The sequence below is a fragment of the Rhinichthys klamathensis genome, unplaced genomic scaffold (genome assembly GCF_029890125.1).
Source record: "Rhinichthys klamathensis goyatoka isolate OS25496 unplaced genomic scaffold, OSU_Roscu_1.1 h1tg000040l_1, whole genome shotgun sequence".
In the NCBI taxonomy this organism is placed as follows: domain Eukaryota; kingdom Metazoa; phylum Chordata; class Actinopteri; order Cypriniformes; family Leuciscidae; genus Rhinichthys; species Rhinichthys klamathensis.
In genome coordinates this window covers 14,648,068-14,720,156 of record NW_026606587.1, presented here as the reverse complement: position 1 = coordinate 14,720,156, position 72,089 = coordinate 14,648,068, and the positions used below count along the sequence as shown (strand labels likewise).

At 41.2% G+C, this 72,089-nt stretch overlaps 1 protein-coding gene across 1 annotated transcript; it reads right to left on the bottom strand.

Moving 5' to 3' along the window:
* Window positions 1-22,507: 22,507 nt before the first annotated feature.
* Window positions 22,508-61,647, bottom strand: nr6a1a (nuclear receptor subfamily 6, group A, member 1a). The gene is made up of 9 exons (XM_056246928.1): window positions 61,383-61,647; window positions 43,213-43,443; window positions 37,346-37,401; window positions 33,673-33,839; window positions 32,001-32,210; window positions 29,577-29,831; window positions 25,915-26,036; window positions 23,625-23,777; window positions 22,508-23,543 (listed from the first exon to the last, which is right to left on the bottom strand). Exons 1-9 carry the CDS (start codon window positions 61,396-61,398, stop codon window positions 23,407-23,409), a joined length of 1,347 nt encoding a protein of 448 aa, XP_056102903.1. The 5' UTR covers window positions 61,399-61,647; the 3' UTR covers window positions 22,508-23,406.
* Window positions 61,648-72,089: the final 10,442 nt, after the last annotated feature.

Here is a 72,089-nt window from a genome sequence, read left to right as displayed (position 1 = left end):
TCAAGTCACGTGTTTCATAATGGTTTGAAAGTATCCAAAATCCCCCCCCAAAAAAATCCAGCACCGTGAAAATATTTGTATTGACATAAAAAGATTCAACCACTGAGACATAAACTGAACAAATCTGACAAACAGAAAGTATCTGACCATCTGCAGTGCATCTTATCTTCATGGACTGGAGCAGATCTGCCAGCTCTTGTTGTGAGGTGTTTCTCCATTCTTCCAGCAAGGCACTCGCAAGTGCGCAAGCACGTCTGGGAGAACACAGGGATACATATGCTTTGGCAGTGCAAGGATGATCAGCTGTCCTTTAGGAGTCCTGCGGTTTATTTCTCAGTCCACATCTCTAGTCTTCATGCCTCCTGCATCAGGTCTCTGGCATGTTCACGCAGGTCAAACACGTGATTTTCGCGGGTTTGCGTTTTTGAGATAACGGATAATCGTTTGCACCTTCGAACCTATTTCAGGGAGTGCGTTCTCGAGACACCAGGCACTGTTTTGTGTGGATGGGCGGCCGGAGCGTGTTAGGGGTTTTCTGTTAGAACGGACCCTAAGTTAATAACTAATGATCTTTGATGTAAGTGAATCAATCAAAACTAACTTTAGCTGGACAATAACTTTATCCTAATGCTGTTGTAAAGCCTAAACAATCTGTTACGGTAATTTCTATTATAACTGTAAAGCTGCTTTGAAACAATCCATACTGTTAAAAGCGCTTTATAAATGAAGGTGACTTGACTTGATCAGGGATTCTGGTGCATCTTTCTCATGCTGTTTTTCAGAGTCAGTAGAAAGTCCTCTTTAGTGTCCCAAGTCTGCAATTCAAGTTCTTTTATGCATGCAGATGTTCAGCAAACTATTGTACAACTCAGACTTTAACAGTTGTTTAGAAGCATTAGGAGACAACAACATGAAAGACATCTTTTACAAAGTTGGATTTTGAGTAAAAGAAGGAAGATCAAACTCCATTACCAACCTACTTCCACACCAATTAAAATATCCAAATCAAACACAATGTCTCAGGGCTGATCTACTTTTAAAGGATCCCGGACGAGCCCCCAATTGTTACGACCCCGTCTAGGGTGAGGACGCAACATACACTGGAATCGGAAACCAAATATCCTTTGTACACTTTTATTTACAGAACCACAAATGAAGGCACGACTTCAGGGGTGAGGAAAGGTCAAAACAACAAACAAACACCACACAAACTCCTAACAGAAAAACTAAACTGAAGAAAATAAACTAAAGATACAATAAATTACCCTATCTCCCTGAAAAACAGGAGAAAACCGTATTCACAAAAGAAATGGCACTCACCCTACAGCTTACAAGTGTGGACAAAAATATTTACAATACTTTACAAAATATACAAAAAGGAAATGAGCCACTTGTCAACTCAAAGCCGAAATTCACACTGCACACAACAGGCAGATCAACAGGCAAGCTAGCAGTGGTGCTGGCAACCTCAAAACACTGCTTCATGAAGCTTCGAAACCTTACCTGCCCTGCACGACAGACACATCAGATTTCAGCTCAAACATGTATTAACAAAATATATAATTGACAAAGTAAACCAAAAGGAAGCAAACCAAACTTCAGGAGGGGGTAAAGCCAAAATAACAAACATACTAGTTAGGGAGTAAAACTACTTTACCTGCCCAAAGAAAACAAATAAACAACAGAAAAGCACACCAACTCCCTAACTAACCAAAAACAGGAGAAAAGATATTACAAAAACAAAACCGGCACCACCTCCCTACAGCTTCCAGCACATTTGGGCTAGTGAATGTACCAGCAATAATAGACCTATATGCTACAATAAGCCTCAGCTTGGTGAGAAATATTGCACAGTCTTGATGCCACATAATACAACAGCAAAAACAACAGCAGGAGAGGGACACAACACTCTGGAAGGCAAGCTTCAGGTCGACGTCCTTCCAAACCTCTTGATCGTGCAGCTAATGGGGTGGTGATGGCGCAGTGGATTAGACACATGCCTTTGATGTGAGAGACCCAGGTTCGAATCCACTGTGAGACACCAATGTGTCCCTGAGCAAGACACTAAACCCCTAGTTGCTCCAGAGGCGTGCGACCTCTGACATATATATAGCAATTGTATTCACTTTGGATAAAAGCGTCAGCTAAATGAATAAATGTAAATGTAAAAAAATGTAAATAAGCTTCTCCAACGTAACGAGCAGCAGGTGCGATTTAGTTTTTTTTTTAAATATCGATAAAAACTATTGCGAAATGACGATGTTTCCATTAACCAATGTTATGCGACTAAAACGTCATATTTTCCTCTCGCGATAAGTCATTCCAAAAATCATGGCAGTGGACGTTGGTAGGTTATATAAGAGCCACCGCACTAGACATTATTATTATTAATGGAAGGAGACGTGTGTGTGTGTGTGTGTGTTATCCAAGCATTAATGGCAAGGAAAGACCCGTATATGAACGGCACATATGAGGAGTTTCTCTGTGTTTCTCCTCATTTCTGCTCCGAGGTCTTGATTGTGGCATTTCTTTGAGGTTTAGAATCCAGTATTCCTGTAATTCTTTTTTCCTTTTCTCTGTTTCGTATTCTGTCCAAACACACCGCGCCTTAAGTCAGGTGACCTGTAAATGCGCAATAAATGTTTCCATTGCAGTTTTACGAAATATTCATTTTTTTGAATTGCCTGAAAACCCACATCACACGAGCGTAAAAACTTGTTTGCGAACGGGAGTTTTTGCGAAATTGGCGTGTTTCCATTGCGCAATTTGAAGGGTAGCTAATGGAAACGCTAGCCTGGCTCCGCCCTCCTACGCACTTCCGCTCAATTTTATTTTCCTTCAGTACTACGTCTGGGATTGTGCTGTAGACTTTGGTTTCCAGAAATAATTTTATTTACCGGTCCAATCAGCGAACAGAGGGAGTGGCTGAGAACGATGACGTTGATGTAGCGCGTCAGTTTGAGTTGGAGTTCAGTAATGGCAGCGGAGAAAGACGTGAGAAAATCTATTCGGTCCGTTGTTGCAAAACTGCCGAATATCTAGAAGTTAAAGCCGGAGCAAGATCAATGTTTGCTAAGTGTTGTTGGTGGCCATGATGTTGTGGCCCTCCTCCCCACGGGGTTCGGGAAAAGTTTAATTTTCCAGCTCACTCCGCTAGTGGTGAATGAGTTAGCTAAGGCGAACGATAGGATGCAAAGCCGATAGTTGTTGTCGTCTCCTCTTGTTGCACTAATGGAGGACCAAGTGAGGGAGGCAGAAAGGTTAGGAGTTGGTGCTGGGCAGCTCGGCGTGCACGATGATCACTGTACAGCATTTGTGGCAGATCCGAAACGACCGCAGCGGCGTATTGTTAATGATTACCCCCTGCTTCGACAGTTGACTGAATACATCACTGTCCTTAGTGTCAAATATACATTTAGAATTTAGAATTGTTCCTTGAACTCTTAAATTCGATGAACAAAACATGCAGCTCTCGTTGACAGACATCTTATTCTAAACATAATCCTCTGATCATTCGGACTTGTTTTTTTTATTGCTTAAAACAATACACAAGTAATAACAGAAAACATAATAAAAAAAACAAACAAAAAATAATAATAAAAAAAAACAAAAATAAAACAGTAGGGGGATAATATAAAATAAACATGAACAAGTTAAGAGAATTACATGACACTGAAAAAAGGAAAATAATTACAAACAGATAATGTTTTTAAGGCTTTTTTTGTTCTCAGACAACTTAATTGAAAAGAGGTATTTTTAAAATTCTTTCACAAATATAAGAAAGAGAGGTTTAGCATTTAGATATTTAGTTTTATGAATATGGAATTCGGACTTGTTGTTTCCAGCCGGTTTCGGCGCATGACATACGTCACGTTACCACACGTTAGCGATTGGCTATGGCAGATCCTGAGTGACGCTGGGCAGATCCAATAGTTTTGAACTTTAACAGAGAACCCGCCTACAAGGAAGTAAACGTTTCTCAATGGAGCGAGGGCAGACTCTCTGTACAAATGAAATGTACGAGAGTCTGGTAGAACCAGGCTATGGAAACGCGGCTACAGAGAGAGAAGAAAGAAGAAAAAACACCAGCACTACCATAACTTAAACACGGAACGTAACACTTTAAATAAATTTAATAACATGTATCCTACAGAAGTAATTGCTCCATGAATGTAACTCAAATTGAAAAGACAATAACAAAAATCAAAACAATATGTGAAATGAACCAATGCAAATGAAGTGAGTTTCTGAAATAATTATTTAAAAAAAGGCCTTGGCACTCAATGGGAAAAGCCTCCATTCGTCCAGATCACACACTTACATCCAGTCTGAAAAAGACAGAGACTTTACATGATGATGAATATAATGTGGAAACATCACAACAGCAAACCAAAGCCATATTATGACACTGGTGATGATTTCATGTCCAAGAAGACTGCCATCAAAACAAAGCTCTAAAGATGCACTGTATTCTCTAATCTAGTAAATATTGCAGTGCTTATTACAATGACAACAAGATTAAGAAAACATTTAGCATAGTGTTTATGTTAATTCCATTTGTGAGTCTTTAATTTTTCATGATATCCAGTTTGTATATCAAATGTAAATTCATGTCCCTGTGACACTTAATGTCGTCACATTTTCCTGGTTAAATAAACATTACATAAAGACCATACAATTCTTTTTAGTATTTATTTAATTAATGTTCTATTTATTAAAAGCAAGTAGCCTATAGATCTCATTAAGTAAGTGTTTTTACACTTATTCCAAAATAATTACAAAAGGCGGTAACAATTTAACAATATATTTTATTTGTGAACTTTCGTTCAGCTTTTCTTTGTATTAGTCAACTTATTTTCATCAGTCATGCTCTGTAAACATGGCCTACACGATGTCGATGTACCTTTAATTTCCTCAAGATGATCGCTCACTAAATCCCACAGTCATCATGTTTCAGGCCATTTCAAGTTTGGTTTCGACATGACATAAAGCAGTGATATCTTGAGTTAGTTGTTACGTACTTTTTAAGTAGTCTTCCCATTAGCGCCATTATTTTGTTCATTTGGGCCGATTCGAGAACGCGCATAGAAACAAGAGGCAGGATTCATCGCATGAACCAATCATATCCAATCATAACCGAACATATCCAATCATAACGTGATGGATGTATTGCCTCCTCTCACGTGACTTTCCCTCATTTATTCTCAATTACCCCCCACTAAACCCAGTGCAGGCGTTGGACTGACATTGTTATTTTAAGAAAAAACAGCGATTGGTACACTTTTTAAGGCCACATTTTGCATTGTTACCCTTCAGTCGCTCTGGTTCGACGTGACGTCGACGTGACGACGTTAGGGGATCGCCTTGAGAGACCAATCTACTTCGAGAGTATTAAAACGAGCCAATGCACATTGGCATGCGATAATTGCATCAGCTGCTCTGCTTGCAGCGCGAGCATATATCGAACACCATGTGTATCGCATATTGTCTTTCGCTTCGGAGCCGAGCGGTTCTACTGTTCCTGCTCTACAGTCTTCTGACAGTGTTGAACTTCTAAAGAAGAAAACGAGTCTGCTCTTCAGGAGAACGCCTCTTCAAAGCTGGTGTTGGTGTGACAGCGCAGACAGCGCTGGCCGCGATCTCACAGAGAGCCGGCAAAACAGCTGTTTTCACAGCTCAGAATGTTGCGCCTTCAATGAGAATGTGAGTGCTCACATCAGGCTTGCACTATCGTCCTGTTTGTGTAGCCGCGGTCATCCCTGGGTGCTTCAGCACCAGAGAGAGCAGTTTTCCTGAAAGAGCATACACGGTTTGACACTGCGTCTTTTTCAAGACGTCATTCAAACCGTGTGTTTCTGGATGCGGTCGTTTCCTATCCTCATGTGACGGCCACGATCACTGTTTCACATGCCTGGGCTTAAGTGTGCTGAAGCTGTGCTCGTGGGTGGTTATGTTCTCTCTCAGAGCATGACCACGTCGGCACGTTGTTCGTCTTGCCTTTCTCATTAAGGTTTAAGTGATCAGCGTGCCGTGTGCCGTCGAGCTGCTGGCTGACAGCGCGGGTTGTCACGGCAACCCAGCGCGCGTCGTTCGGCGCTCTAGATGCGCGGTCAAGACTCAAGTGCCTCAAACGAGGTGGAGTCCCCTCGCCTATGCCCCGATCTAGTTCTTTTTTTGGTGCACCAGAAAAGGGCTACTTCTGCGTATAGCCAGGGTGACCGGAGGATTATAGTGAGGGCTTCCCCGCCCGGTAACCAATCCGTGTGGGCCCCCTCACTCCTCTATCGCATCGCAGACATGTTGAGACTCTGTTTGCTGGGGGTTATGTTCTCTAATGAGAACATGATCACGTCAGCACGTTGTTCGTCTTGCCTTTTCATTAAGGTTGAGCGATCAGCGTGCTGTGTGCCGTCAAGTTGACGGCCACATTCACTGTCGCGCATGTCTGGCAGCTTCTGGATGGGATGCTGGTCATTCTCATGATGAACCTAGCATTTCATTCGGGGCTCCAGGGGAGGATTAGACGTCGATCGCTGCATCAGAGAGAGGGCTGTTACGCTCTGGAAATGAAGATGATGCTGAGCTCCCACTAAAATGGTGTGCATGCTCATGCTGAATCAGATTCAGACTTGACAGCCATGCTTCCCGGGTTACGAGGGCGCAGTGCAACACGTAATCGCCTTGCCCTGTCCCGTGCCTTCCCGGATGTGTGAGAAAAAACTTTTTGCAGTATGGAAGCATTTTGGTGCCAATATGGCATACCAAACGTGCCAAAAGCTGCAAAAAGTTTTTCCTCTCTCACTACCCTCAATGGTGGGGCGGCAGTGCTACTGCAGGCTGCCTCTTCCCTGCATGCGGCCAAACAGTCATAATGCATGAGGGTAGTTCTGAGTCGGGGTTGAGCTGCGCCTGGTGACTGACCATGTTTAAAGTCACAGCGCTGGCCCTTGGCCAGATGATGTCCACCCTAGTGGTCCAGAAGCACCCCCTGGCTAAACCTTGCAGAGGTGTGTGACATCACCAAAGTTCGCTTTCTCGATGCCCCCATCTCACGAGGTGGCCTTTCGGCGACACTGTGGGAGACTGTGCCCAGCGGTTCTCCCCAGTTCAAAAGCAGGCTGAGGTAACCAAAAGCTTGCCACAGTGTGCTCCCTGAGTCACTGGTGGGCCCTCAGTCTGTTTGTCGCCAAGGGTGTCAGTCCCCTGCGAAAAAAAACAAAAAAAACCTCCGCCACAGCCAGCTCTACTGTGACGTTGAGCTTTCGCAGGAAGACGGCACCTGCTGAGACGGGCGACCCAGAGTTAGCTGCTCTTCCCCGGACGAGGGCCGGGTGGATAACTTTTGTTGAATCATTCTGTTCCGCCACTGGCGTCTCACCAGCGGTACCAAATTCTCAGCAAAAGCAGCTCTCTATCTCTGGGTCCCAAGAGAGCGAGGTTGGCGGTGTGCGACGCTATGCCTTGCCACCCTCTGCCCCCTCTTGCTTCGCCAGCGGTAGCTGATGTGCTCGAGGCCGCACCTATGCCGTCTCACTCATCCCCTGCCGATCGGTGGAGTCAGGTTAGTGTTGTACACTCAGACCCCACTTCGGGCCGCTATGCCGTCCAAGTCGGGTCCCTGCCTTCCGCCGCGCTGCCCCACCTTGGGTACGTCTGTCGGGCCGTTGGTCCCGCTTGTACGGTGTCTGGGAACCTGGCTAGTGCTTCCCAGCCCGTCTCGCTGGCTCATCCGTACGTCAGACTCGGCTATGCGATTCAGTTCGCCCGGCGTCCCCCGGCCTTCACCGGGCGGAGTTTTGCAGTCCTACTGGCGAAGGACGCAATCGAGCCGGCCCCTCCAGCCGATATGAAGACCGGCTTCTACAGCCCGTACTTCATTGTACCCAATAAAAGAGGTGGGTTACGACCTATCTTGGACCTGCGTGTCCTGAACCGGTCCCTTCTCAGGCTGCCGTTCAAGATGCTTACGCAGAAACGCATTTTCAAGTGCATCCGTCCCCAAGATTGGTTTGCAGCGATCGACCTGAAGGACGCGTACTTTCATGTCTCGATTCTCCCTCGACACAGACCGTTTCTTCGCTTTGCGTCCGAGGGACGGGCATATCAGTACAAAGTCTTACCCTTCGGGCTGGCCCTGTCGCCCCGTGTCTTCACGAAAGTCGCGGAGGCGGCCATTGCTCCCATGTGCGAGCGTGGTGTTCACATTTTCAACTACCTCGACGACTGGCTTATTCTCGCCCAGTCGAGAGAGCAGTTGTGCGAACACAGGGATTTGGTGCTCAGTCACCTCAGCCACCTAGGGCTTCGGGTCAACTGGGAAAAGAGCAAACTCACCCCCGGGCAGAGGATCTCTTTTCTTGGTATGGAATTGGACTCGATCAATATGACAGCGCGTCTCACCGAGGCCCGCGTCCAGTCAGTGTTGAACTGCGTGAGTACGCTCAGACGCAGAACAGCGGCACCACTGAAACTGTTTCAGAGGCTCCTGGGGCATATGGCATCTGCAGCCGCGGTTACGCTGCTCGGATTGCTTCATATGAGACCGCTCCAACACTGGCTTCACGATCAAATCCCGAGATGGGCGTGGCAGAGCGGCTCGTGCCGGGTTCCAGTAACCCCGCACTGTCGCCAAACTCTCAGCTTGTGGTCGGACCCTTCGTTCCTGCGGGCAGGTGTTCCCCTAGAACAAGTGTCCAGGCACTTTGTGGTCTCCACGGATGCCTCTATCACCGGCTGGGGGGCCACGTACTACGGGCATGCAGCTTCAGGACTGTGGACGGGGCCTCAACTGCATTGGCACATCAACTGCCTCGAGTTGTTAGCAGTACATCTTGCGCTGGGCCGCTTCAAAACGTCGTTACTAGGCAAGCATGTACTGGTCCGTACGGACAACACTGCGACCGTTGCGTACATCAACCGTCAGGGTGGTCTACGCTCCCGCCGCATGTCACAACTCGCCCGCCATCTCCTCCTTTGGAGTCAGAAGCATCTGAGGTCGCTTCGTGCCGTTTACATTCCGGGCCTGCTCAACCGTGCAGCCGACAAGCTCTCACGGCAGCAGGTGCTACCGGGAGAATGGCGACTCCATCCCCAGGTGGTCCAGCTGATTTTCAGGCGCTTCGGGACCGCACAGATAGTTCTGTTCGCCGCCCCGGACACGTCTCACTGCCAGTTGTTCTATTCCCTGACCGAGGGGACCCTCGGCACGGATGCTCTGGCACACAGCTGGCCCCGGGGTCTTCGCAAGTATGCGTTTCCCCCAGTGAGCCTTCTGGCACAGACCTTGTGCAAAGTCAGGGAGGACGAGGAGCAGGTCTTGTTAGTTGCGCCGTATTGGCCCAACCGGACCTGGTTCCCGGAACTAGTGCTCCTCGCGACAGCCCCTCCCTGGCCCATCCCTCTGAGAGAGGACCTAATCTCTCAGAGACGGGGCACCCTGTGGCACCCGCGTCCAGACCTCTGGAAGCTCCATGTCTGGTCCCTGGACGGGACGCGGAGGTTCTAGGTGACCTACCCCCAGCGGTAGTTGACACCATCACTTCCGCTAGAGCCCCCTCTACGAGGCGCCTCTATGCATTGAAGTGGAACCTATTCGTTGAATGGTGTTCTTCTCACGAGGAGAACCCCCGATCATGCTCGATCAGAGCCGTGTTTTCCTTCCTGCAAGATGGGTTGGAGCGAAGGCTGTCTCCCTCCACCCTTAAAGTGTATGTTGCCGCTATTGCCGCACATCACGACGTTGTTGATGGTAAGTCTTTGGGGAAGCACGACCTGGTCGTCAGGTTCCTGAGGGGAGCGAGGAGACTGAATCCTCCTCGCCCACTCTCTATACCCTCTTGGGATTTGTCTCTGGTCCTTTCGGCACTTCAGAGACCACCCTTTGAGCCTCTGCAATCAGCTGAGTTAAAAATCTTGTCCTGTAAGACAGTTCTCCTGGTTGCGTTGGCCTCTATCAAGAGGGTAGGGGACCTGCATGCATTTTCGGTCGACGAATCGTGCCTGGAATTCGGCCCGGATAACTCTCACGTGATCCTGAGACCCCGGCCCGGATACGTGCCCAAGGTTCCTACCACTCCCTTCCAGGACCAGGTGGTGAACCTGCAAGCGCTGCCTTCGGAGGAGGCAGACCCAGCCCTGGCTTTTCTCTGTCCCGTCTTACGAAGCCCAAGGCGTGCCTTAACCGCCCGGGTTGAGAGCCCACTCCACTAGGAGTGTCGCTTCTTCTTGGGCGCCGGCACACGGCGCCTCGCTGACAGATATCTGTAGAGCTGCGGGCTGGGCGTCACCTAACACGTTCGCTAGGTTTTATAGCCTACGTGTTGAGTCGGTTTCTTCCTGTGTGCTCGCTTCAACCAGCCGGTAACACCGAAGTTTCCGCTCTTGTGTCGGCTTGCTGCGCCACTCCCCTCCACATGGAGCGGATACGTGCGCTTTCTGCTCCAGTCGAGTTCCCCATCAGGCGAACCCTGTAGAGTTCCTCCGCATCCCTTCGGCAGTCAGACGTTGCGGAGCGTCCGACGCCAGGTCTAGTGCTCGTATGCTTGTGTAACTCGTGCTAGCCTGGGTTCCGTATGTGTGATCCCTGCGGCGATCCCATATGAGTATTTTCCACGATCAGCTCCCTGCGGTGAGCCCGTGTCTTTCCCTTGGCAGAGCTCGCTCTGCTGTCACTGTCTGGTGTAGCCTCCCCCTCCTTAGGTGGAGCCACCCCAGTGACATTCCATATGTTGCACTGCCCCAACCGGCCAGTCCATATGTGTATTCTCCACATGGTACCTCCCTTCGGGCAGGATGTGGCTCCGCAGCGTCCCTCTCCCCTGGAGGGGCACGCTTTCCCAGTGTTATCCAAGAGTTCCACTGTGTGGGTTATAATGGAACAGCAGTTCGAACTCCCTCTACGCAGGTCTTCCGCCCCAGCCAGTTGGGGGTCTGAGAGTCTTGCGTAGGGCGCTGGATGTGGCAGCAACCGTGGCGTTTTCCATGGGATCCCCTAACGTCGTCACGTCGAACGTGAGCGACTGAAGGGGAACGTCTCGGTTACTGATGTAACCCTCGTTCCCCGAAGGAGGGAACGGGAGACGTGACGTCCCGCCGCCACAGTTGCTGACCATCGCTGTACGGCCGAACACGTCTCGGCTCCTCGGCGTAAAACAATATGCGACACACCTGCTGCTCGTTATATGCTCGCGCTGCAAGCAGAGCAGCTGATGCAATTATCGCATGCCAATGTGCATTGGCTCGTTTTAATACTCTGGAAGTAGATTGGTCTCTCAAGGCGATCCCCTAACGTCGTCACGTCGACGTCACGTCTCCCGTTCCCTCCTTCGGGGAACGAGGGTTACATCAGTAACCGAGACGTTTTATTTTTGTAATATGGGTTATTTTTTCATCCAGTTTTAGGAGCCTACCTTGCGCCCTCTGAGAAAATGCATATGAGAAAACAATAAACATTTGTAGTTTGGTGTTGATGTGAGCTTTACTGTGAGACTGGAAACACTGGTTATCTACAAAATAATCAAGAAATGAAGGATGACAGAATATTCACACCATATGCTTTTTATAAGGCCACAGATACATTTTTAGAGGTTTATTTCAGGCATTGTTGTCAACACAACTGTAGTAGTCGTCGAATGAGTAACTAGGGACGAAGACTTATCAAACTATTCAAATAAATTTTAAAAGCCTCACAAAAAAAGCTAAAGACATAAAAGAGTAAAGGATTGAATTTGACTATAGACTTGTATTGGTTAGCTCGTGTTTGCTCTGCTATACATTACCTGAACGCCTGTAATCAACCAGTCAAAACTCAGACGATTTATCATATTATACAATCTATGCATTGTTTTGAACATGTAAACTGTTGCGGTTTAAACATTTATCACCTTTCCGAAATCATTTGAGGCGTGTGCACTTATATTTTCAGTTTCATTCCTTTGCTCGAGGTCTCAAGGACACGCCCACAATATGGTGACATCATGAATATTCAAGAGGCGCCACCCAGTGGAACCGAATATTCTCTGCAGTCTTCATTTGATTGTTTTACCGTTAATTGTTAGCCTGGCTAACGCCAGACCCAATAGGCTTTATGCACAGCTTCACTACTTCCTGAACTTCAGCCAGCCCTTTGTTTCCTGTCTGTCATTATTGGACAAACTGATTAATCCAGGTGTGCCTGGCGCTGGCCTCAGTAACAATAATCAGGCACACCTGGATTAATCAGTTTGTCCAAAAATGACAGACAGGAAACAAAGGGCTGGCTGAAGTTCAGGAAGTAGTGAAGCTGTGCATAAAGCCAATTCTCGTTAAGACTTGGGTCTGGGAACCACATGTTCATTTTCTCGTATTTGAGGTGTGGTTTACGAATGCCCAGAGCCGTTTATTGGGTGCTAAGAATGTCTATCAAATGCGGCTGTACGTAGCTCATAGCCAATCGTTTCAATTATACCAGATGACGTATGTAGAGCGACAGAAATTAGACGAGGAAGAAGACGATGGCCGATGGGTCAGAGATTGATGTGTACACGATGGTGTGTATCTAACGGCCGTTTCACACCGCATCCGTGAGCGGCGCGTATGTTAATTAACAGCCGTGTTTCCAATGCCGGGCCAGGGCCGAGCCGTTTCTAGTGCGTGCCAGAGCCAGTCGCGTTTCCACTGTCACTTCCGGGGCTTGATCGGGGCTTACTCTGGGCCAACGGCCAGGATTTCTGGCCCGTCGAATACCTTGGGCCAAAGCGGGCCAGCTCGGGCTAGAGGCGTGCTCAAGGTAAAAGGCGGAGTTTATCGATGTTATGGAACGTTATGATCTGAAGCAAGATGCACATTTCACTTTTTTATATCACGCAAAATAATTGCTGCTTGAAATGGTGAATCGCCTATACTGGTCTGCCGAAGATACCAAAGCTCTTCTGAGCATTTGGGCAGAAGAAAGGGTACAATGTCAATTTGACGCCGTGTGAAGAAACGAAGAAATTATAAAATACATCGATGCTGAACTTTCTAAGCTAAGCATTCAGCGAGCAACGCTTCAAGTTCAGGAAAAAAAAAAGTTGCGGGCGCAGTATTGGACAAGGCGATTCAAACGCACAATGGACAAAGCGGAGCTCAGAGAAGGAACTTTCCAAATTCAATGGTTCGACTTGATGGACGGTGTGCTGGGTCACCGTCCCTCTGTTAGTGGCGACTCGCGAGACAATCTGGACACTATTGCAGGCTGCAGCCTCGGCCGGTGAGTTAATATACATGCTATCTTACTAACTTAAAAAATAAATAAATTCATAATACCCGCTGAAATAGGTTGGGTTGTATGACGTTTGATCCAGAAAGGCGTGTTAGGGGCGGGGTTTAGGGCAGCGCTGCGGGGCTACTGGCCGGCAGTGGAAACGCAAGCCCAGTGCTTGAGGCCCGAGGCCACTGGCTCGGCTCGCTGTTAGCCCTGGCCCGGCAGTGGAAACGCGGCTAATGAGTGCATTCACACCGGGAGCAGGAGGAGCGCGTGAGCGTCGAGCAGGAGCAGCGGTGAAGCGGGCGTTTCGGCGTCGAATCTGTTTTTGCTGCACTTCTCCACGCTCAATTAAAGTGAAAGCACACTTTTGATGGACAAAAATAAATATGATTTCACACAAAAAGTGCCCAAAATGCACAGAATAAGCATGTCTAGTGAGTTTTAACAAGACCTTGAGTAGGCAAATAAAAGAAAATAAAGACTCTAAAATATTTATAGAAGATTTAGGCTACCCGGTAAAAACTTGTTTTTAATTATTCAGTTTGGGTGAAAGTTGTGTAGGCCTATTATATATATATATATATATATATATATATATCTACAGTTGTGTTCAAAATAATAGCAGTCCAACATCACTAACCAGATCAATCACTGTTTTTGGTAGAAATTATATTTCTACATGGCAAATAATTTACTAGTAGGTGTAGTAGAGTAATAGAAAAACAACAGGCCCAACAGTCATGACATGTATGTTGCTAATTCTGTATAATTGAATCATTAATTGAAAGGGGTGTGTTCAAAATAATAGCAGTGTGGAGTTCAATTAGTGAGGTTAATGATTCTGTGAAAAAACTAGTGTCAATAAGTGGCCCTTATTTAAGGACGAAGGCAGTACTGGACTGTACATGGTGGTTATAGTCAGGGGTGCACATAACTTTTTCAGTGAGTTACTCAGGTGAGTACCAGGAGATGGTGTTTGGTACTCACCCCATATGTAGCCTGGTCTTAATAAGTGCAGTCCTCCTCAGTGTAGAAGCTGTCAATCATGATGTCACATTCCCGGTTTTATAGCATCAAATAACTAACTAAAGACCAAACTTATTTTAAAAAACGAACACTTAAATTTACATCAGCGTGAATAAAACTACCTAAAATGACAGAAAACATCTTTGGAAATAATTATTTTGAAGTGTAATTTGATTGTTTAGTTTCCATCGCGTTCATTAGACTTCATGGTGAGGATTTTGAACAACTCACTGTCAGCGGTATTTTGTAAGTCAAAAATAGTCGATCTCCGAATGCAACTTAACAGGGAGGAGAGTAAAGATGGAAAGCTCCTAAAGCTTAGTTCCATTAAAAATTCACGGATAATTTGTTGTTTTGTCATAAGTGAAAAACAATATTGACCTTGTATTTGAAAAAGGATCCTCATAAGAAACAATACTAAAATTCAGAGTCAGTTCATTCGCATTCGGAGATCGACTATTTTTGACTGACAAAATGCCGGTGTTACTGTTCCGGCGGACACAGCTACAGTGAGTTGTTCAAAATCTTTCTTTTTAGTAAACTCTGTGTACACAAACAATGTTCTCAATGCTGGAGTTCATGGCCCCTGGTGATACTTTGAGCAAAGTTTCATGTTGTGTCGAGCCTTCTTAGTGTTTTAAAAATAGCGATTTTTGTTGCTATCATATACGTGCCCCTAGCTCTCCGAAAACGAAAATACGGTCAAACTTAAAAGTGGCGTTTCCATTCTAATTATGCTTTAAAACGAAAGTTTGCCTCGGGTAGATTAACAAAAAGACCCTAGGTTGCATTTTGGCGACAGTTACGCAAAGGCGCGTAGTAACAGAAGTGGCATTACGCATTCCTGATTTATGTCGCGCATGCGTACCTGCGTACCAGTTATGTGCACCCCTGGTTATAGTGCATTTCTCTCTGAAGATCTGAATAAAATGGGCCGTTCCAAACATTGTTCAGAAGAACAGCGCACTTTGATTAAAAAGTTAATTGGAGAGGGGAAAACTTATAAAGAAGTGCAGAAAATGATAGGCTGCTCAGCTAAAATGGTATCAAATGCTTTAAAATGGCAACCAAAACCAGAAAGACGTGGAAGAAAACGGAAAACTACCGTTCGAATGGATCGAAGAATAGCCAAAATGGCAAAGACTCAGCCAATGATCAGCTCCAGGGTGATCAAAGAAGATCTAAAGTTACCCGTGAGTACAGCAACAATTAAGACGCCTATGTGAAGCCAGGCTATCAGCGAGAAGCCCCCGCAAAGTCCCATTGCTGAAAAAACGACATGTGCTAAAGGGTATACAATCTGCTAAAGAACACATTGACTGGCCTAAAGAGAAATGGCGCAATATTTTGTGGACTGATGAAAGCAAGATTGTTCTTTTTGGGTCTAGGGGCCGCAGACAGTTTGTCAGACGACCCCCAAACACTGAATTCAAGCCACAGTACACTGTGAAGACTGTGAAGCATGGTGGTACAAGCATCATGATATGGGGATGTTTCACATACCATGGTGTTGGGCCTATTTATCGTATACCACGGATCATGGATCAGTTTGAGTACATCAAAATACTTAAAGCTGCAGTCCGTAGCTTTTCCTCTTTGTCGCCATCTCTCTGTTCGAAATCTGTAACTGCAGTGATTCGCGGAATTATCATCTTTACGTGGGTTGTAAATCGGCATGAAACAGCGCGGATGAACACAGTGCTTTGAGGCGAGTGCTGCTGTCAGTCACCGCGCTGTGTGGATACTGTCATACAGAATCACAGATTCACTTTTTGAAAGCTTGAGCAACATAAGAATTTTCATTAGAAAATGTCTTCTGAACAAGTAAGTAACATCCATTTTTGTTCTGACCAACTAAGGGGGAAAAAGCATTCGACATGATAAGCTTCGTTAGATTTAATCAACGCGATTTACAGCAACCGTGCAAATTATAGCCTACTTTGTTCTCAAATTGTTCATGTTAACAACATCACATCAGCATTGCGTGACTAATGTTAAATGTATAGAAGGTCGCCATTACTACGCTGTGTTTACCTCACGGCCGGAAGTACCCGTTTTGTAGAACCGGCAGAATGTTGCGAATAACCCCTTTACTTCCACTGTAACAACATCAAAAACGTCTCGAGTCCTTCACATAAACACCAGTGTTCAAACACCTGCTGTCTGCATATTAGACCTGGGTACAGTTATTTTTAATGCCACTTATCTGTCCATTCAGCTTCTTGGGAAAAACCTTTTGTTGGAGATTTGTCAGAAATGAGCCAACAAATCTCTACTCATATTGCAACAAAAACTGTCCTTCAGAGCTGAAAACACACGTGATAGGAGACTCGCAGAAACCCTGCATGCACACACACAAAGCACAAATTATTATATTACATTCAAACCTTATATGACAATATAATAACTGTATTATTATTAGCATTACTGTCCTCTTTACTTTGAAATATAATACTGTGCTCTCACTGTCTAGTTAATGTCGATGGTTAACTGTCACATGACATGCAGGTAAAACAAATAAAATATTTGATATTTTTAGTAGCCTAAATGTTTTATTTTTATTATTTATTATACAGTAGTCAACATTTGAAGTGGATCAAAACCTTTCATCAAGTTATGCATGAATTTTGAACAATACCCGTTCTTGTCTTATAAGACAATTTTGATTAACTTTTTTGTTCCACTTTAAATGTTGACTACTGTGTTATTAATCATTTTAAACTTTTTTTTTATGACTTAATTATTAGCTTTTCTTTCAATCACAAACCCTGATCTGGAATATCAACTTCATGCAGGTTGCAAGCCGCCGAGTCAGGCAGTGTGAGTCGTCTCTCTCTGTCAGGCGTGTGTTTACACGACCCGGAGAGCCTGGGGTCACCGAGGGGTCACTGAGGCGTCACTATCAGCGCATTCATACTGTTGATTCTGCTGCAGGTTTGGGGTTTATTTTGCGCTGGATTGATGAGGTGCCACTGGTTTCTGTTTGTGTTAAATGATGAAACTCCAGTGTCTTCGGCTCTAGCTGGACGCTGACGAGGTCAAGCTCATCTCTATTAGTGACCAGCAGAATTTGCTGACTTGTAAGGACAGATATCAGCTCAAGCTGGAGGGAGGAGATTAGAAAAATACTGAAGATTTACGTCTTTTATGAAAAATATCTGATTGTGTTTATAGTGGGCACGTTACATGAATAATGCACAAAATAAGGCCTAAAACACTTTTTTTTTAAACGCTCCGTGAACGCAGGTGCTTGACCTTCAGAACATGTGCATCGCCCAAATAATAGGAAACTAAGATAAATATTAAATAATAGCTTTGTTATGCTCCTTTCGTGTCAGTTGAGGTCTGCGAGTTTTGCAAACCTGTTAGGCTACACTAAAAAAAAACAAGTTAAGCCTTTTCTTTAAGATTTACCAATTTTAATTGAATAGTAAAATACCATCAAATTGGATTGAATAATCATTACATATTATGAATTAAGAATTTTAAAAAACCTACAACTTAGTTAAATTTTGTTTTATAATTTTTAGAGGAGCATGGGAATGGACGATTTAGTTTATGTGATTTGTATTAAAAAAATGTAAAAAAAATTGAACGTTTACATTTATGAATGCGAATCACATAAACTAAATGGTCCATTCTCTTACAAAAAGTTTTACCCATTTAAAAATATTCATTCATAATTCATAATATTAATAATATGTAAATTTGATGGAATTTTTAATTGAAATTTTTTAATTGAAAAATCTTAAATACTTTTTTTGAGTGTACTCAAAGCACAGTATAAACCCCTCATTTACGTGATTTTATTTTCTCAAAATTTCACCAAAATTAATAATTTGATCAAAATTAAATATAAAAGTTATGCCTGCCAGAATAGGTAACATGGTGGAAAATGATGGCGTCACTCAGTTATTATAATAAAACAACATGTATTAAAGGAAAAAAAAAACATTTGTTTGATTATTCTTCTTACAGGGACTTATTAGTAACAGGGTTGAATTGTTGAAATAGAATGAGATTTCTTTACTTTTTGTCCAATCAGGCCATATAAAAGGACCAAATTATTAATTAAATTATTATTAATTAAATAATATTTTGGGTTGGGGTTGAAGAGTGTTAAAGAATGTCACTATTGTATAACGGTGGAAATCATGTGGTAACAGGGTTAAACTCAAAATTTGGGCTACAGACGATTATTATAAAATTTGTTATTTTTATTTATTATCAGTACGTTGTATTGTCCTGTGTAATAATTGTATTGTGTAATAATTGTATTATTTTTATGGCTCCTCCCCTTTTGGGCGGTGTCAGGTTTCATATTACACAATTTATTTTAACTACTTTATTATCAAAACCTTTTCTAATCTTGACAAAAAGCATATCGTCGGAAAGAGTCTCAAGGTTGCATATTTTGTGATAGAAGTAATATTTGGACAGAAATGTATTAATTTGATACAGGAGAATGCATTAAACAAAATCAATGGAATGTGTGTGTCACCCAGTGGCTATTTTTTGTAAACAAAATCTAATGGGAACTTCATTTTTTTTTTTTATATCAACTTCAAATTTGGAACACAACTTGATTAGACATATGGCTTTGATTTTATAGTAATTTTAGCGTAAAACATTTTTTATATAAAATAAAAAAATATTTAGTACAGTAAATTTAAACTTCCATAACTTTTTCATACTTTCATTTTTTTAGTGCTTTCACTTCAGCGATAATCTGCTGAGTGCCTTTAAAACAAGACCAAACTAGGTCTATATTCCACAATTACAAACATTTCAGTTTGGATAGTGCATTTTCACATCTATTCTCAAAAAGGAGTTAAAACGAGCTGCTGGTTAATTCTATGTTAGAAACACACACTTCTCACAATTTATTTGTGACGTACGTTTCCGTTGTCCATAGTTCATCCTGCAACGCTGAACAACAAAATATGACAATACGTGGTTTCACAGTTTCATAAGATTCACATTTATTTGGTTTCAAGTCCTAAAACATTCTACACATGCTTTTATAACACACATGGGTCACATTCTTCACAGGTAGTAAAAGTCAGAGGAGCAGAAGAAGAGGTTTGTGACATGGGTTAGGAAAAGCACCTCAGACATCACTCCCAAAAACACACGGACAAACGAGTGTGGATTCGGGCGTTTCAGGAGCGTGTCTGTTCCCTGAGATCATCACCCATGTTTGGAAAGCTCTCGTCTGGCTCTGTACGGTTTGCTCAAGCCCCAACATTCACCAGTGTTTCTTCCCACCGGATCGAGAATAAATCCAAAGAGAACTGATTGAAAGAAGCTCTCTGGCTACGACAACACTTTTTTTTTTTTTTGATAGTCTTTCAAGAACCAATCAGGATACCCGTAACAATCAAGTGAAAGAAATCTGATTGGCTTAAAAAAAAAAAAGGTGTAAAAGCATTAACATGATCACGATGGACTGACGACAAACTTGTAAACAGTTGAGAACTAAAAAATAACATCATACAGACAAGAAAAAAAGAAAAAAAAACATTCTTCATGAAAACAATTCACAAACAGTGTTTACAACTAGGAATATAATACTGTTCATTTCACATGTAATAATTGCACTGAGAAACAAGTCTTCATTGAAGAGTGAAGCAGCATCTGATGTTTATATCAGGCCATATCACACACACTCAGAAATGAACGATTACTTGGGAGGCGGATGAACAGGTGGAAGCTACGCTCTTATCTCCATCTCCCAAGTTTCCAGAATCGCATATGAGAAGGACAAAGTCACTGGTGCTTTGAAACCAATAAATAACGATTAATACTTTGCCTTAATGAAAGCACGCTACATGATGACACACAAAAGAGGTAGTTTCAAATGAAAAATGTATAAAAAAGAAACAAACGAGGACGCTTTGTAAGAACACAAAAAGGCCTAAATGGGGAGTGTGGCTCTGCTACGAGATTCAAAGGCTTCTCGCAAACGCCAGAGGAACAAAACCGTCAGAAAAGAGATATTCCTGAGTCTCAAGGCCCATTGAAACACTGCAGGTCTGACTCCAGGTACAGCGCTGAATAAAAGACGAGCTCAGCGGGGTGTTTAAAGCAGCGAGGCTGTTCCTCTCTGTTCTGGGGAAGCTTGTTTCCAACACAGAATGAAAAATAAAAAAGGTAATTGCGACTTTTTATCTCACAATTGCGTGATATAAAGTAGCAATTGTGAGTTAAGACAAAATTGCATGATATAATGCAGCAATTGTGTTATAAAGTCAGAATTGCAAGATATAAAGTCAGAATTGCGTGATGCAAAGTCAGAATTGCGCCATATAAAGTCAGATTTGCGTGATATAAAGTCAGAATTGCGTGATATAAAGTCAGAATTGCGCCATATAAAGTCAGAATTGCGAGATATAGTCAGGATTGTGATATAAAGTCAGAATTGCGAGACGTAAAGTCAGAATTGCGATATAAAGGCAGAATTCCGAGATATAGTCAGGATTGTGATATAAAGTGAGAATTTCGCAATATAAAGTCAGAATTGTGAGATATAAAGTCGCAATTGCGAGAAATAAACTCAAAAATCTGACTTTATATCAGGCAATTCTGACTTTATAACACAATTATGACTATTTCTCGCAATTCTTACTTTGTAACACGCAATTCTGACTTTATATCGTGCAATTCTGACTTAAATCACTCAATTCTGACTTTATATCACAATTCTGACTTTAAATCGCGCAATTCTGACTTAAATCACTCAATTCTGACTTTATATCGCGCAATTCTGACTTTATATCGCGCAATTCTGACTTTATATCACGCAATTCTGACTTTATATCACGCAATTCTGACTTTATATCTCGCAATTCTGACTTTAAATCACACAATTCTGAGAAATAAAGATGTAAACTCCCAATTGTGAGATAAAAAGTCAGAATTACCTTTTAAAATGATTTATTCTGTGGCAGAAACAAGCTTCCATACTATTCTGACTTGGCCGATGGCTTGCAAATGCGTATTATCTCAGTCTACGTCGTGTGTTTTGGAGTTCTTACCTGTAACAAACACTTCCCCAGTATCAGGAGTTTAGTCTGACATTTAGCTAGCTCACACTCTAAAACAAAACATTCACCACATCTACGACAGCAAACGATGTACATGATGAAGGGGATGATGGATGACACGACGAATGAAACGCTTAGGATTAAGGGCGTACGGACAGAGCGGTAAATGGTGGTTTAGCTGCACTCGAGACGGGCCGTTACCAGGCTGAACGTGCGTCTTTGGTTTGGGCCCCTTCGTCATTGTCTGGTGCAAAAATGTAAACATTACTCGACGCATATCGAACGTGTTTGGAATGTCTGAAAAAATGAGCGCATCCTCTGATAGAAGCCTCGGCAAAGGCGTCGGATGGCTTGTGTTTTTTTACTTTTCCTCGAATTGTGTTTTTACAGTAAAACTCACTGCATCTGATACTCAAAACCTGAAACAAAATACCCTTCAAAAAAACAACAACAACAACAACAACACTCCCCCCTCCCTAAACTCATAAAAAGAAAACTTCTAAAAAGGACCTACAATGTCCGGAATACTACAAACTACTAAACCTACAAGTAAATCTGAGAGGGATGTGAGTGAATTAGAAAAAAACAGTAACTTTACCCTGTTTAAAATGTGAGGGAAGCAGATCGGGCCTGAACGAGACTGTGAGGAAATCCATTTCTCTCCCTTTATTGTGGTTTGGGAACATTGGGAACTAATCGGATGCTAATCCTAACAGACAATTTAGTGACTGAATCTCTCCAGTGCGAAATTTTAGCTGATAAATAGTTGAAGTGTGTGTGAAATGGGAAATTCTGATTAAGCCCATACACCACTTTTCTCTGTCGGACCGAGTGCAAACCGAACGAAGTTTCCCGTTTTATACTGCAGAAACAAATATTCTCCTAATTTGGATTTTCGTCTTGTTTTCCAGGACAAACATTCTTAAATCAAGACACAAGCAAAAATTACAAATTAAGTCTTGTTTCTAATGAAATAATGTATCAAAATTAAACATTTCTGATTAAAACAAGAAAGAAAAAAACTGCCAATGAGGTCAGAAAAATAAACTTAATTCCAAGGGAAAACAAGTTGATTTTTCTGAACACACTGACAGATATTTTTCTTTCGTTTAAGCTTAAACTCACTTCATTTTGGTAAATTTTTTCAGAAAACAATCCTGAATATCCTAAGTCGTTTTGCTTCTCAAGTCTTGATTAGGGTTGCAAACTTTCCAGGATTTTTGGGAAACTTTCCAGGATTTTTGGGAAACTTTCCGGGATTTTTGGGAAAGTTTCTGAAAATTTACCGGAAATGTTCAGCCCCTTTGCAACCCTAATCTTGATCTAAAAAAGTTCAGATATTTGTACTGGAAAGCAAGACATAAATACTAAGAAAGTAATTTTTTTATTCTCCCCAGAAATAAGGGCTTACTTCCCTCCAGATTTGCATAACACTTTGGTCAAAACAATAAAAAAAGAGAAAGAAATCAACATAAACAATATCAACACACATATTCTGTTGTCAAGTAAAATCCTCACTTCGTCCTCAGCCTATGATTGTGAAACATACGCGTACACCTCTCTTTAGTGTAAACAATCCCCCTCTCCGTCGTGGCCTTGCATAGGAAAATAAAAACCACGCGTTGAAGAGGTCACGCGACTATTGAACGTGTTCGAGGACCGCAGAAACGAAACTTCCCGGAGCGTCGCAAGACAGAGAGAGAAAGGTTTTCTTCCTGAGGTAGTCTTTCAATACAACAATTCCTTTCATACTTATCTGTCCCTATCAGCACCCAAAAGAAAGCGGATAGACGTATCAAATAAAACCTTAACCGATCAGTGGTTACACGTCACATATCGCAGTTGGACTGAAGCGTGTGAAATCCACTGCGCTTTTTGTGCATTTTCATTTTGAAAAGGAGCATGTGCACAGTGTGGATCAACATACATTCAGCTCTGTCTGGTAATAAATAGAGAGAAAAAACAACACTAATCTAAACAAAATGCATAAAATAGTTTCTTATCACATTCATGAGAGGAGGAGGAGCGTACCGGAAGCCCCACCCCCAAATATAACACCCGCCCCCGTGCAATAAGATGGGGAGGGTGTTTTCAAGGGAGGGGCGGGGCTTAGTTGGCAGGAGCAGAGCCCTTCGTGACGCAGGGGGAGGAGCCTGTCCTGTAGTTGCTCAGACTTGACTTACAGGAGTGCAATACTGCCTTGAACAGCAGGGGGAGCTGCTCCAACGGGATGTTGACTAACTTCCCTGAAACACCAGTGAAGAACAGCTGAGTTTAACTGCTAGTCATACCTTAAACAATAGGTTTATTGTCTCTTCTGGACTTACCTGCAATGCAGCGGATCTCTGGCAGACACATCATGATCTCGGGAAAGCGTTTGGGCTGGTGAGGGTACTTGTACTCAGTGTAATCCTGACAAACGTACCAGTAACGTTTGTTCAACTGCTCCAGCTGGGTCACATTGGTCAGACCACGGATATCTAGACAAACATGAAGAATCATCACAGTACAGGAAATTAAACAACGTTTGAAAAACACAAGGCTTTTCTATGTCATGGCATTTTGATATTACGCCTCTATTATTGTTGATTCTCTATATATCTGTTTGAGTGGTCAGTTTTCATGAGGAAAGATCAATAATCAGTCCAGAAGAATACGTTTATATACGCCAGGGCTCGACATAAAGCCTTGTCATGTTTCAAGTGTCATATGATTTTTTTGTGGTGTAAATATAATTTATTCTTTATTAACTTCTTTAATGTGATCAATAAATTCAATTAGAATAATAAGACACTATAAGGCTGTTACCAATCAAATTAAATCATTTACACAGATAAATTACAACTGCATTAGATAATGTAATAAGATTGTTTTAAAAAAATGTAAATATAGAAATAAGCAATAAAAACGCTACTTTTAATACTTAATGAGTTATTCATTCAAACGATCCATTCAAACGGCTGATTCGTTCAAGAATGATTCGTTATGAGTGAGTCATTGAATCTTTTGCTCAACCGATTGGTTCAAAGCGCTGGATCGTTCAGTAATGGAGTGAGATGCTGTGAGATGCGCTGTGGTTCTGCTGGGATCTTTGTTTGGATCTATTTTCGCTGCTGAAATAGTACAAAAACACTCAATATTACATCTAAAATTTAAGTAACTTAAAGCAGCACTAAGTAGGAATTCCGTTTTTGTCAAACAGCGACCCCTAGAGTCGCTGTGGAGTACTTGTACTGTCGTGAATAGCACTCACGCAGAGATGGCTCGCACTCACGGCCGGATCCCCTCCCCCTGTACACCGGTACCTGTTCAGTAGGATGGACGCTGTAACGAGTGGAAATAAGGTATGGCCCCTTTAAGAGCTGCGCGTGCCCTGTTTAACTGTCGGCAGTCTGTATTGTATGTGCGCCTCGAACACCACATGTAGACGGCGCCGGGTTATTTCTGTTTGATGCTCATTTTATCAGATCTGTTTTTTGCCGTAAAGCAATTCGTTACCCGCCAGCCCAAAGTTGCAAGGGTGGTTTTGCGGCTCACAGGCACCAGGGGGGTGCGAGACGACCACCATTCAACACGAAATCAGTAATATAAACATTACAATGACTCCAAAGCTGTTCGGTTAAGGTAAAAAAGTTACTTAGTTCACCTTTAATATTACCTTGTTTATTGAACTGTTGAATGAAATCAGTGTCACTTTTTTAATCATGATGGTATTCAGGAAAACAGCGCTCTTGATCGTGTGATGTTGCTTGATTGTATCATATGTTATAATTATAAAAATTCAACAAAATTCAAATTCAGTATGTTAACTGAGTTTGTGTGAGATGCGCTCATCTGTCTGCGCGAGCCTCAACAGCGTCAGGTCATTACATTACACACATTATTGTCCACTATCAATTGCCACTTACACTATGTCGTTTTGGTGATTCCCTAGTTTTTGTTTTGCTATTTGTCAAGTCAAATTCTCTTTCACTTTTCCCTTAAGCGTTAACATCGAGCCCTGTAAAGTCTGTTGTATTGCAAGGTAAATACTAGGGGTGTAGCGAGACTCTAATGTCACGATTCGATACATATCACGATACTGAACTCACGATACGATATTATTGCGATACTCCAAGACATGATAAAAGGTTGATTAAAATGCTAAATTTTATATTACATTGTGTGTGTAAATGAATAGACTTGGACTTGCTGCTGAAACCCAAAGCACAGGACAATAGAGACACCAGAATAAACATATTCATGATTCTGAAGCTGAAAATACTTAATTATTTTAGATGAATATGCTTGAACTCTGTCACTGACTAGATATATTTAAAATAATGTCGACCACTTTTTACTGGTAACATCAGACATTTGGCGTTATCACTATCAGGACCCAAAAATATCCCTCCATTACATTAATATACATCATATTCAACATTATATATAGCAGTTTAATGCAGTACTGACACTAAAACTCTGAAAACTTGAATTTTTCTCACAGTAATTTAATTTTGGGTAAATTATACACAATACATAGTCACTATCCACGATACATATTGTTGCATTTTTGTATTGCGATATATTGTTACACCCCTAGTAAATACGAATGAATGCGTCTCAGTGGCGTTTTACCTTGGTTGAGGAAGTTGATGGCCTTCATGCAGGCGTACTCCTCGTTGCTGACCTTCAACTGGTGGAACTTACGGAACAGATATATCAGTTTCTCCATCACCTCCATCCCATCCTCACTGAAACTACACACACACACACACACACACACACACTCCATCAATGCACTACAGATTTCACAGCTGACCTCACAGGCCCCTTTTTTATAAAAGTTAATTTATTTCAGTAATTCAACTTAAAAGGTGAAACTAATATATTATATAGACTCATTACATGCAAAGTGAGATATTTCAAGCCTTTATTTGTTGTAATTGTGATGATTATGGCTTACAGCTCATGAAAACCTTTTCACAATAATCATCAAAATTATAACAAAGGCTTGAAATATCTCACTTTGCATGTAATGAGTCTTTATAATATATTAGTTTCACCTTTTAAGTTGAAGAATTGCTGAAATAAATGAACTTTTGCACGATATTCTCATTTTGAAATGAATGAAATGCTGAATATGCGCACTAGAGTAAAGGCCCGTTCACATCAAGGACAATAGCTATACAGATAACGATAAAGATATAGTTCTAAAAATCGTTCTCAATATTAAAGAATATCAGATTCACATCACAAATATAATGGGAAATGCACAGTTGAAATCACTTTCAGAACGAGTTTATCCAGCTGATCAATGTAAAAACACTGACAGCCAATCAGAATCCATCCTGCTGTAACGAGCGCGAGCATTTAAAGAGACGCGCTTAGAGTAGACCGAACGACATATTTATCATTATAGTTATCGTTCTCGGTGTGACTGTGAACAGCTTCTCCTCACAAGAGCCGACATCCACACATGAGAGTTTTTAATAAACCAGTTTCTGAGATGTGTTATCATCTGATTCCATATCCGTGCACATCCTGTTAGCCATTAAACCAGACTTTATGAGCTTAATTTATGTTACTAATGAGATAATACGGATACATTTGAGTGGGAGACCGTATATAATGTTTTAGTGACAGAGTATATCTTGGTGCTAAATCACTTCATGAACCCATGCCACGACTTACCCAGCACCATTCATCTACTGTTCTGAATCTGATCGGTCTCTACGTTTATCTTCCGCTCTCCTTTACTTACGACGCTCTCTTTGAACTGTCTCCCTAAAGCTGGGTCGTGACCTTCGGCGTGTACCTGCCCCGTTAAAGGCCAGCGTTTCACTGCCTCAGACCTCATGCCCTGCATTTCTACCCAGCATGCAACAGTAAATCTATCCAGGAGATCAGGAAGAGGCGGGTCAGAGGTCAGGTGATCGCAGACTAATTTACACACGCCACACACACTCCCCTCCTCCACGTCAGCTCTAGTATTTCGTTCTTCAGGCTACGGGTATACGAAGCACGGCTCTGGAAATGGAATCGGACCAAAAGCAACAAGACCAAAATGTAAAGACGTTCATAATGTTACAAAAGATTTCTGTTTCCAATAAATGCTGTTCTTTTGAACTTTCTGTTTATAATGATTCCTGCACAGAAAAATAATCACGGTTTGCATAAAAAAATGAAGCAGCGCAACTGGTTTCAACATTGATAATAATCATAAATGTTTCTTGAGCAGCAAATCCTCATATTAGAGTGATTTCTGAAGGATCATGTGACACTGAAGACTGGAGTAATGATGCTGGAAATTTAGCTTTGATCACATACATTGTAAAACATATTCAAATAGAAAAAAGTTATTGTAAATTGTAATATTTATTGTTAAATCTATTTTTTTTACTGTATTTTTGATCAAACGTGAGCATAATACTTTTTCAAAACATTAAAAAAATCTTACCGACCCCACACATGCAAACACACACACACACACACACACACACACACACACACACAAGCACATAAGAGACATACACATGCAAACACACACATGAGCACACAAGCATACACACACATGAACACATACTCACACACACTCACATACACATACTCACACACATGCACTCTCTCTCTCTCTCTCACACACACACACACACACACACACATTCACTCACAAACACACACATACATAAATTCATTTATATATACATATATTTATATATACACACACTCATACACTAAAATGGTATAAAATAAGTGTTTGTTTTGTTTTAATATATTTTATTACAATTTCCTATACATTTTCATATATATATATATGAAAATTTTAATTTAAATGATTCAATTTGAATAATAATTTTAAATGCATTATTAAACTATTGTTTACTATTAAAATGTATATTATAACAAATAATATTATACAAATTTAATTAAACTTTTCATTGAAATTTTTATAATGAATCTATAATAGAGAAAAACCCCCAAAGAAAACAGAAACAATGAAAAAAAATGTATATCAATGTTGTAAAAAGCCATGCGAAAGCACTTTTCAAATAGTTTCTCACAAACACACACTAGGAAGCCATAAAAACCTGATTTCTGAGGAGATGGAGACATACAGGGAGAGTCAGGTGAGGCTGTGTTTTACTCTGCCGTTCTCCCACACACACACACACACACACACACACACAGATGCCTGAGCGTATCTGAAGCATGGAGAACCGTCTAGCTGCAGTGATTTAAAACAAGCTCACAAGAGCGGGAGGAGATATTCCTCAGGTCCGTGTTTTAATTCAGTTCTTTTTAATGATTCAAACCGAGAGCTGGGAATAAAAAAGGTGGGTGACATAAGGAGCTAAGCACATGGTCACTTAGGGTGTGTCCAAATCCACTTTTGCTCGTTTAACGGCGAGAAAAATGGTCGGCGCTCCCGGCGCTGGTCTAAAAGGGTCGTCTCTATTCTCTTAATGAGTAAAGGGTGTGTTTTGTCTTTATTCTCTTAATGAGTAATGGGTGTGTTTTGTCTTTATTCTCTTAATGAGTAATGGGTGTGTTTTGGGCGTAACGTGCAATAAACCAATCAGAGTCTCTTCTCCCATTACCTTTAAAAGACACTCGCGCCGCTGCGGATTCTCTATTTACATGGAGGAATTTGCAAGCAGAAAAACTGAATGCTTCTCTAGTGATGAAGCGGATCTGCTCGTGCGCGAGGTTAAAGCTGTGTGTGTGTGTGTGTGTGTGTGTGTGTGTGTGAGGTTAAAGCAGAACATCTACGGGACAAGCCGGATTCCACCATCTCTTTATCTACACAATATAAATCATTTACACGGTAATCCTTTTATTTGTAATATTTGGCATGTTTGTGAGCTTTGCCCTGAATGTGTTTCTGGTGACTTTGAGTGTGTGTGTGTGTGTGTGTGTGTGTGTGTGTGTGTGTGTGTGTGTGTGTGTGTAATAAGCAGAGTGTATGTGTGTTGTAGACCCGCCTATAGGCTCATATTACTAATGTTCTCTTAAAATAAAATAAAAAATACTGCACCATTGACTTTAGAGCAGGTTTCAGTTGGTCAATGGCTCAGTCTATTTCAGTTCCTCAAAATAGCAAAACATCAACAATGCGCCTGAACACACACCTCGTTCTCAGATCAGCCTCCCATGGGCGCACAAATGAGCGCTAATGTATTTGCTATTTAAACAACGTGGCGCAGGACGTGAAAATGATAACTGCGTCGGGCTGAAACTGGCAAAACACACTTGCGTCGCACCGCTGTATGATAGGGCCCAGTGTGTGTGTTCCTCACCTCTGCAGCTCTTCGTCTGACGGGGTGTATTTGTCGGTAACGCCGGCGAGGTCTCCGAGCACCTGAGCGCTGTAGACCGTCAGACAGGCCAGCAGGATCAGCTCCTGCCAGGTGGCGCTCAGGAGACGCGTGTAATCCTCGATGGACAGCTCGCAGAAGAAGGGAAGCTTCTTGATCCAGGAGATCTGCCTGAAGAGAAGCTCGTCTGCCAGCCGACACAACAGCGCGAACAGCTCCACCTGAGTGACCCGATACCTTCGCAGGACAGAGAGAGAGCGTTATGAGTGACGGTTCACATGGCTGTTAATTCGGATGCATTTGAAGTCAGCGTTTTTATTTCAAAGCACTCTCCGTCCACACTAGCTTTTCCAAAAGTTTCTTGTCCACACTGAAATCATCTTAAGCTCAATTTATACTTCTGCGTCGAACTCACATTGCTAGCTAGTTTTAACACATTGCTAGCATGTTGTTAGCATGATTTAGCATTCAGCTAACATAATTTATCATGTTGCTAACATGATTTAACAAGTTGCTAACAAGATTTAACACATTGCTAACCCGTTGCTAGCTGATTAGTATGTTGTTAACATTATTTGACATTTTGCTAACATGATTTAACATGTTAACAGGATTTAACATTTTGCTAACATTTTTTACCATGTCACTAACATGATTTAACACATTGCTAGCATTATTTAACATGTTGCTAACATGATTAAACACATAACCTGTTGCTACCTGATTAGTATGTTGCTAGCATGATTTGACATTTTTGCTAACATGATTTAACACATTGCTAACAAGTTTTAACATGTTGCTAGCCTGATTTACCATGATTGCTAACATGATTTAACACATAGCTAGCATTATCTACCATGTCGCTAACATGATTTAACACATTACTAACGTGATTTAACATGTTGCTTGCATTATTAAACACATTGCAAGCATATTTCTAGCATGATTACCATTTTGCTAACAATATTTAACACATTGTTAACATGATTAACACATTGCTAGCATGATTTAACACGTTTGCTAGCTTTATTTAACACATTGTTAACATGATTAACGCATTGCTAGCATGATTTAACACGTTTGCTAGCATTATTTAACACATTCTTAACACGATTAACGCATTGCTAGCATGATTTAGCATGTTGTTAACATTTACCATGTTGCTAGCATGATTTAACACATTGCAAGCATGTTGTTAGCATTATTTAATGTTGCTAACATGATGTACCATTTTGCTAACATGATTTAACAAGTTGCTAACAAGATTTAACACATTGCTAGCCTGTTGCTAGCTGATTAGCATTTTGTTAGCATGATGATAATATGATTTAACATGTTGCTAACATTATTACCAAGTTGTTAACATGATTTAGCACATTGCTTGCACATTTAGCATGTTGCTAACATGATTTAGCACATTGTTAACATGATGTTAGATTGTAAAAAATGTTAGACGGACATCCAACTAAAATGTTTTTAGAAAAAAAAAAACGTTCCATTAACAATATAGATGAAGTTTTGAGAACAGAAAGACCAGATAACTGAACAAACATTCTATTAATGTTACTGGAGGAACGTTTGTTCATAACTTAGCCAAAGTTCAGAGAACGTTCCCTGTTACAGATATATCCATCAGTACAATGTGCGTCACATGACTAAACGCGCGTAACCGTTTTCAAATACCTCAGTTTTCACAGTCCACACTACACTGTAAAAACAGCGTTTTAAAATGTATCCAAAAAACTCAATGGAAACATGTCAATTTCACAAAAAACTCCCATATATTGCAAAAGATTTACCTCGTATGAGGTGGTTTTTCAGGCAATTCGAAAGGAATATTTTGCAAAACTTCAATGGGAACTTTTTTTTTTAAAATATTTTTTTTCCGCATTTACAGGTCACCTGACGTACGTAAAAGTCGATCATTCTTTAAAGATGGCGCGGTGTGTTTGGACAGAAGACGAGACCGAGTTCTTTATTAAACTCATAAAAGACAAAAGTATTACGGGAATACTGGATTCTAAACAACAAAGAAAAGCCACAATTTCTCAAGAGCTTGAAGCAGAAGGAGTGAGAAACACTCATAAGAGCCGCTCACAGTATAAGAGTCTTTCCTTGCCATTAATGCTGTGATAACACGCCTACGTCTCCTTCAGTTAATAATAATGGCTAGTGCGGCGGCTGCGATATACGTAAACCTACTAACATCGTCGCCATGATGTTTTGGAATGACTTATTGTGAGAGGAAAAAATTACGTTTAGTCGCATAACATCGGATAATGGAAACGCCAATAAATATCGCAAAAGTTTTGCGCAAATCTGTAATGGAAACGCTGCTGGATTGCCAAAACGTAAAGAAAAAGATGCGTGTGAATGTAGACGCAGCCCGACTGAGGTGTGGTTTACCCGTCCTCGATGAGCATTGGCGTAGCTAGCGGGGCCAGTTCCTCTGCTGCCACCAGCTGGCTGATGAGCGTATGGCTCTGCGGGTACAGACTCCGCGGCTGCGCGGCGTATCCGAACAGGTGAGGCAGGAACTGATAGTGCTGGGCCATCGCATTACCAATGTACTGTTCCCTGAAAGCAGCGGTGTAGCCGTTCAGCTCCACAGAGCGGCTGCGAGAGAAAGCACAGGAAGAGGAATAAACGTCAGAAGACTTCGTACATGCAGAACATGTTTGCACTTTCTGTAAAGCTGCTTTGAAACAATATGTATTGTGAAAAGCGCTATACAAATAAATTTGAATTGAATTGAATTGAATGTTTATTTGAATGCATTTGAGGAAAATACAAAGGAATGCAGTCTTTAAATTCGTGTGCATTGCAGCTGAAGGCTGTCATCTAAGGAATTTTTTTTTTTTTTTTTTTGTGCTGAACAACGATTAATCGCAACCAAAATAAAAGTTTGTGTTTACATAATATATGTGTGTGCACTGTGTATAATTATTTTGTATATAAAAAGACACACACGTGCATGTATACAGGTGAAACTCGAAAAATTTGAATATCGTGCAAAAGTTTTTTAATTTTATTTCAGTAATTCAACTTAAAAGGTGAAACTAATATATTATATAAACTCATTACATGCAAAGTGAGATATTTCAAGCCTTTATTTGTTATAATTTTGATGATTATGGCTTACAGCTTATCAAAAGCCCATATTCAAAATTAGAATATTACATGAAATCAATAAAAAAAAGGATTTTAAATACAGAAATGTCGGCCCTCTGAAAAGTATAATCATGCATATGTACTCAGTACTTGGTTTGGGCCCCTTATGCATGAATTACTGCCTCAATGCGGCGTGGCATGTATGCTATCAGCAAAATAGTCTCATTTTTCGAGTTTCACCTGTATTTAAAGGGATAGTTCACTTTGAAATACATTTTTGGTGACGTACACGGCGAGAGATCACTTCCGGCGCTTGCCGGAAAAGACCGAAGCGCCCGCGCCCTCAGATCACTTGGACGTGGCTGTGGTTACAAGAGGTAAAAACGATATAAATACTGTTCGTTTTCTCACACAAACCGCTCGTTTCGTGTCTTAGGCCATTAATGTGTACTTACATTTACGAGTCATTAAATCATGTTTAATTTGGACTTCTCTGTGCATGCTCTTTGAGGTGGTGACCATAGACCTGCATTATATGACTGACAGACAAGAACGGTTTGACCTAAAAATATCAAAATTGAAACTACTGCGGAAACAAAGACACCTACATCTTGGATGCCCTTGAGGTAAGCTAAAACATACCAAAAATTTATTTCAAAGTGAACTATCCCTTTAAAACCTGTGTATAATTATTTTGCATATATAAAGACACACACGTGCATGTATATATTTAAGAAATATATAATGTATATACTGTATATATATATATATATATATGCAAATATTTCTTAAATCTATACATGCACGTGTGTGTCTTGCAAAATAATTATACACAGTACACACACATATTTTGTACACACAAACTTTTATTTTGGATGTGATTAATCAGGATTAATCGCTGCACGTGCTTTGTGAATTGTTCCTACACTGAGTTCCACACGGTTGCAGCGGAGCCGGGAATACTCACTTGGAGGAAAGTGTGGATACGGGCGAGGGCTGATTCCCATCGGAGACGCCGTTGCCGGGAGAACTGTGGTCGCTGTCGCCGTTGTTTCCCCAGGTGTGTTCCGGCATGTTAGCTTCATCCTTAAACTCCTGTCCGGACATGATCCGTTCAATCTCCTCATCGGAAATCTGCACAAAGAGAAATTGTTGATCTAAATCCCAAACCGGTGCAAAAATCGACGAGTCATTTATTAAGACTTTTTTATTTACTTGTTCATGCTTTTGAAGTTGGTCAAGCACATTTGCACATTTTATTCAAATTTGAAAGGAAGTCATTCATTAAGGCTAAAGGTTTATCACTTATTGTTGTTCAGTGAATTTTTGCGAGCAAGTTGGTTGCATGAATTCACTATTGTTTTAATAAACAAATTCAAATATCTGCAAAATACCTAATATCTTGAAGGTAGAGAATCCCAAAAACTAAATTGAACCGTTTTAAATACTCTTTCGTACCCACCTCTATCAACATTTTAAATAGACTTGTACGCTGAGGCCTGGGAAGTGTGCAATAACTTGGTGTTCTGCTTGTTGTAATTTGTTTTAATTTAATTTTTTGGTGTAATCTTTTATTGAACGTGTCATGACTGTTTATGTAGCCTATGTGTACGTCTTTAGCTGTTATTTGTATTTTACGTGTATTTATTGTCTGTAAGGGCAGCTACTACGGTAACGCTTCCTTTTACAGTACAGTACTTACATGTACTTACAGTGTACTTACCTAGAAAGTACTGGCTAATATAAGGTAAGTACATGGGTTAGGGGTAGGTTCAGGGTTAGTACCTAGTTATTACCCAGTAATTATAATTACTATAATAAGTACATAATAAGTACATGGGTAACAGGACTGTAAAAGGAAGCGTTACCGCTACTACTATGCACTACGCACTCTTGAGTCCGTGACAAATTTCCCCATAGGGGACAATAAAGTATATTCTATTCTATTCTATTCTAAAATATAATGAATCAATTATTAAGACAAAAGGTGAGGTCACATGTACATTTGTGGAGAATTTATTTTGCAGGTAAAAATCATTTCAATTGGAAATTCCATCTGGATTTTTGCGTTAAGGTGAAAGATGGGTTCAAGTTGGTAACGCAGATTGTTTGTCAAAATTCAAAAACTTTACGGCCAAAGTTGTAGTCACATTGCATTGTTCAGCTAATTTTCATGAGCAAAAATTTGTCGTTTAAGTAGGAATCCATGCAATCTGGAATTTCATAAGAGGGCAAAAGATTTCCCAATGCAGATTTCGCAACGGGTTCAAGTTTGTCACACAGATTCACCAAAATAATTTTTTAATCAAAATTCCCAAACTGTGCAAAGTACGAGTCATTCATTAAGACTAAAGGTCTGGTGTTTTTGGCCGATTCCTATTTTAATAAACTATTAGCTGATTTCGATATTTGTCACTTGCTCTCTTATTTGAACTTTAGTCATTAAAATAGATAGTGTTTTGATCAAAAACGCATGCATTAAGTAATGATAGCTAGTTTGTTGCTGCATCATCAAATAATTTCTAATGAACATGGATTGGATCCAACATAAATACAACAAGACAAAGGTACATAAAGTTATTTAGTCGAGTAATGAGTGATTTCTCAGAGTGAGTCTTTTCTTTGTTGTAGCGGCCTTTTTCATGCTGTAGCCGATATGCCGATGGTTTTAAATTGATCAAAAATCGGTGAAGATTTCGTAATGAGATCAAGTTGGTCACGCAAATTTGAGGCATTGAAATTGCAAACTAAATTTAGCTGACATTTTGTTAATGTGACCGCGTACCTTAAGAATGTCTTAATCCCCCTGTAATAAAAATCCAGCTTTTAATGTTGTTTATGTGTCTATGTGGTGTTTTTAATACGCTTTAAGACAAACCATGTGTAAGTTCATAAGTCGACAGCATTGCTGAGTATTTTCTGCTTAAAACTGCAGTGAACCAAAGACAGTCTCAAAAACACGGTTTGAAATCGCTGGTGTTTCTGACGTCACAAACGACCTTGTAACCAATCAGATCAACGTGTGATCGTCAACCAGTGGATCTCTGAGCTGAGTGAGTGAGTGGAGGCGGGGCTCATTTGCATATTCATAGAACCGCGCATACTAAATGAGGCAAGGGTGTCGAGTTACATTCAAACTTAAGGCATGAAGAATTTTTTTCAATGAAAAAAAAGTTTAAATATGAAATTTTGGTGATCAAAGATGAGTTGGTAACACTTTATTTTAAGTTGCTTGTAATAAGCAGTAATTAACAGTTAATAAGACACTTATAAGACCTTGCATATAAGCATTAACTACTTCATATAAGGGTTAATTAAAGGTCCAGGCCCTGAAGAGATCAGGGAAACTACTCCCTCTTGGGAAGGTCAATTTTTAAGTGACTGGGAGTTTGTGTTACCATTTATGTTTGTTCGGCTGTTCTAAAAGTGCAATGTATTGATACTTGAGAAATTTGTAATTTAATTTAATTTATTTATTATCATTAGTTAATGCTCATATGCATCTTATATGCATCTTATAAGGCCTTATAAATGTCTTATTAACTGTTAATTACTGCTTATTACAAGCACCTTAAAATAAAGTGTTACCGATGAGTTTTAAGGGATAAAATGATTCACTACAGCGGGACTTTAAGAGAGTCTGTCGATTTCATCTCGTAGTCGATTTAGACCACAGGACAGGGACAGAAAGACGTTATCTATTGACCGTGCACAAAGCGCAACTCCATGAGCACTTAATGCGAATACGACAAAGAGACAAAACAGCGTTTAAGTCAAGGCCGTGCAATAAAGAATTCCCTTTTTAATTCAATTGAGGAGTTCGAGCCATCTTTAACAATGTTTTATTTTGTCAAAGGTAAAGCAAACTGCTATTGTGTGTCGCAGAGGCAATTAGGCCGAGTCAATAAGACGCGTTCTCTAGTGCTGGGATCAGGTGCAAACAAGAGCGCTATATGGACTAACAAGCTTCGCTTTTATACACACTTCGTCCTGTCTAACACAAGCACGAGAAACTCAGCGAATGCACTGAACGGAGCCTGAATGATCAGAATGATGTTGGAGAAAGTTCAATTCTACACACCTAAAATAACACAAACCTCTATATCAAAGGCCAAGTTGTGGATTATTAGGCAATTCAAGAGTCACACAACTACACATTCCCCTTATAAGAGAATTGAAAACATTCAGCTATATCCACTGCCATTCACATCCACATAACGCCAATGCAGAACAGCTGCTAAACACGATGATTATATAAAGTCAGATGAGAAGAATGACACGGCAGTCTATTCACTGGAGCTCTGGCCTTGAGAACAGCGACGACTCCAATGAAATTAACATCTTTAAATTAGGCGAAGGTCACAAGGCACTGCGGGCTATTTATCCCAAAACTCGTCTTTAATTTGCGACAAAACTAATCAGCTCTATTTCCTCAATTCACGACTGGAGAGGGCAGGAACGCAATGCCGGAAACTTGGGATGAATGGCAGTAATTTGTGACTTTAAAACAGTTCTGATGAAGAGAAAATCAAGTATTGAAGATTGCTAAAGAACAGAGAGATCAGGCCAGGCCATCTCATCAGCTTTAGTTTTCAGAGAAAAGTGTGTGTGTGTGTGTGTGTGTGAGGGGCTGTGTGTACCTGCACAGGCCCGATGCTTTTGTTCCTTCCTCCCGGCATGCCATCTTCTCTGATCGCTGCAAAACACAAAACCAAATCATCATTTACAAAGAATTTTACCTTCGAGATGAGAAATTCTTGCTTCGCCTCTTTTCAACATTTAAAGAGGTCTGTATGTCCCTCATGTAGGCGATTTAGATGTTAAGAGCTGGGTCTAACCCCAAGAAAAGCTGAAGATGGATTGGTAATGCTGCTCGTTCTTTGGCCAGAACATTGACGTTTGGTATGTTTTGATGAGCAACCTATTATAAGAGTTTCCTAACATCAATGTTTTGAGTCTAATATTCCCCGCATAATATAGAAAAGCAATAAGCCTTAAAAGTAGAGTAGGCATGTTCGGAGAGGCTAGCAATAGCATGTACTGTACTCTGTATTTGAGTCTCATGTGCCACTGAATGTTGAGTAATACTACTGTATGTTGTTGATCACGCAAACGCCCCATACTAGGAAAATAATCCTCCATAACCTCTAAATAAACCTCTCGTGGCTTACTATGAATAACGCATTAACAGTCGCATCCGTCACTGTAAACGGAAGGTGTCAGTAAGTAAGTGCAACGCAAGATAAATAAAAACGTACGACAGTTGAGAAAGATCCCCGGGTTTGTGTTTGTTATTTGTTTGTGTGTTAGACGGTAGGCAAAAAAAAAAAAAAAAAGTTGTCTGATATTGATCTAAATAAATATTGATATAATTTAATATGTGGTTGGAGGTTCTCATCTATGGCTTTAATATTTCGCAAACACTTTTATGGAATTCTGTGAGTAAGGAATAATTTACATCCAGCCGGTTATTATTACACGGCTCTGTGGAATACTTGACTCTGATTGGTCAATCGCGCCATCCAGCGGTGTGTTATTAACATAACAGCAACACAGAAACACAGGCTCATCCGGGTCACTGTAGTCAGCGGCGCTATACACTCGCTAGGAACGTTTTTTCTTTGAGGAAGTTTTGCATTTGGTGAGCTAATAAAATATTAAAACTCAATATTTTGTGTACAGTTATTCAATAATGCCATCCAGTATCATGGACTCGCTCTCTCTCGTTTCACACAAACGCTCTGCTGCCGCTTGTTATCTCAGAATAAACCCCTTCGCCTCGGGGTCCTCATCACCCTGTCGGGGTTTATTCTGAGATAACAACCGGCTGGATGAACATTATCCCTTACATGACATACCGCTGGATGGCGCGATTGACCAATCAAAATCAAGTATTCCATAGAGCTGTGTAATAATAAAAAATAATACCATTTTGTAACACTGTGAACATGCATTCTTTCTAGAGATGCATGAATGCACCAGGTCATCTTTGTAAATGAGAAGTGGTTCTCAAACAGTTTACCTGGATAAATGAAGGTTAAAAAAAAAAAAAAAAAACCCCCCCACATTTTATGCGCTGTAGACACATTATATTAGGCATCCAGTTTGATATAGTGTCTCCAGAACTACATGACTCTGCATTGTGAAGAGCCAGTGTCAAGGTCCAGCACACTTCTCAACGCTTGCTGCCAGTTTTCACAATGATAGGTGTCACTTTATAATAGCTTGTGGCATTTTCCCCCAATGTTAGTTTACCATATGAAACACCTAATTGGTAAGAGTCACCCTGCTGTGAACTAGCCTGGGAAAACCCAGACAACTTCGGGCAAATTTAGATTTGCTCTGAAAGTTAGTCTGGCAAAGAGCTCATTCAAGCCCATTTCCAATCCGTCGAAATCGCGGCACCAATCAGAAACGTTGGGGCGGGCTTTACACGTCATCTCCTTCATCGCTCTGATTGGGTTTAGGTCTATCCGCGACGTCCGTTGGTGACGCCCCTCTGGAAATGATTTGTCTATGACGCTTTGCCAGACCGTAACTCAGTTACAACTGAGAATGGTCTGGTTTTAACCAGGCTAGCTGTGAACACCAATCTAAATTAATCTAATCTAGTTGACTGCTATCAGGATGTGAAGAGAGTTTCAACCAGTATAACTGAAAGTGTTTGTGGAAACCATTGCCTGCCTTTAACTGTAAGCACAGTTCAGGTGGCTTATTGCTTTTATAAATTTGCAACTGATTTAAAAGATAAATATTTAAATAATAATTCACGCATCATTAAAGGGGCTATGTGTAGGTTTTTACTTTAAAAAATCTTTAAGATAGAGTCTTCATTTGTACATTTATGAGCCAACCATAATGTAATAGAAAGAATGACACCTTGACTGTCCACCTCTATCAGCCTGTAGGCTCAATTGACCTATGGCCAAGCCACGCCCCCAAACGCGATGAGCCAATCACAGTGCGCATAGCTAACCCAATACACTCGAACATTCTCTGCTTCCACGTCCATTGAAAGGCATTGCAGTTAGTCAGTTTTCATTCGTTTTTATGTTTTTTCTTTTCATTTTAAAATGGTCAAACGCATCTAGGTATCCCGAGAGGCTGGGCGACGGTGTGTATTTTTTACCCTTTCCCAAGCCACATCTCAACCGAGATAAGTGTCTGCTCTGGATAAAATTATGCGGTAGACCACAACACCAACTAAACAAGAATTAAACAAGGATGTCTACATCTGTTCTAAGTCAACAACGTATTTGAATGTTATCTTTAACATCTCTAACGTAACGTTAGCCTAACATTAGAAAGCATTGATGTTAGCTTCTAGCTGCGTTGTACATCATGTCACTTAGCTTCATTAACGTATCTTTAAATAACGGAGATGACAAATGTTAGCAATGTTGTGCTGAATGATTCATGTAAATAATGCAGTGCATGAACAATGCTGATCCTCTATCTTGTTGTCTGAGATGGTGATGGCTACGAGATGTGGTTTATCACGTTTACACTGTGACCTGTACATTTTTGCCTGGAGCTGAAGCTTTTCATCGACCTTCTCAACAATAAAATTATTAATATAACCCTCCAATGCATAGTTAAGGCCCTTTTGGTGACTTCGAGATGATATATAATCTTTCTGTCTCCAAAAATCATCAATTGCCTCCTGTGAAATGTCTCCTACTGTGACAGCTGCCATAGCGCCTGTCACCGAATGTGGACTGTTTGTCCGAGTGAGTGGAGGAGGCGTGGCTTAGCCATAGGTCAATTGTGTGTGAAGGAGTCGGGTCCGAGTTGGCGCGAAAATTCACAAAATGTGTCGTCATGCGCGTTCTCGTCTACTTGGGCTTACATCCGTACGGCAGCCATTAGTAAGCAGCGGCAATCGCTAGCAGTAGTGTTTCAAATGGACTCTGCGGACGGAAAGAAGCGACCAGCCTCCAGCACAATCCAGATACCCACGGAAACTCCTCGCAAGTAAAAAAAAAAAAAAAAAAAGCCTTATCTAGTGCGGCCAACGAGCGTGTGCACCGAGAACGAGCATGAGACTGGCTGCAGTTTCTCTAACGGCCACTGGTGTCAGTAACGGTTAGAAATTTCAGAACTTACGCAATGCTCCTTTAATAATTAGGTTAATTAGTCGACTATGTTATATGTACTATATAAATAGAGTTTAATTTGATGAGGTCAAAAATGTGGCTCATCCGATTAGATTAAAGGCCCTAAATTGTTTTTTTAAAACTTTAATTGATTGACAAACTTGTTTCCCCTGTGAAAAAAAGTGAGCTAAATTGTATTGAATGTGCACTTGTAGTGGTCTTTAAACCTTATTAGCATTGTTTTTTTACTACTTGCAGGTAATATAATATTGCTGAAATAAAAGGCAACTTAAGTGCACTTAAAGAGAGTTCACTTTCATGACTGTTTCTTAACACACTTAAGTGCGCTTTTAAAAAATGCAAGGTAACTGTTATTTTACAGTGTCCTTAGTAATAAGAGTTATTTATGCATTACATTATATGCAACTAACCCTGAACCTAACCCTATAGTAAGTACATGTAGTTCATTATTATTACTCAGTACTTAAATATATAATTACACTCTAAAAATGACACCTAAAAATAAAGTGTAACCGAATGGACTTTGTATTAATATCAAATGAAAGTTTTACTATAAAGCACATTTTAAATCATGTTTTAATAAACTTTAAAGAAGCACACTTATTTTGATGTGTTGACTAACAAACTGAAGCACATGTGAAGAACTTGATAAGAAATTATAATTTCAACTGTAGTGTGTTATTAAATATTACATTTAAACTTGTCAATATATTCTAAATGTATTAAATTGCAACTAACAATTACAAGTGTGTAATTACAAATATATTTAAATGCATGATATGCAAGTTTCAAATTTATAGAGTATATTTTATATTTAGCAAAATATATTTTATTTACCAATAAACACTTGTCAGTTCACTTTAACCATATTTCAAAGACAACCGGAGTAATTATGAAATTATTATATATATACAGATGTATTTAGGTTTTATTTAAGTGGTTAAAAAGCAGCACTAAAATCCAGCTAATTGCATTTCATTTAAACTATAATACTAGTTCATTTAATTGCAGTTGAAGTGCAATTTAGAGTCTAAAATCATTGCATTCAGTTTGCATTTAAGTATATTTTAAACTTTTTTAAAAGTATGCTAAAGTGTAATTCTCACATCTCTCTGTCTTTAGGAAGATTTTGTCCTTGTCCATGTACTTACCATAGTAATAACAGTAAATGATGCATAATTACATGCAACTAACCGTCAACCAAATCCTAATCTACCCTTACCCTATAGTAAGTACATGTAGTTGCTTAATATTACTCAGTACTTAAATATATAATTACACTGTTACAATGACACCTTAAAATAAAGTGTAACCAAACTAATATTCTGTACGTGTCTCAGCTATAGTGTATAAACAGTAGCTTTTATGCTGTACAAATGGAAAACAAATGCATAAGAGCTTTGATAAAACCCATCTACAACCAATATAACCACAGTCATCTGAAGATGTTTCCTAACCCAAACATATCATGACAGTAAGACATGGTCACTAGAGGGCAGTGCTGATTGGTTTAATGTGTTTTCCCTTCTGGACCAGTTCATACTAGTCCAAGCTGTATCTATAGGTCACCTGATCGACCAGCTGGAAAACAAACCAGCAGAAGAATTTGAAGCTAGCTCTGCGTCTCAATGTCCATACTATCCATCCTAAACAGTGTGTGAGATTAGAATAAATGTGTCCCAAAGCATATTATGTTAAAAAGAGTGTGTCAGAAGTCCCTGGATGGTCCACTATTCCCGCTGGATTTTCGAAGTGTGGATCCCTCACTATAACAGCTAATATTACCCACAACCCACTGCGCTTCAGAGGAGGAACTACAAACACGAGTAAAAACTGTTAAAAAACTACAAAACATGGCGGATATGCGCAACCGAGGGTGAGAGGTTTAGATAAAGGTTTGAGTGACTAATCAAAGTTTAACCTGATAGAAAAATATTTATTTAATGTTATCCGTTTTATATTTCATCTGCAACAATAACAATGTGGACTTTTATAAAGATCCGTTTGGCCATTAACTTTTAAATGCATTATGCATTAATATGAGGAGTCTCCGCATGAAAGACCCGCGACTGCAGATCCACGAGCTTCTGCATTTCTCTCCGATACGGTAGGATGAAAAGTGGAGGATTTTAACTGTGACAAGATGATTGACAGGCCAGTTTACTGTGACAGAGAGCAACAGTTAAAGACACAATTGTATGACGTGATAGTGTGTCTCAAAGCTTGTCTACTCCTCTGCTACACACTCTAAAGTATCGACTTTTTCTTCATAAAAACAGTACATACTTTTAGGGCGTAGTATAAGTAGGCGAATTGAGACGCAGCATAGGTTCAGTGAATGTTTTAGCCAGGTTAATCTAGTGTGATCCGTGTGTGTGTTGACCTCTGACCTTTGCGGTTCATCCCCATCTGCAGGCACTTGAGCAGCCGGCAGTACTGGCAGCGGTTGCGCTGTTTGCGGGACATCTCGCAGTTCTTGTCGCGACTGCAGCGATACACACGCTTGTTGCAGATGCTGCGCTTGAAGAAGCCCTTGCAGCCCTCACAGGAGATGATGCCATAGTGAAGTCCTGTGGCTCGATCTCCACAGATCAGACAAGAGCGCTGCTCAGCCTGCTCATCTGAGGGAAATACACACACACACACACACACACACACACACAGATTAGACAAGAGCGCTGCTCAGCCTGGTCATTTGAGGGAAAAACACACACAGATTAGACAAGAGCGCTGCTCAGCCTGCTCATCTGAGGGAAACACACACACACACACACACACACAATTACATTACTTTAAATGAGTCCCCCCCAAGATTATTGTTATAAACATGAGCCTCGTCTGAAAGGCAGAGGGGGAGGTGTTGCTGTAATTTATAGTAATATCTTCAGAATTACTTAGAAGTCTTGTTTCAAATATGATTCTTTTGAAGTGTTGGTGCTTAATGTAACACTATAGTGTAAATTATAAATCACGTTTGAGATGTGTGTTGGATACTGTATACAGGCCACCATACAGACTTTATCAAAGAATTTGCTGACTTTCTATCAGAGTTAGTACTGGCTGCAGATAAAGTTCTAATTGTTGGTGATCTTAATATACATGTAGATAATGAAAAAGTTGAACTCTATTGGAGTTAGACCGTGTCAGGACCTAATGATTGTCGCAATCATACTCTAGATCTAATATTATCACACGGAATCAATGTTGATGTCGTTGAAATTCTGCAGCAGAGCGATGACATCTCAGATCATTATCTAGTCTCGTGTATACTTCATTTAGCCAAGGTTGCAAAGCCGACTCCGTGTTACAAATATGTTAGGCCTATCAGTTCTGCCACTAAAGATCGCTTTATTAATAATATTCCTGATCAGTTTCATCTCCTCAGTATCCTAGCTTAGAACTCGATATTGCGACAGAAACTGCAGCCAGGAAAACAAAACTAGAGTTTTTCCGCATTTCATGGAAAGAGAGCATGATTGCGTATAGAGGGGCCTTAAAAACTGCTAGATCTTTCATTCGAAGTCACGTTTCTAGTATCTGTAAAACCGCATTCTTCCATCTTGAAAATATATCTAAATTACGGCATATGCTTTCAATGAAAAATGCAGAAAAGTTAGTTCATGCGTTCATGACATCAAGGCTAGATTATTGTAATGCTATTATGGGTGGTTGCCCTGCACGCTTAATAAACAAACTCCATCTGGTCCAAAACGCCGCAGCTCGAGTTCTTACCAGAACCAGGAAGTATGACCATATTAGCCCGGTTCTGTCAACACTGCATTGGCTCCCTATTAAACAGCGTATACATTTTTAAATATTGCTGATTACTTACAAAGCACTAAATGGTTTAGCTCCGCAGTACTTCAGCGAGCTCTTAACGCATTATAGTCCTTCACGTCTATTGCAATCTCAAAACTCTGGCCAGTTGATAATGCCTAGAATATCAAAATCGACTGCAGGCGGTAGATCCTTCTCCTATTTAGCACCAAAACTCTGGAATAATCTTCCTACCATTGTCCGGGAAGCAGACACACTCTGTCAGTTTAAATCTAAACTAAAAACACATCTCTTTGGCCTAGTTAACCACTAAAGTTAACCACTTTATTAATCCCACAAGGGGCAATTATATTAGGGCAGTGGCATCACATCATAAAATAAAATAAACATATATTAAAAACAATCATATTCCACATACACATCTACAAATTACAACATCCCAATGCACCATGCTTAATAGTAAAATTCACACAAGGGGGAAAAAAAACAACTCTCATTGCATTCTGTATATTTGCTTGAAATGTACATTCCTATCCACTGTACATTCACTTCTCTGCTATGAAGATACGCTACTGTTCAAAGGTTTGGGGTTGGTATTAGATATTTTAATGTTTTTATTCGCTTATACTCACCAAATCAGTATTTATTTGATCAAAAATACAGTAAAAATGTGAAATATTATTGGAATTTAAAACATCTGTTTTCTATGTGAATATATAGTAAAGTGTAATTTATTCCTGTGATCAAAGCTGATTTCCAGCATCATTACTCCAGTCTTCAGTGTCACATGATCCTTCAGAAATCACTCTAATATGATGATCTGATGCTCAAGAAACATTTATGATTGTTATCAATGTTAAAAACAGTTGTGTATAACAATATTATTGATCTCCTGCATTGACACCATTATATGAGATCTGATATGAGCTGGACGATGACATCACGGTTTTCTCCAGAGCGGAGAAACTAAATTAATAACTTTTTTACAACAAAAATGAACCATCGCTGAACTTACTTAAGCTGGACTATGACACTCTTTTCCTCTAGATCTGAACAAACTCAGAAACAAACTTTGTTGCATTATTTTCCTGTTATCTCTGTAAAGCTGCTTTGAAACACTCTGTATTGTAAAAAAAAAAAAGCGCTTTATAAATAAAGGTGACTCGACACTTTTATTTTTCAGGATTCTTTGATGAATAGAAAGATCAAAAGAACAGCGTTTATTGGAAATATAATCTTTTATGCAGTTACTATTCATTTGTAACCAATTTAATGAATCCTTGCTGAATAAAAGTATTAATTCCTTTTTAAAAAAACGGTAGGGAATATGAATGTGTGATTTTGAGTAGAAAATTGAAAGTTTGAAGCAATGAGACAACAGAAGCAATGATAAAACAGTGAAAAAATCATGCTTATTAAACTAACCCAGTGCATGATGAGAAAAGCGAAATCACTCACTCTCTTGAGTAGGCACTTATTTTGAAAAAATAATTACTCAGTATTAGTATGAATGTAATCTGTTGTCATTATCATGTGATCTACCAGCATCGCTTCACTGTCCTTCATAAATCCTCTCCCGTGGCCTCATGGGATAGTAAAGTGTCCGTCATATACACACTTCATCTCACCAGAAGTATCAGGTAATCCGGGTACTTTTCACCAACTGTTTTACGAGTCCTGTGAACTCAGACATACTTCTTTTGTCGCATACTGTGTTTCGCCTACTATATAGTAGGGAAGTGTGTGATTTCGGACGCAGCCCAATCCAAACACACACACACACCCTCCCCCGGCCTGTGAGCAGATGGGTCGTCGCCATGGTAACGGTGAATGTGCGAGGAATGTGCTAGCTCACCGCGGATGACTTAGCGAAGAAAGGGTTCAAACCAAGAGCAGCGGAAACACATGAGATCAGCGAACACTGAAGCCAGACCCCCGTCTACACTACAATCAGGAGAGAATGAGCCTTTCACATGCGGATCCCTCGACTAATCACTCCTTTAATTAACACTCTGATAAGCTTGTTTGGAAGTCAAACCGTGAGGCAGAAACTACAGTGATAAACATCTGTATTTAACTCCAGCGGTGAGTCACATCAGATGTGGAGCTTGGTAAAGGAGGAAGAAATCAGTGGCAAAATGCAGTCATTACAATGTAGTGATGACGGTTTATTCAATTAATAATTCACATGAACTGAAAATATTTGCATTAGTAGATCACCTTTTGCAGCCTGTACTGTATCATATGTAATCCTCAATTTCTGAATGATCATCTCATGTTAGTAATATTTCAAGACGAACACTCGAGTTTACTCGATTCAAATGCGAGTATCAAATATGATCATCCGGCTTTTGAGGAAGGGTTATTTGTTCATCTGTCAATCATCATTGTATTGCATTGCATTTTATGTTTTAAAAGAGATTAGATCATAAAACTAAGCATTTGAATATCAGACATTATTGTCAGATATAAAGAGATAACTGATATTTATAAGCATTTTAAGGTTCTTATAAAGATCTCATTGATTTACATTACAAGTTCAAATAATGTAAGAATTTGCAGCAGATTGCATATTTTTGCTCTGAAATTGAGTTTTTTTTTTCCTCGAGTATGCGCTTCATATTGTCAATATATATACTATAACTTTTTTTTACATTTTATCTAAAGGTTCAATACACTGTTGAATATCAGCTTCTGCAGCAAATTGCATATTTTTGTGTTTATTTCCTCGGGTATGACCTTCATATTCTCAATATATCATACATTATATAAGCCATACACGTTTTTTTTACATGTATTTTCTTATCTAAAGGTTCAATAAACTGTTCAGTTAAAAGAAAATAAATAGATTTTTCAATCTTACTTCATATCTAAGACTTCACAGAACTAATACAGCGCTTGAAAGCACGCATTTAAGTCATGATTTGCAAAATCAATTGAAACTCAAGTCTTTTCAGCACTGTACGCGTGATGAAAGATCTACGTGTTATGAAAGTGTAAAGTCAGGTTAAAGCACTACAGAAAGTCAAGGCGATAAACACAAACGGGGATATTTCCCGGTGAAAGAGAGCGAAGAGAAGAGGAAAGAGCCGGCGGGGTCAACGGACCATTAACACAGAGTTCAAGTCATAAAAACAGGGTCACGGCCCCATGTCTTTTCTCTCTCCATGCGAGAGGCAGTTCCACCGGCCCGTCATTACAGCAGAGTCAAGAACGGGCCATTCATGCCATCTGACATCGTCCCTCTCTTTAGGATAGTATGATTACAGTGCAAATGCTGTCTTTTCACGGGGCTTTCAAAGCGAAGAGAAGAGAAGAGGTCAAGAGTGCGCAGATACAGTTTCGCCGGAGTTAAGTGTGTGTTTCGGTCTTCATTCACACTCGCTCTGGGGAACTAAACCTCATATTCTGACCTGCAGCGAGAGGGTTTGCTTATAAACATTTGAAATGGTTAACAAATACAATAACATACAATATTACATATACACCACATAAAACATCACAATACATATATCCAGGGATGTAAGGTTTACAATATAAAACAAATAATTTACAACACAAAAGAAACAAGGATGCGTTTAGTTGATCGAAAGTGACTGTAAACACATTTATAATCTATTTCTTTTGATCTTTCTGTTCATCACAAAAAATATGAAGCTGTTTTCAACAGTGATAATAATCATAAATGAGCATCAGATCATCATATTAGAGTGATTTCTGAAGGATCATGTGACACTGAAGAGTAATGATGCTGAAAATCACAGGAATAAATGACACTTTACTATATATTCACATAGAAAACAGCGGTTTTTAAAAATGTTTACTGTAGTTTTGATTACATAAATTCATTGAGCACAAGAGACTTTTCAAAAACTTTACAAAAAATCCAATCTTAAACTTGTTTGTGATATAAAAGAAGCAACATTGTGAGTCTTCTATGGTTTAAAACGGCAGTTTTAGTTAAAAAATGGGTTACACTTTATTTTAAGGTGTCCTTGTTACCGTGTAATTATAGATTTAAGTACTGAGTAAAATTAATTAACAAAATATAGGGTTAGGGTTAAGATATGGGTGTGTTTTAGGGTTATTTGCATGTAATTATGCATAATTTACTGTTTCACTGTAAAAAAAAAATTATTTTGTCAAATCAACTTAGATAATTTATGTGGTTCAGATAACATAATATTTTGAGTTTCTGTTCAATCTCCTTCATTGTATTAACTACATTCTTTAATTTCAATGAACTTAAAATTAAGGCAACCAGGTTACTTACTTTTTAAAGTTAAACCAACAATATATTTTTACAGTGTATCGATTCTATAGATATAAATGAATGACTATAGATAAAAATAAAAATAATTATGCCTTAATAACATAGTAACTGTTAAAGTAGAGCATATTTACATATATTTAAACAATCAATCGCAGCATATTGTGTTTTAAACGGTAAAAAAAATAGCACTATATAACAACACTGAAGTCATCATTTACTTGGAAACTCGGGAAACTTAAACATTTTTAATCCGAATGCTAAAAATGGCTGTTTGTTTTGAAATTCTGCTTTTCTGACCGAAAAAAACTCAACTTTTGAAAGTGTCAGGAAGACACATGCCGAATATCATCAAAAGGCTGAATAATACTGAGCCCAACTCAGCGGGTTCCCAGTGTTCCCCATTCAGAGAGACTGGTGGGAATATGCGGACAACAGGAGACTCCTGAAAGCTTTCGCATCTCAATGACACCGGCGGTGAACTTTAACATACTGAGAGCTTTACTGTAACACACACACACACACACACACAGTCAGATAAGGCTTATATGAGACTCTCAAAGGACACACACGTCACTCTTCCAGTGTTAAAACTCATGCATCTGCTACCAAATCACAGTTTCATACGCAAGTTCCCCATATTTTAGCGAATGAATCGGCGCTGAGCACAAAAGCGACTGCGTTTGCATTGCGGCTTCATACCTTGGTGGCGTATTTGTCAAATGGAGAGGAGAACTGAAACACTGACCATTTGCTGGAATCCCTGGCAGATGTTGCGTTATGCAGGATGCATTAGAAACCATAAATTATTGACCAGTGTATGTGAAATGACTGACTTCCTTTAATGAGAAAACTGCTTCCTTTATTCACACCTCGGCCTGCTTTGATTGGTTCAATTTGTCGCCCTCTCTTTCAAGTGCATGGCCAGCCTATAAACCTGGAGTTGTGTGGCACCTCCACACACTTGATCACTTCACACCCCTCCACCCGGCTCCTTCGGCCTGACACACACACACACACACAACAAACTAATAAAGTTATACATAAAGGTTTGGGGTCGGTAAGATTTCGTGATGTCTATTGAAAGACTCTTCTGCTCACCGAGACTGCATTTATTTGATGTAGAATGGTATATGTATGTGTGTGTGAGTGTGTGTGTATAATTATATATATATTAAATATTAAATATACAGTATAAGTTTTATTTTCTTTGATCACAATATTTTTCTTACATTTTCTTGATTTTGGGGTGAAATATGACCTGCAGTGTTGCTAGATTAGCAATTTTCTTCTTCTTTAAAGCGACTAGGGACGAATGTCGTGACTTTGAGGACATGGTTAACATGTAGCCAGTCACTATATCATACTTGCTCTGTGGTCTGACAGAAAATATGTAAATGAGAACAGCTTTATTGGACATACAGCTCTGTATTACATTAAAACACGAGCACGGATTAGATCTAGCACCACACACACACACACACACCTGCAGTTTAAACACTCACACTGATATCACTACAGAACTTCAAACCACATACTCAGAAATATGTGGACACACACTGTTTTTCTCTACAAAACTAAGTTCAAACATGTAAGCAGAAACGTGTGGATCACGAGGAGCATTTCAAGCCCAGCGAGTCCACACATTCAAATGTTTGGGGTCAGAAAGATTTTTTCATTAATATTTATATTCAGCAAAGATTCATTAAATTGATCGTAATGCATGTTTTAGTATGTTAACAGTATGAGAAAAATCTGAAAGTTTTTACGCTAGATCTTATTGACCGTCTTTACAATATGAATGTATTGTTATTTTAGACTAGTAACTCTAATTACTTTAAATGTTTAGAGTTTATGTAAAGCATCTCAGTGTGTGTGTGTGAGAGAGAGAGTGTGTGTGTGTGTGAGAGAGTGTGTGTGTGTGTGTGTGTGTGTGTGTGTGTGTGTGTGTGTGTGTGTGTGTGTGTGTGTGTGTGTGTGTGTGTGTGTGTGTGTGTGTGTGAGAGAGTGTGTGTGTGTGTGTGTGTGTGTGTGAGAGAGTGTGTGTGTGTGTGTGTGTGTGTGTGAGAGAGTGTGTGTGTGTGTGTGTGTGTGTGTGTGTGTGTGTGAGAGAGAGAGAGAGAGAGTGTGTGTGTGTGTGTGAGAGAGAGAGTGTGTGTGTGTGTGTGTGTGTGTGTGTGTGTGAGTGTGTGTGTGTGATAGTGTGTGTGTTTGCATGTGTGTCTGTGTGTGTGTGTGTGAGTGAGTGAATAAGTGTGTGTGTTTGTTTGTGTGTGTGTGTGTGCATGTGTGTGCGAGTGAGTGTATGAGGGTGTGTGTTTGTGTGAGTGAGTGAATGAGTGTGTGTGTTTGTTTGTGTGTGTGTGTGCATGTGTGTGCGAGTGAGTGTATGAGGGTGTGTGTTTGTGTGTGAGTCAGTGTATGTGTGTGACTGTATGAGAGTCTGTGTGTGTGTGTGTGTGTGAGTGAGTGTATGAGAGTCTGTGTGTGTGTGTGTGTGTGTGTGTGTGTGTGTGAGTGTATGAGAGTCTCTGTGTGTGTGTGTGTGTGTGTGTGTGATTGTGTTTGCGCGCGTGTGTGTGTGTCTGAGTGAGTGTATGAGAGTGTGTGTGTGTGAGTGATTGTGTTTGCGCGCGCGTGTGTGTGTGAGTTTATGAGAGTCTGTGTGTGTGTGTGTGAGTGTATGAGAGTCTCTGTGTGTGTGTCTGTGTGTGTGTGAGTGATTGTGTTTGCGCGTGTGTGTGTGTGTGTGTGTGAGTGAGTGTATGAGAGTCTGTGTGTGTGTGTGTGTGTGTGTGTGTGAGTGAGTGTATGAGAGTCTGTGTGTGTGTGTGTGTGTGTGTGTGTGTGTGTGTGTGTGTGTGTGTGTGTGTGTGTGTGTGTGTGTGAGTGATTGTGTTTGCGTGATTGTGTGTGTGTAGCGGAGGATGGGAGGAAAGAACAGATGATGGCAGGAGAGAGCGGAGGATGGGGAGAGAGAGAGTAACACAGTTCTCTCTCTCTCTTTGTCTTCTCTGTCCATCACACTCCCTCCAGCTGAGCTGGCGTTCGGGGGTTCGGCTTTCCTGTACTTTTCCGCTCGTCCTCCTTCCCCCGGATCCTCTGCTTTTAATATATATATGCACATTTTTCACTTTTTGCAGATGTTTAAGGTCAAATCTGGCCATACATCAATCAGATTCAGATCTACATTTTAGTGAACCCGTGTTATTTTAGTATCATTTCTGTCAAATATTTTTTAGTTTAGTTTAGTAATTTTTTGTTGGTTGTTTTTGTCATTTTTATCGGTTATGGTTTTATTTTATTTTTTATCTATATATATTTTTTTTGAATACATTTTATTTTTATACATCAAGGTAAACTAAATGAAAATGAGAAATGTTGCTATGGCAACTAGCTAAAATAAAATGCGTTTAAGGGGATTTATTTAAGTTAATGTTTTATTTAAAGTGACAAAAAAATGTTTTGCTAACACTTTAAAATAAGGTTAATTATTTAACATGAACGAAGAATGAACAATACTTCTTCAGCATTTATTAATCTTAGTTAATATTAATTTCAACATTTACTAATACATTATTAAAATCAAATGTTGTATTTGTTAACATTAGTTAATGCACTGTGAACTAACATGAACGACTGTATTTTTATTAATTAACATTAACAACGATTAACAAATACAGTAACAAATGTATTGCTCATGGTTAGTTTATACATTAACTAATGAACCTTATTGTAAAATGTTCCCGTAATTCATTATAAAGGTATTTATGATGTATGTTATCATGCATTATATATTTTCATAAAAAAAAAAAACTGTAACCAAATCTAAAATACATTATAATATTAGCAGATTCCTAGTTACATCTGAAACTGTTTCATGTGTTTTAATGTGTTTACTTTCGGTGTAACTATGAATTGATAAAATAACTGTCAATTATTATTATACAATAATAATATTTATAATTATGAGATCACGATAAGATCCACTACAAGGCATAATTAATGCATTGAAGGTACTTTTATAATGCATTATATATAAAGTCTTCAAGTAAAGTGTTTTTAATGGGTTTAGTTGTATTGAACTATAATAACCGGTGATGGCTAAACGCAGTGTGTGTGCTCTCTCCTCCGCTGATGGACAGTGTTGTGTTAATCCTCCACACGCACACACACACACACACACACTCCTGCGTCTCGCCCCCCCGCTGGCCTAATCTCTCATAACCATTACAACAGGCAGGAATTAGCATGCGGTGATTACAGCGAGTCTTACTGTAACGCGAGCGCTGGAAGAAAGGCTTTGTGCTGAATGTAAATGTGTTCTGGACAACAGCGTTCACTCATTTAACTTGCATTCATTATACACTACCATTCAGTGAGGTTTTTAAAAAAAAAATTAAATAAAAAAATATTTGTATTCAGCAATGATGCATTAAATTGGTCAAAACTGACAGTAAAGACACTTATAATAAGATTTCTATTTCAAATAAATGTTGTTCTTTTGAACTCTCTATCAATTAATCATCAGTTTCCACAAAAACATGAAGCGGCACAACTGTTTTCAGCATTGATTATAATCACATTATCACATAATTTAATCATCATTTCTTGAGGATCAGATCATCATATTAGAGTGATTTCTGAAGGATCATGTGACACTGAAGACTGGAGTAATGATGCTGAAAATCACAAGAATAAATTACACTTTACTATACACAGGTGAAACTGGAAAAATGTGAATATGGTGCAAAAGTTCATTTATTTCAGTAATTCAACTTAAAAGTTGAAACTAATATATTATATAGACTCATTACATGCAAAGTGAGATATTTCAAGCCTTTATTTGTTATAATATTTGATGATTATGGCTTACAGCTATGAAAACCCCAAATTCAAAATTAGAATATTGTGAAAAGGTTTTCATATCTGTAAGCCATAATCATCAAAATTATAACTAATAAAGGCTTGAAATATCTCACTTTGCATGTAATGAGTCTATATATTAGTTTCAACTTTAAAGTTGAATTACTGAAATAAATCAACTTTTGCACGATATTCACATTTTTTTGAGTTTCACCTGTATTAACAGAAAACAGCGGTTTAAAAAATTATTTCACTATTTTTACTGTATTTGCTATTTTTTTCACGCAAATAAATGCAGCCTTGGTGAGCAAAAGAGACTTTATTTTTTTTTAAATCTCACTGACCGCAAGCTTTCGAACACTAGTGTACATTATAATATATATATATTGCATTTGCAATGTTTCCAGCTCAAGTCATGGATAACTCTATAATCAGCAGATGAGTTTATGGAGATGACATAAGGCAGTGGAGGCTTCATTAATATCACACCAGCAGATCTAACATCTAACTATCCGAAGGACAATCATCTGAAGACTTGATGAGAGAAAGAGTGACAATAGAAAACGACGTCGCGGCGGAGGGAAGTGACATCAGATTATTGACTTCTCAACATCTCTCCCATTGTTCGGCTTCTCGGTAGCATCATAGTTAGCTTAACAAAATCAATACAGGCCATCAGCAGATAAAGCTCAGCAAAACACATCTGCAAACATTACACAACACATTGATCCCGCGTCGGGCGATCTGAGATCTGCTATGACTTCACAAATTAATAAGTGTATTCATCTAAAGCGATTGACTGGATTTCGCTCTATATCATGAGATGTGTATGTGGCTCGTTCAGTTACACACCGTTTCATAATGAGGTCAGATCATATTGTGTGTGTTTTAACTGGGAGGTTTTCCGCTACGACCCTCGTTTGAGAAAAGCAACAGATCTATCGATAAACCGATGAGGAGCGACGAACACAAACATCGATGATGCCAAAATAAGCCCTTTGTTTATCAGGATGTGTGTGTGGATCGGCTTCAGTCTCCGGATGACCTCGGCATGGGAGCTCTGGCTCCACAAAACATGATCTTTTACATAAAAACACTATTTCGGTTTACCATAACGCATTCACTGACATTAACAGGGTTTGTGGAGGGCAATTTAAGGCTTTTTCAAGACCAAGTAACGAAACGGTAAGGGATAAATTGAAGGGAACAATGCGTCAATGTGTTCTCTTAATGTAAATGTCCAGGGAGAAACACAATGAGTTTTATTAGCAGCACTTCAGAGTTTGATATCCGTCACTTTTTAATTCATTTTACAATTAATTTGAATCGCTCTTCTCTCAATCACTAGAAAATAGAAATAACTTTTACTGAAGCTTCTGGTCATAATGCACTGAAGTGATGCTCTTCTCTCAGTATTTCTTGTTTTCCAGTGCAAACGTCTAAAGATTCTCAAATCAAGATACAAAACAACATCAAATATGAAGTCTTGTTTTCTGGGAAACTGATAAAAAATGAAGTGAGTTTATGATTAAAACAAGAACAATTATCCGTAAATGGGCTCTACTTAATTCAAAGGGAAGTTTTCATAACTCACTGACAGATATGTGTTCTGAAACTCAACAGTTTTTCAAGACTTGCGTCTCAAGTACATGTGTCTTGATTTAAAGATGTTTAGATGTTTGTATTGGAAAACAGGACAAAAATACAGAGGAAGATATTCATTTTTTATAACATGCAATAATACTTTCTGCTCTGATTTAAGACATTTTTAATTTGTGTTAGTGATAATTAAGACTTTTAAGATCCACAGAATCCCTGATTAAGTAAGAATGATCAATACATTTGTTACAGTATTTATTAATCTTTAACATTAGTAAATAAAAATACAACTGTTCATTGTTAATTCATGTTAGCTCAAGTCCATTAAATAATGCTAACAAATACAATGGTTGATTTTAATAGTGCATAAGTAAATGCACAAATAATAATAACATGGACTAAGATTAATAAATGCACTTTTAAATGACACTTTGTACGGTGTAACATGTACGGTTTAAGGTTAGTTGCATGTAATTATGCATTATATATAGTAATTAATACAGTAACAAGGGTCAGTGTTGCCAAATGTTTCATTGTTAGCTCACGTTAACTCATTTAGTTAACCAATTTGAACAAATGGAACCTTATTGTAAAGTGTTTCCTTAGTTTTTATACTTCAAAAAGCCATGTTTAATCCAGAGGGATCTCGGTGCGGTTGCTCAGGGTCTGGATGTGGACGGCTCGGTCACTGGCGAGTGGAAACAGGTTTTAGTCGAGACTATATTTAGCTGAACCTGTATTCCCTGACGTCCTCTGATGCCATTGATGGTCACATGACTCGTTCCCCCTCCCCCGTCTGCATGAGCACACACACACACACACACACACCCCTCCACCACTGAGTCTTCCCACATGCCTGAGTAAAACATGCATGAAAAAACAGAGCAACAGAGACCAGAGAAAGAGAAGAGGAAGAGGAGATAGAGGGATGAGTGAAGAAAGAGAGTGAGTGAGAGAGAGAGAGAGAGAGAGAGAGAGAGAGAGAGAGAGAGAGAGAGAGAGAGAGAGAGAGAGAGAGAGAGAGAGAGAGAGAGAGAGAGAGAGAGAGAGGAACAATAACAGGGAAGATGGGCGGCAGGAGAATAGGATTAAGAGAAAGAGGAGGAGGAGTCATGTACAGTGTCCTTTCAGCTCCCCCCCACCCACACACACACACACACACAATAGTGTTTTCACATACCACCCTTGAGCATATTCACCCTCCAGCACAATACTGTGGCATTTTCCAATCAAGTTACATTGAGATTCAATCAGGAAGCCCCAGTGCTGAGGAAGCGCTGCCCAGGAGCCTCGAGACCTCTCGTTCTCAGAGTCACTGGTTACAGAGAGTGACAGACCAGTGCTAGAGCGAGACCAGTGCTACCCCTTTTCCACCAAGGCAGAGCTGGTGCTGGTTCGGAGCCAGAGCCTAGTTTCAATTCGGTTCTTTGTTTTTCCACACGCAAAGCACCAGCTCCGAACCAGGAAAAGTGGTTCTTAAGTAGCACCAAATCATTGCTGGTCTAGAACAGAGCCAAGTAAGAACCGCTTGCGTCAGGGGCTGGGGGCGGGGTTACCGTGACCAACAAGACGAATAGAAACTTGTGACCGCCATTTTTAAATAGTAGCTAGTCGAGCTAATAGCAGCTTGATTATAATATCCGTCTATGTAAGTTACGGCGAGCTGCACAAACGCGTTGGATTCCGATGTATTTTTGCAAACCCATGAGCATCCATAGTAACGCAACGTCCGTTATTGTTGATGGCTTGTTCGAGATGCATCGGAGCGGCGTGGACCGATCGGAGCTGCGGGAGTGTTTGGAGATCATACGACTCCTTGTGCTTTTGGATCGCTTTCGCAGTGCTTTGATGTCATGCGGCGATCGATCTGCGAGAAGCCGATGCATCTCGAACAAGTCTGGCGTGTTTGTGTTTGGCGCTACCGCACTAGCGTTGCTGGGCAACATGAGACGTATGCAGTGACGAAAGATCTGGCTCTGTTGTGGCTCTCTAGCCGGTGGAAAGGCAAACCGGTAAGCTTGTCGTTTTAGTAAGCTTGTCAGTCGAACCAACTCCAAACCAGCTCTGGCTCTGGCTCTGGCTCTGAACCAGCACCCGGTTCTTGTTGGTGGAAAAGGGGTAAGAGAGTGACAGACCTAGAGCGAGCCCAGTGCCAGAGCCAGACCAGTGCTAGAGCGAGCCCAGTGCTGGAGCCAGACCAGTGCTAGAGCCAGACCAGTGCTGGAGCCAGACCAGTGCTAGAGCCAGACCAGTGCTAGAGCCAGACCAGTGCTGGAGCGAGACCAGTGCTAGAGCCAGACCAGTGCTAGAGCCAGACCAGTGCTGGAGCCAGACCAGTGCTGGAGCGAGACCAGTGCTAGAGCCAGACCAGTGCTAGAGCCAGACCAGTGCTGGAGCGAGACCAGTGCTAGAGCCAGACCAGTGCTGGAGCGAGACCAGTGCTAGAGCCAGACCAGTGCTAGAGCGAGACCAGTGCTGGAGCGAGACCAGTGCTAGAGCCAGACCAGTGCTAGACCAGTGCTAGAGCCAGACCAGTGCTGGAGCCAGACCAGTGCTAGAGCCAGACCAGTGCTGGAGCGAGACCAGTGCTAGAGCCAGATCAGTGCTAGAGCCAGACCAGTGCTAGAGCCAGACCAGTGCTGGAGCGAGACCAGTGCTAGAGCCAGACCAGTGCTAGAGCCAGACCAGTGCTAGACCAGTGCTAGAGCCAGACCAGTGCTAGACCAGTGCTAGAGCGAGACCAGTGCTAGAGCCAGACCAGTGCTAGACCAGTGCTAGACCAGTGCTAGAGCCAGACCAGTGCTAGAGCCAGACCAGACCAGTGCTAGAGGCCAGACCAGTGCTAGAGCCAGACCAGTGCTAGAGCCAGACCAGACCAGTGCTAGAGCCAGACCAGTGCTAGAGCCAGACCAGTGCTAGAGCGAGACCAGTGCTAGAGCCAGACCAGTGCTAGAGCCAGACCAGTGCTAGAGCCAGACCAGAGCTAGAGCCAGACCAGTGCTAGAGCGAGACTAGTGCTAGAGCCAGACCAGAGCTAGAGCCAGACCAGTGCCAGAGCCAGACCAGTGCCAGACCAGTGCTAGAGCCAGACCAGTGCTAGAGCCAGACCAGGGCTAGAGCCAGACCAGAGCTAGAGCCAGACCAGTGCTGGAGCCAGACCAGTGCTAGAGCCAGAACAGTGCTAGAGCCAGACCAGTGCTAGAGCCAGACCAGTGCTAGAGCCAGACCAGTGCTAGAGCCAGACCAGTGCTAGAGCCAGACCAGTGCTAGAGCCAGACCAGTGCTGGAGCCAGACCAGTGCTGGAGCCAGACCAGTGCTGGAGCCAGACCAGTGCTAGAGCCAGACCAGTGCTAGAGCCAGACCAGTGCTAGAGCCAGACCAGTGCTAGAGCCAGACCAGGGCTAGAGCCAGACCAGTGCTGGAGCCAGACCAGTTCTAGAGCCAGACCAGTGCTAGAGCCAGACCAGTGCTGGAGCCAGAGCTAGAGCCAGACCAGAGCTAGAGCCAGACCAGTGCTGGAGCCAGACCAGTGCCGGAGCCAGAGCTAGAGCCAGACCAGAGCTAGAGCCAGACCAGTGCTAGAGCCAGACCAGTGCTAGAGCCAGACCAGTGCTAGAGCCAGACCAGTGCTGGAGCCAGAGCTAGAGCCAGACCAGTGCTAGAGCCAGACCAGAGCTAGAGCCAGACCAGAGCTAGAGCCAGACCAGTGCTAGAGCCAGACCAGTGCCATACCAGAGCTAGAGCCAGACCAGTGCTAGAGCCAGACCAGTGCTAGAGCCAGACCAGTGCTAGAGCCAGACCAGTGCTAGAGCCAGACCAGTGCTAGAGCCAGACCAATGCTAGAGCCAGACCAGTGCTGGAGCCAGAGCTAGAGCCAGACCAGAGCTAGAGCCAGACCAGTGCTGGAGCCAGACCAGTGCCAGACCAGAGCTAGAGCCAGACCAGTGCTGGAGCCAGAGCTAGAGCCAGACCAGAGCTAGAGCCAGACCAGTGCTAGAGCCAGACCAGTGCTAGAGCCAGACCAGTGCTAGAGCCAGACCAGAGCTAGAGCCAGACCAGAGCTAGAGCCAGACCAGAGCTAGAGCCAGACCAGTGCTAGAGCCAGACCAGTGCTAGAGCCAGAGCTAGAGCCAGACCAGAGCTAGAGCCAGACCAGTGCTGGAGCCAGACCAGTGCTAGAGCCAGACCAGTGCCAGACCAGTGCCAGACCAGAGCTAGAGCCAGACCAGTGCTGGAGCCAGACCAGTGCTAGAGCCATATATATATATATATATATATATTAGAAATGTGAATATATTTTTATTATTATTTTTAAATGATTATTAATGTTGATTACCCTCACAAGCCTGCTGTTGGAACAAACACTAACTGTTGCGAGTGATAATCGTCCTAAAATGGCCTGGCTAATATATTTATCATTAATAACCTCCCATCTCTACATATCAAAGTCTGCGTATATTTAGATTATATATTTACATCCCTTTTAACTAAGCTGTTCAAATTAGGCTGAAACATTAATGTCATATAAAAGCAAAACCATGAGATATGAAGCAGCAGAGATCTCCTATTTTCTATCATGTATCCCTTCACAAAACACGTCTTTATCTATTCAAATAAGCCTGAAAGCAGACTATATAACACATGCAAGGTGTTTACTTCCAATCGAGTTGTTTCTAAAAACATGAACTAGTAGAAATATGCAGAGAATCTGAAGCCAAGCTCAAAGCTTTCAAGGCATCGGCTCCTGAAATGAGCCGTTCGCACCTTTAGCGCATTCTCACACCAGCTTTTGAGGAAGGGAATTGGAGGGATCAAATATGACCTAAAACTAACACTCGGCAGACAGAAAGCTAATATCACATTAACTCATTAGCCAGAGCGTCTGCGCTTCACACTCTTGTGTTTTTGTGGAAGAGCAAGAGCAAGGTGATCGCCGCCATTTTAAGAGGACGAACGCTTGGAGATATTGATTTTAAAATAGTAGTTGTGTTAAGGAGTTGCATTCGGTGTCAAGGTCCAAGGCCGCCCAATGACCGCTTTAAAACGCAATACTGTGTTGACCTTTAATTCATTGTGTGTGTGTGTGTGCTATTGCACATCATTACAGAGCAAACTGAGATACAATTATGTGGGTAAGCTGATAAAATGTAGAGTTCTGAGGGGTGAAGTTTGGGCTACAGTGATAAAACCACGCGGGGGTTGTGTGTGTTTGTGTGTGTGTGTGTGTGTGTGTGTGTGTGTGTGTGTGTCGGGGGTTTGAGCCTCGCTGACCCCCGCTCTCATCGCATGAAGACAGCTGCCTTCTCAACACAGAAAACCTTTTCCAGATGGGCCACAGCCCGCATACCACACACACTATCACCATAAACCTACTGAACACACACAAGAAAACATGCTTTTACAGGCACAGATTTGGCAGATGCATCCAATGCAATGCAACTCGCTTTGGAGAATAAGCATGAATTTTGTTTGAATCAGCTCATGCATTTCCTGGGAATCGAACTCACGATCCAGCCTACAGAAAATAAAACCATCTTTCATTACGGAAACCTCGTGTAAAGTGAAAACAATCAGGTCGATCCTAGACTGCAAAACAACAGAATCGACAGTACGCACACACACACACACACACCGCAAAAATCAAACCGTATTTACTAGAGGTCAACTGAATAAACCACATTTACAGTACTACAAACAAAACCCTTCCTCTCAAGATAAAAACTGTATGAAAATACTATGTGAACTGTTTGAGGATTGAGTGAGCCATTTTTTAAGAGCTCTATTTCTGTGAATAACTAGATTTATGTCAAACAGAGAAACAAACCAGTGTGTTTATGACTACGACGATAAATGAAAATGATTGCAATATCGAGCACCCTGATAACTGGAAGATATTCAAAAATGAAGATACACACAAATCTTGCATCTACTCATTCCTGTGGCTCAAACAACATCTGATTTCACGAGGTCAAATATCCCACAGGACTGTGAAAGAAGAGGCTTGTGGATCCCGTACGCTCTCACACTCGGCGTTGTGTTCTCCTTACCTTCCCACGAATCCATCTCATGTCTCTCCTGTTCTCCCTGTCATCCATTCACACACGTATCCTCCTCAGGAACAGCGTACAGGCCTCATGACTCTCTTCTTCCCCTCTCTCTTCTCTTCTCTCACTGATCCGCCTCTCAGCCCTGCTGGTCAGTTTCGGCCCGGTCACATGACCACGAGTTCAGGCCCCCGGGGTCACGGTGTGGCAATGCAGGGGGGGGGGGGGGTTATCTGAGTGGAACTGATAGCCCTATTTTACCCTCCCGCTGAACAATGCAAGCCTCCTCCCTCCCTCCCTCTCACTCGCTCTACCTTTCTCTCCACGGCTTCCCTCAGTCAGCAGAAGTGCAGGAACGGTCAAAGGCTGCAAACCCGAACGCAAGGACGATTAGATTGAGCTGTTCTGTCGTCCAAGCGTCCAGTTTTGGAAGCCCTGCTGGTTAAAAATACACACAGTTCTTTATATTCAGTAATCTACAGACACACATCCAAGCCAGATTCAGCTATAGTGCACAAAGCTCCGTGTTTGCACATTTAAACACTTAAAAACAAGCACTGTTTAAAAAAACATGCATTTACCTGCGATTAAATAAGCAGAAAATCCCAATTAAGTCATTACTGGTTTGTTAAAAATACTATGGAAATTATGTTCTGTTTTGTTTCATTTTTTATATATACATGTAAACACATGCCAAAGAAAACGCATGCCATTTTTGGACATTTATTTTCTGATTTATTTATTAATTTTCATGATTTTTTAAAATATCTTGCACAACTATTTATACCTTGGATGAATATACATATAAATAATACTAAATGTATATCCTAATAAAACAGCACACACACACACACACACATAAATATATATATACTTTTCTATTGCATATTCTTTATACGTTTTTTAGATATTTTTCACTCTCATCTTTACTTCCTTATTTTTATTTCTCTATTTAAATATTATGAAACGCCCAGTGGAAGACAAAATAACTTTGTTGTACTTCAATGGCAATAAAGAGCTTGATATGATCATCATCAAACATTATAGTTTTTCTGAAAGAGTCTGCATGGATCTTCTTAAAACGCTCACAGCCACAACCCGTAGAAGTAACTCGAGCTGAGGTCTGTTTTTATTTTACTATCTTCATTGATATTGTTGAAGGACACTTTCAGGATTATCTGCGCAGCCAAAACCAGAAGAAGATCAGCCCAAACCAGTTCAAGCCCGTATGACAACATTAGCCCTGTGCTAACGCTAGTGCCGCCCCTCCCCGAGCCACACATAAGAGGCTTTTCACATTGAAATGCAACAGGAGAGCCAGGAGGGGGTTTGGGAGGAGAACAGGGGTTGTGCTGGACTTTGTCATGTAGAAGTGAGGAGGAGCGGGTGTAGTCGAGGATGAAGTCGGAGGAGGTTCAAGTTTCTGCTGCAGCTGTTGCTGAGTTTGACCCTAAGGCTCCTGCTGAAACACATAAGCTAAACGCATTTAATTATCTTCTGAGAGCTGCGGACACTGGGGAATCACAATGACACGGGCCTGCCTTTTGTTTCTGAATGCCTGCTCATCTCCAAACAGGTCTCAATAATATAAGCTACACCCAAACATTAAATATTGACTCGGGGCCTGGCCTCAAACAAGCAAACGCCTGGTTTAGAAAAGATATTCTTATTGCTTATACACCTTTAACCAGACTGAGTAAGTGAATAAATACATGGTAGAGAGATGAACACTACAAAGAGAACATAGTTACTGCAGTTACTATAATATCAAACTGTAGCCAAACAAAATAAAACAGACACAACCAAACACAAAACACAAGACAAAATTCAAATCACAAAACAAAAAAACGGACTAAACAAAACAGACAAAAAAAACAGACAAAAAAAACTCGAAACAAAAACAAAACACACAAAATCGCAAAACAAAAAACACAAAATTACAAAACAAAAAAATAACCAAAAAACAAAACACTACACAAAAACAAAATAACAAACAAAACATTAAACTAAACTAAACACAAAACACACTAAAACAAAACAACCAATCAAAACCCACAAAACAAATGACCAATAAACAGGTTAAAACACAAAACGCAACACTAAATACAAAACACTAAACAAAACTAAACAAAATATACTAAAACAAAATTTAAAAATCACAAAACAAAAGCAACAAAACAAAAACAAACAAAAAACCAAACCACAAAACAAAAAAGTAAACAAAACAATACACAAAATCAAAATAACACAAACAAAACACAAAACACAAGACAAAATTCAAATCATAAAACAAAAAAACGGACTAAACAAAACAGACAAAAAAAAAACTCGAAACAAAATGAAAACACACACAAAAAAAACTAAATCGCAAAACAAAAAACACAAAATTACAAAACAAAAAAATAAACAAAAAACAAAACACTACACAAAAACAAAATAACAAACAAAACATTAAACTAAACACAAAACACACTAAAACAAAACCAAAATAACCAATCAAAACAAATGCCCAATAAACAGGTTAAAACACAAAACGCAACACTAAATACAAAACACTAAACAAAACTAAACAAAATATACTAAAACAAAATTTAAATCACAAAACAAAAGCAACAAAACAAAAACAAACAAAAAACACAAAACAAAATCAAACCACAAAACAAAAACAAAAAAGTAAACTAAACAAAACAATACACAAAATCACAATAACACAAACAAAACACAAAACAACACAAAACACTAAACTAAACAATTAAAAAAACCTAACAAACAAAACTAAACAATAAACAAAATAAAACTATAGAAACATAAAACACACACAAAACAATCATTCTGACACTGTTTGAAGAAGATCCTGTGATTTATTATGATTAATAACTGTAGTGACTACTGTATTTTTGCAGAACCTGTGATTACCATTGTAAAATTCGTGTAAAGAAAGGAACAATTTGGCAAAGAGAAGCATTCTGCTGTTGGCCTTGATAAGACAAACATGTCTGGTGTGAAGGAAAGAATAAAAGAAGGGATATTACAGCAGAACAAATGCTCTCGCTCCACACACAGTGTCGTTTCCCAGATTACCATGCGCTAAAGCTTCTCCACCATATGCTCACACACACAACCTGACCGAAAACACAAAACCTCGCTTCATCCACTGCAGCAAGTGCCACAATACAGTTCTGCTGACGCAACTCTATAAACTTCCCACAAAAGCAATGGTGGGAGAAGAGCCAGAGCAAGAGCTTTCCGGCTGTAATGAAGAGTAACAGCATTAGGGGAACCACACTGAGTTTCAGGATCTGGCACAGCTTTACCCAGCATGAGGCCAGATTGAATTAATGCAACTAAACCAAACCTCACAAATACACTCGCATCTGAATCACGCCGCACTTACACACATTTCCAACATAAACCAGATTACCTGCAGGAGCTTATTAATACTACAATGACCCCAACTGACAAAAAAAACTGTTTCCGTCCCATTAAACGTTATTTCATAATTCGCTCTGAATGTTTTAAATGTTTTACAAACTTGGTCATTTGAATGTGAAGGGAACATTCCGTTGTATCAATCTTCAAACATTATGGGAACGCTACATTTGAATGTTCTCTGAACATTCCGAAAGAAGTAACGTTTAAAAAGCGTTAGACGAACATTCTAAAGCGTTTCAGGTGAAAACATTCCACGAATGACGCAAGTAATGTTTAACGTTTTGAGAACACTATTAAAAAAACAGATAACTGTAACAAATGCTGGGAGAATGTTCGGTTACACTTTATTTTAAGGTGTCTGTGTTACAGTGTAATTATATATTTAGGTACTGAGTAATATTATTAACTACAGGGACTTACTATAAGGTTATTTATTTGTTATTATGTAAAATTTATATCACAAAGATTTAAAACCACGAAACGTAACACAAAGTACAAAACACTAAACAAAAAACAAGACATACAGAACAAAAAAAAAAACAATACAGAAAAAAAAAAAAAAACCATAAAACTCAACAAAAGAATACAAAATACAAAACAAAACTCAAATCAAAAATTTGAAAGCAAAAAACAAACAAAAAATAAACTTAAAACAATACACACAAAAAAATAAACAAAACGCAACAAATTTACGGAAGCGTATTGCATTCACTTGAGGAAAAAAAATCTACTCTGTTTTTCTGAATTAACGAGTTAATTATCTCAGAATTGCGAGATCATTTTTCATGGAAAAAAGTTTTTGCTGTTTTTCTGAATTAATGACTTAATTCTTTAATGAGTAACTCGTTAATTCATAAAAACAGAGGTGAAAAAAAAAATTCAAGAAAAAATTCTCTCATAATTCTGAGATATTAACTCGTTAATTCAGAAAAAGAGCAAAAACGTCTCGGTTACGTATGTAACCCTAGTTCCCTGATAGGGAACGAGACGCTGCGTCAAACGCTGCGGGAACGCCCCTGCGTTGTGCGTCATGAAGCACGTATGGAATCAGCCCAATGGAGAGATGAAACGTCATAGGCGGGTGACGTCATCGACCAGGAAACTATAAAGCACCCCAAAAACACAAGCGCATTAGCTTCTGATAGGCTTGAAGGAAGCGCTAACGGGAGTGCCGGGAGTATGGCGGAGCGACGCAGCGTCTCGTTCCCTATCAGGGAACTAGGGTTACATACGTAACCGAGACGTTCCCTTTCAAGGGAACTTCGAGCTGCGTCAAACGCTGCGGGAACGCGAATACCCACGTCGCCATAGGACCAAATGACCGTCATGTGAGACTAGCGCACAGAGGACGAGAGCACCTGTGCCCCAGGGGTAGAGCTTAAGTCTAGGTCATAGAACTTAATAAAAGTATGCGGTGAAGACCATCCAGCCGCATCACAAACATCACTCAGGGAAACCCCCGACAAAAGAGCTTTAGAAGCAGCCATACTCCTGGTAGAGTGAGCTCGGACAACCAAAGGTGAAGGCTGGCCAGCCGACTCATAAGCAAGTGAGATAGCCTCAACCACCCACTTGCTCATTCTCTGTTTAGACGCAGGACACCCTTTCCTGGGTGGCCCGAAACATACAAAAGGTTGTTCTGATTTCCTCCACAGGGCAGCTCTGTGGACATAAGCGTCTAATGCCCTAACAGGGCAGAGTGAATTAAGTTTCTCCTGGTCCGATGACATAAATGGAGGAGGACAGAAAGCCTGCAGAACCGTAGGTCTAACAATATTAGTAGGAACCTTAGGAACGTAACCTGGTCTAGGATGCAGAAAAGCTTTAACCATGCCAGGTGCAAATTCCAGGCACAAGGGTGAAACCGACAGAGCCTGCAAATCTCCGATTCTTTTTAGTGAAGAGATAGCAAGCAAAAAGATAGTCTTAAAAGTGAGAAACTTCTCGGGAACTTCTTCGATAGGTTCAAAAGGAGCTAGGGAAAGACCTTCTAATACAATGGCCAGATCCCAAGTCGGCACCCTCGTACGAACTGCTGGCCTCAGCCTCAAAGTGCCACGGAGGAAACGAGTTATAAGCGGGTGTCTCCCAAGAGAAACTCCACTGAAAGGGACGTGGTAAGCAGCTAGTGCCGCCACATACACCTTTAGTGTGGAGGGGGATAACCCTGTGGAGAAGCGCTCCTGCAGGAATTCCAGCACTGCACCCACTGGGCAGTTAACTGGGTCCTGCAGGTGTTCTCCACACCAAGAAGTGAAAAGTTTCCACTTCAAGGCATAAAGCTTCCTCGTGGATGGAGCTCTGGAGTTAAGAATGGTCTCAACAACCTCGGTTGAGAGACCGGAGTCTATGAGCTGGGCCCCCTCAGAGGCCAAGCCCACAGTTTCCACAATTCTGGGCGGGGGTGAAGTATCGTGCCCCCCGCCTGGGAGAGTAGATCCCTCCTGACCGGGAGCTCCAAAGGAGAACCGTCCAGGAGAGAAATCAGGTCCGCAAACCATACTCGGGCCGGCCAGAACGGGGCTACTAGTAGTAGACTGACCCCGTCCCGGCGGACCCTCTCCAGAACTCCTGGTAACAGAGCAATCGGGGGAAAGGCGTACAGACGTGACCTCGGCCACGGCTGCACCATAGCATCCAACCCCAGGGGGGCTGGAAGAGTGATGGAGAACCACCGATGACAATGAGTGGTCTCCTTGGAAGCGAATAGGTCCACCTCGGCGCGACCGAAACTCAACCAAAGGAGCTCCACCACCTCGGGGTGGAGTCTCCATTCCCCTGGCCTCGGCCCCTGCCTCGACAGGGAGTCTGCTACCACATTCAAATACCCAGGGAGATACATTGCTCTCAGAGATAGTAGCTTCCCTTGGGACCACAGGAGGATCTGACGGGCCAACTTGTAAAGCCGGCGAGACCGCAGGCCCCCCTGATGATTTATATAAGAGACCACCGACGTGTTGTCTGATTGAACTAACACATGATGGCCTCTCAGGTCTGTTAGGAAGTGTTTCAGAGCCTGAAACACAGCCAACATCTCTAGACAATTTATGTGCCACGAAAGATGATGATCCTGCCACAGACCTTGGGCTGGGCGACCACTCATGACCGCCCCCCACCCTGTGAGGGAAGCATCCGTCGTTAGCGTTATGCGACGACAAAGAGCCCCCAGCACAGGACCTTTGGATAGGAACCAAGTTTCTCTCCACATGACCAGAGCACGAAGGCAGCGCCGCGTGACTTTGAACGTGCGGAGCGGATTTCCCCTCGGGGAGAATCCCTTGGTCCTGAGCCACCACTGTAGCGGTCTCATGTACAACAGGCCGCAAGGTATAACGTTGGACGCTGCTGCCATCAGACCCAACAGTCTCTGAAACTGCTTGACAGTGAGTAGCTGGCCTAGCTTCACTTGTTTCACAGCTGAGAGAATCGAAGCGATGCGGGTCGGAGAGAGTCGCGCCCGCATCGATACCGAATCCCAAACGACACCCAGAAAAGTGGTCTTCTGGGAAGGAGATAATACACTTTTCTTTGCGTTCAGCCTCAACCCCAACTTTCTGATATGAGCGAGGACGACATCTCGATGCCGAACCGCCATCTGCTCGGTCTGAGCTAAAATCAACCAATCGTCGATGTAATTGAGAATCCGAATGCCCTGAAGCCTCAGAGGCACTAGTGCTGCATCCATGCATTTCGTGAAAGTGCGGGGAGATAAAGCTAGGCCAAACGGAAGAACCCTGTACTGGTACGCCTCGCCCCCGAAGGCGAACCTCAGGAACTTCCTGTGTTGTGGAAGGATGGACACATGGAAGTATGCGTCCTTCAGATCTATCGTGACAAACCAGTCCTCGGACCTGATTTGAGACACGATCTGCTTGATAGTGAGCATCTTGAATTTTAGCTTCCCTACCGAGCGATTCAATATGCGCAGGTCTAAAATTGGACGCAACCCCCCATCCTTCTTTGGAACGATGAAATATCGGCTGTAATAACCTGACTCCAAACTGGGAGGAGGAACCCGTTCTATAGCCTCTTTTTGAAGGAGCGTTTTCACCTCTTGTTCCAATACCAGAGCCTGCTCGGGGCCCACCACTGTGTGCAGAACCCCTCTGAATTTTGGTGGACGACACCTGAACTGGATAGCATAACCCTTTTCTACTGTCTGCAGGACCCAATGAGATATTTTTGGAAGGCTTTTCCACTCTGCCAGAAATTCTACTAAGGGTACCAGCCTCTCGAGACTGGCCTCTGGTGTAACTTGAGCAGCAGACGCAGCGCCCTGTAACGGCGCACCGGCAGGGAACAACTGGTCTGACCGCTCTGAGACCCTCCTCAGAGGGAGCGAGCGTCCCTCGGGAAAGCGCTCGCTGGGATCGTCTGTGCCCCGGCATAAAGGCGGGGTTGGCAGAACGAGCCCCTGAGGGCACCGAGGAGGAATGGGCACCGTAAAAAGAGGTGAACACCTTTCCGCCTCGGTGGGGACCACCCTCAGCATCCTGAACGGCTTGGCGTCAGGACTTCTTCTTAGCCGAAGCCTTCTTAGCCAATATAACTGTCCTCAGATCAGTTCTACTGGGAGAAGGCTTCGGCTGAGAGTGTCGCGGCTGAGCCCACTGTCCAGCAGGGGGAGCACGAGACGCGACACTCTGCCTCTGCTGCGCTCTATGTGATGAGCTCGTAGACGGCCGGGGCTGCTCCCGCCCAGCAGCCCCAGGGACATGAACTTTAAGGGGAAGAAACTTTTTAAAAGCTGCAGTTTGTTTCTTTTCTTCTTGGAATTTATCGATAACTGAATTCACAGCATCACCAAACAACCCCATGGGAGAAAGAGGAGCATCTAAAAGAAAAGCTTTTTCTCTCTCTTTAATATTAGTCTGATTTAACCACAAATGTCTTTCTGCGGCCACCAGAGCTGCCATAGAACGACCCATTAATTTGGCCGATTCTCTGGTGGCACGCAGGGATAAATCAGCAGCCTGACGCAGTTCGCGAACTACGTCAGTACTGACCTCCTCACTCTCACTCATGTCCCTTAGCAGATCAGCCTGGTATGCCTGCAAGATTGACATAGTATGCAGACATGACGCAGCCTGACCTGCTGCCGAATATGCTTTACCCACCAAAGCCGAAGTGTTTCTTAAAGGCTTGGTGGGTAATGCCGGTGCCTTAAAAGATGATGCTGCTTCGGGGGAGAGATGGCTCGCAAGCGTCTCTTCCACACGAGGCAAAGCACCATAACCATGAGCCTTGGCTCCCATAATATTAGCGTATGTAGAAGTCTGGGGACTAAACACTCTATATGACACCGGTTTTCTCCATGATTTCGACACCTCGGTGTGGAGATCATGGAAAAACGGCAGGCACCGGCGTGGAGGCTGCACACGTGACGGCAAAAATCTCTCATCCAACTTTGATTTAGAAACAGACTCCTGTCTAGTCACTGGCCATTCAATATTAAGTTTTTCAACAGCTCTTGTTAACACCTCCATAAGCTCATCACTCTCAGGAGTGTGGGGTGGCGAATCCTCCACATCTCCCTCAACACTAACAACATCAAGTTCCTCAGAACTGGATAGCTGCAGCATTGGTGCCTCAGCCCGAGCGGAAGAAACCGCAGCGCGTGCTTCCGAACCCGGGACTGAGGCACTGGATCTCACAGGTGAAGGGAGAGATAAGGCAGAGCCCGTCTCAAACCCCGCTGTGAGATCCATCTGCGATCCCCACGATAAGCGCCGCCGCTCTGCCTCGGCAGAAGCGGGACCCGAACCGCGGGGAGCGCGCACCGAACCGCTCTCCTCAAAGAGCGATCGGCGGGAGCGGAGCGTCCTTAACGGCAAACGCTCGCAATGCTCACAGTCTGCTCCCTCGAGAGCAAACTGGGCATGCTGAACTCCCAAACAAACAACACAAAGATCATGTGTATCCCCGCTCGTTAAATAACGCGAGCAGGGAGGAACACACTTTCTAAACTGCTGTTCGTCCGCCATAATCTCTCAATATATATATATAGGGATAAATTGTTTGTGTGGTGCAGGGTATGTAAGACAGACAATATCACACAGGGACAGATTCACATGTAGCGCGACTGAAAGCACAGAAGCTAATGCGCTTGTGTTTTTGGGGTGCTTTATAGTTTCCTGGTCGATGACGTCACTCGCCTATGACGTTTCATCTCTCCATTGGGCTGATTCCATACGTGCTTCATGACGCACAACGCAGGGGCGTTCCCGCAGCGTTTGACGCAGCTCGAAGTTCCCTTGAAAGGGAACTTTTTTTCCATGAAAAATTATCTCGTAATTCTGAGATATTAACTCGTTAATTCTGAAAAACAGAGTAGATTTTTTTTCCTCAAGTGAATGCAATACGCTTCCGTACAAACTAATACAAAACGACAAAATTTAAATCACAAAACCAAAAAAAGAGATGAAACAAAACAATTAAAACAAAACTCAAAACAACACACATCTCAACGAAATAAAACACAATAAAGAAACAAAATAACACAAACAAAACAAAATACACACCACTAAACAAAACACACAAAATAAAACTCACATTACAAACAAAAGCCACAAAAAACAAAACCTAAATAACACAAACAAAACCACAAAACGCAACACAAAACTCTACAAAACCGTCATACAGTAACTAATGAAGCAGTAACAAGCGCTCTGTAAAATAAAGTGTTCTCGAGTGTGTTTTCATAACTTTGCACCGAGGCGAGTTCTGCTGGTTCCCTGAAGGATGTCCTGATCATCTCACACACACCAGCGACAGTTATAACGCAACAACCTGATCATCTCACACACACCAGCGACAGTTATAACGCAAAAACCTTAACATCTCACACACACACCAGCGACAGTTATAACGCAACAACCTGATCATCTCACACACACCAGCGACAGTTATAACGCAAAAACCTGAACAACTCACACACACCAGCGACACAGTTATAACGCAAAAACCTGATCATCTCACATACAGCGACATAGTTATAACGCAAAAACCTGAACATCTCACACACACCAGCGACACAATTATAACGCAAAAACCTGAACAACTCACACACACCAGCTACACAGTTATAACGCAAAAACCTTAACATCTCACACACACACCAGCGACACAGTTATAACGCAAAAACCTGAACAACTCACACACACCAGCGACAGTTATAACGCAAAAACCTGAACAACTCACACACACCAGCGACACAGTTATAACGCAACAACCTGAACATCTCACACACACCAGCGACACAGTTATAACGCAAAAACC

Coding starts and splice junctions, on each gene's coding strand:
- nr6a1a (XM_056246928.1), bottom strand. Junction 32,211..33,672: donor GTATCCACACTTTCCTCCAA/GTGAGTATTCCC, acceptor TTTCTCTCGCAG/CCGCTCTGTGGAGCTGAACG. Junction 29,832..32,000: donor CCAATGCTCATCGAGGACGG/GTAAACCACACC, acceptor TGTCCTGCGAAG/GTATCGGGTCACTCAGGTGG.